Here is a 72,089-nt window from a genome sequence, read left to right as displayed (position 1 = left end):
CTCCTGCAGGGGCTCCTGTATCTTGTTCACCAGCAAATACTTGCACATCATCTATCGCTTCTCTTTCTAAATAGGAATTAATACTTCCTTCCTTTTCTTCTTCCCTGCAACTAACTGGCCTGATCCATAAAGTGAGTGAGCTGCTACCCTTGGCTGCCTGCTGTTGCTCCCTCTCCTTTTCCTTATTTCCCTCTTTACGGGGCATTGCACTGCAACAACCAAGTAATCAAAATTCATAAGTCTGCCCTAGAATTGGAAATTGAATTTACCTTGGCATAGTTAAATAATTAGAGTTCTGTACATGGAAATGATATACAGCGAGTCTCAAACATCATGCTTTTCTCCTTCTTATGTATATTTGATTTGTGCAAAAGACCTCTGAAGAACAGACAAATCTCAACATAACACCGACTATGACGCAACAGTCATGATCATTAATATGTACGCCCCCTGGTATATGCAAATAATATGTATATTTGCATATACCAGCCCATGTTCAAGGCATTAGATAAGCCAGTATTAACGTCTGGAGCAGCACAGCTGAATCAACAGACTTTATGCAGGTAAGCAAGCAAGAACAATAGCGAAAAATGGCAGATGAAGCAATAATAACTGACATGATCGATGATATCATGATATTTTTAGTGATATTTGTAAATTGTCTTTCTAAATGTTTCGTTAGCATGTTGCTAATGTACTGTTCAATGTAGTTAAAGTTACCATTGTTTCTTACTGTATTCATGGAGATCAGAGCCATGTCATTATTTTCATTTTTAAACATTTGCAGTATAATTCATAAATGCATCTTCATTCTTTATAAATCTCTCCAACAGTGTGTAATGTTAGCTTTAGCCCCGTTAGCCACAGCATACTATCAAACTCATTCAGAATCAAATGTAAACATCCAAATAAATACTATACTCACATGATCTGATGCTGCATGACAAACACTTTGTAAAGATCCATTTTGAGGGTTATATTAGCTGTGTGAACTTTGTTTATGCAACGTATTATAGAGTTGCGAGTTTTGGGGCGCTGAGCGTGAGCATTTAAAGGGGACACGCACAGAATCGGCGCATTTTTAATCATGCCCCAAAATAGGCAGTTAAAAAATTGAATAAGGGAAAAAGGGATCTAGGGTACCTTTAAGTATTGAATGGTTGGCCTACATCAGGAACTACATCTGTATAAAGAGAGGAGCATAGCAAACAAACATTCAATCCAATTTTTAATTCATACATCAGAAGAAATTTCTGTTAAGCATGTGTTGCTGGTATTGTACCAAAAATTAAAAAAAAAAAAAAAAAAACAACCCAAACATCCAACACAGTTCTTTTCTTTTTTTTAGCCACAGTTCTTCTCTCCCTGTTACACTTTTCATTACCATTATACAGATTTATACGCTTTTTATTTTGACACTTCTTTTCCCAACCAAACATCTGTTCCATTCCATTTTTTATCCAAATCCCTGCTCAAATGACATCTGACATGTTACACAATGAATTTTATTGTGTTCCCACCTTATTTAAAATGGACAATGTAAAAATACCTTGTGCTTTGCAAAATATTCCAAACATTCCAATTTTGTTTCCACACACCTCCCCTTCAGGTTTCCCCATATAGATTCCTCTTTTAGATCTTTGAATTTTTTAACCCAGTCTTTACAATCAGCTCTTAAGAAAGTCCATCTCTAAAAAAAATTTATTTATTTGCTGTATTCCTCTCTTGTCTCCTCCATCGCATCCACTATAAATTGTATAAGTAAAAAAAAATTAATGTAAAATATCTCTAACACTTCCAGTTCCATCAATTACCTTGTCTTGTTTTAAAATGTTAATATTTAAGAACAATGGTTGATTTCAAATGTTTTCTCTACCTTCTGGGTGTACACTATTAAAAAAAAAAAATCCCCAGGCGCTAAAATATTCCTCTCTAAAATAAATATTTTTTCATTTTCATCCATAAAATTCCATCCCCCATGTACAAAATTCTCTTCCATTAACCCTAACCCCCCATTCTCTACATTCTCTATAATTGTGTTTTAAATTTATTCTTGGAGGTTTCCCCTTCCAATACGTTCAAGAAAGCATTTCTTCAACCACTTTTCCATCCATGAAGGCATCTCGATACATATAAAACATACCATAACTTAGAAACAATTAAAACATTGAATATTAAAACCTTCCCCTTTTACCAACTCTTCCCACTCATTTTCCCCCATTAAAATCCCTAAAATCCTAATTTCTTCTACTTCTTTAAAATTAAAACGATCGATTAAAACCCAAGTTCTTTTCTTTTTCTTGTTTTCGCTGCAAATCAGCGCACAGGCAATTCGTATTGCAAGCTTCTTGCGGGCTACCATTTTTAATAATAATCCCAGTCTCACGTGAGAACTCCGGTCTTGTATGCGTGATATCACGTTGTTTCCTTGTCACATCTCGCGTGTGTTTGGTTGTGAAACGTTGTTTGCGTGCCAGACAGAGTTGTCGGCGATTCTTCCTATTGTAAAGTCATGCAGTGTGAAACCTTCTGTCGCCGATCCATCGTGCAGTTTGAACACAGCAGCGACTGAATGCTGGCCAAGATAGTCATGCAGTGTGAAAAGAACAGTGACCCGACTACTTTGAAAATCGTGCAGTCTGAACTCGGTTTTAGCCATTACGCTTTCTCCAATGGTAAGAGATACAGACCCTCTTATCTCCCTAATATATACAATCTCTGGTGATACCGCCCTGAGCACACCTGATCTTGTCTGATCTCGGAAGCTAAGCAGGGTCGGGCCTGGTTAGTACTTAAATGGACTGCCTGGGAATACCCGGTGCTGTAAGCTTTTTGTACTTCACTAAGTGTGCTAACATTTCAAATAGCCCACTCTTGGCCACAGCCTTTGGTTACGGCCATACCACCCTGAGCGCACAAGAACCATTTATGATAGTTCAAAGAAGTTTCCTTATGAAATACATCCTCTATAAAATATTATAGGTTCCTCATGCATAAAAAGTGCCAAATCTAACCCATTATGTAGGAACCTCCCTGGCCAGGTAGGAATCTCTACTGAAGGCTGTCTAAATTCCTGTCTCCTGTGTCGTTTGCTGCAATGCAGAACTACCCAGTTTCCTGCTCTGTTTGACCCTTTTCCGATTGCAAATGTCAGAGTGGACGTGCGTTTCGTGCATACTATGCCCCAGTTCCGTAGCAAACTTAGCCGTACATCTCTTGAAACTTACTGCGCCGGCTGGTGCGGCAACCCTCTGACATCAACATTTAGGGATGTGACAAGCTGTGGAATGCCCAGTAGATTATACACAATCTACTGCTGTATCTAACTGGCAGGTTTGTACTCTTAACAGGTTGCCTTGTACCCAGAGTCTCAGACAGAGTTTGTTCTACCGAGGCGGTTGTAATATGCATTCGAAGAGCCCAGTGTTCCATCTCCTACCTGCTCACCCAGAAACACAGAAAATAGAACCCTATTCTATAGAAGCTCTATTCCATTATTCCTAGCTGTGGTATTCAGCAGCAGTGGGTAGCCTGCAACGTCTTATACTTTCAACATTTTGCAGTGAAGAGTGGGCTATTTATTGTTGACTCCGGATTGGAGTCAACTGCTGGCCACGGCAAGATTATGTCCTATGGTATTTATACGAAGATGTTATCAGAATGGTTCCTTCTCCTACTTCTGTGACCTTACGTCATGTGGAAATTGACAGGGACATGTGGTCTAAGATCTCAGTCTTGTGAACTGACTGAAATCAACACATGAAAGTAGATGAAAGAAAACAAAAGATTGAGAAAATCATTATGGATTACTTAGTGAATGAAAAGAAGAAACAAAAAGAACAAGATTAAATACAATCAGTTGGAAATGTAAATAAGTTTGAAAGTACTGTTTTAAAACCACAGAGACATGATACATCACAGACACACATATGAATTATACAGACACCAATGAGACAAGCCTCAGAAACCAATGAAACACATCTGGACTAGACAGACTGTTCTTGTTTCCTGTTCTTGTTTCCAATAGACACTATGGATTAAAAATTGTTGTTCATTATTAAAGTTGTAATCATTTCACTGTAATGTTTTAATCTTTTTTTTTTTAACTCAGATAATTGCTTGTACTTTATTTTTATTCAACTGTTTTATCTTAAAGTAAGTTTTCTTTTTCTTCTTCTAATATGTCCTGTCAACTGTTACTGTGTCTGTCAACTGGTTATGCGTGGTCATATGTCATAAGTCTTTTAAATGTGAACTAAACCATCAGAAAAAAAGATGGGGAGATGAAAGTCTTGGGTAAGAATTGTCAATAACACTAAATTTAGCATACTGTGGATTTATGTTGAAGAAAAGCTTTATCCTTCATGATAGCATCCCATAGAATGCCCTTTATGCAGCCTCAAATTCATATTTTCAAATCAGTTCAAAAAAAAATGTTATCAAACATGTGGTACTTCATTCATGTTTCATTTGACACAGCATTTGTCCGTAACACAGTTGACAAAATAATGAATCAAATGTTAAATTTCATTAACATAAAAAGTCATTAGAACTTAAGTTTGCCAAATAATTAATTTAGAACATGAAGGGGATATATTATCCAACCACCTAGTTTATCAAAAAAAAAAAAAAAAAAGAATTCTGATTTCTTGACTTTTTGGCTGATCTGAAATGTACCCCTAAATATAGAAGACTCAATAGCATGTGTGCGATATGTTGATTTCGAGTCACTGAATGAGGATTTACTGTTTTGCAAATACATCTCAAAAAGAGCAACAGCTGATGAACTTTTTAAGATTATTGATTCGTACATGACAGAGGCTGGGATTAAATGGGAGGACTGCTTGGGAATTTGCACAGATGGCACACAAACCATGGTAGGGTAACGAGGAGGATTACAGGTGCTCATCAAGAGAGTCGCACCGAAAGCACAGTGGACGCACTTCATTATACATCGAGAAGCACTTGCATCACGGCAGTTAAGTCCTACGTTAAATGATGTTTTGTCTGAAGTTATCACGTTCAACTACATCAAAACAAGACCAGTGAAATCATGACTTTTTTCTGCACTCTGCAAGGAGATGGTGCCGATCACACAGCTGTGCTGACAGATCAAGTCATCTCATTCATCACTCCACCTGCCCTTATTGCCTCATCTGGCCCAGTTGTAGTTGTGAGTTCTTCATCCTCAGCGAGCCCAGAGCCAATGAGGGCTAAACGAAAAAAAAGGCCAAAAGACCCTGTGGACATAATTGCAGAGATGGAGGAGCGGGAAGCTGCTGAGAGGGAGGAGAGATGGTGGAGAGAAATGGAGGAGAAGGAGGAGAGAAGAGAACGAGAGCGACAACGAGAGAGGAAAGGCAAGAAAGAGATGCAAGGGATAGAGAGGAGAGCGCAACAGGAAGTGAGAGAGAGAGGAAAGGAGAGATAAGGAGATGAAAGGTTTCTTTCCCTCCTTGAAATTATTGCAAAAAATAAATTATAAGACAAAAGCATCTTTTGATCATTTACACATTTTGGGTATGTGTAAACATCAGTAATAAACATCAGTAATAAAGGTGTCAAACAAGATACTCTGAAGCTTATCACTGAAAAGCTTCACAGAGTTTCTTGTTTGACACTTTTGTTATCACATTACCTATAATCAGAAGTTTTCTTGGGCTTCCAGTCCTTTTCCATTTAAGTTTAAGAAAGCCAGGTTGATTAAGTGTAAAGGAGGACACATTCTTGCCATATGTTCATTATATACCATTGCTACAACAAAATCAAATGGTGGCCCAAGACTTTTGCACAATACTAGGTATATAAAACAAACAATTTCTAGGCATGCACAGTATATTATAGACTTCTAGATATTAAGTTATAACTTTGAGATGGTGCCAACATTCATAAATTAAATATGAAGTGCTGAATATTTTGTGAATATGTGTTGTGTAATGTACAAAAACACTTTCAAACTATAGATTAATTGTTGTGTATTATGTGACTTATAAATGCATACAGAGCACATGCAGGGATATTCAAGGCAGGTCATGGAGGGCTACTGCCCTGCAGGGTTCAGTTCCAACACACCTGTCAGTCATTTTCAATGAGTTGGTTATTAATTAGTTTAAATAGATTGTTCAGGTGTGTATAATTAGGATAGGAAAAACTCGGCAGGACAAAGGCCCTCCATGACCTAAGTTGAACTTGAGAGTTTTGCATTAACTACACACAGTAAAATAATGACTGAAGTGTTAGTTTAGTTTATTTATAAAGCTCTACTAAAACAACAGAGTGTTGACCAAAGTGCTGTACAATAAAGAAATTCTTAATAAAATAAGACATGAAACCAAACAAACATCTAAAACAATACACTCAAAAACCAATGCCTCAACACACTTCAGACTCGAAAGCTAAACTAGTTAGTTTAGTGCACCCAAACATATACATTCAGTTAGTATTTACTTGCCTTTATGTTGTTGATCCCTATTCTTTTTTACCCTTTAACTCAGCTAATATAAATAGTAATTTTATGTATACATTCTGTATTATAGTAGTATCTTGAAGAAATGAAATAAGAAATAAGCAGCTTTAAGCATTTATGCCAGACACAATTTAAAAAAGGTTTTACAAAAATCAAGTACATTTATGCATTGGTGGATAAAGGCTGCCAGTGTAGACAGGGCTGTTCCTCAGCACCCTGGCATCATGCACAGACCCAGGATATCCCACAAAGATGGCAAGGAATTTCCTCCAGTGATCAGTGAAGGCATGGAGTTGGATAGAATGAAACAGCTTCCTGTTGTAATAACAGTGGGAGTTATTTGCTGGAGGTTTAATCCAGATATGACAGCCGTCTATAGCACAAATGGCTCTGCTGAAAGCTGGTGACCCAGCCAGCTGTGCAAATCCTGCTCCCACATTAGGAAAATGATATGTCCATGCCTGATGTTCTCATCCTTCCAATATTTCGGGGCACCAGTCAGGATTCTCACCTTGACAATAAAGAACAATCATGAAAGATTGTTAACTGAATTAATATTTTATAAATTGGAGGAAGTTTATCATCTGACCAATCTGAAGGATTTAGTGAGATTCGGGCGAGCTTGTAGAGCCTCTGATTATCAACACAAGAATTACACAGTTTGCAATAAAATGAATTTATTAACAAAAAGATATACAAGAGTAAAATATCACACTCACTAAATACTAAAAGGAAAATGACTAAACTACTAAGAAAATTGAATCAATAATCAAACAGAAACTACAACACAAATGGATGTTAACAAAACTGAATGCCAAGTAGATGAGCAACAGATTGGACGAAGCAATGAATGGGTAATTAGCAGTCTATGAGGGGGTCAATTGTGGTCTTTCTGGATGCTGGTATTAAAAAATAAGTAAATAAGCATTTACTCTGAATACAGATAACGTGTCTAATGTATCTATCTGTGTACGCTGACCCTAGAAAAACAATCTCTACACAAATAGCAATCTCATTTAGCAACAACCTAATCCCAAGGCTTTTGGAAAAGGTTTGGTTAGCTTATATTTACGTTTCACTTGGTTGGGTGATCAGTCCGGGAATGGGAAACGTTGTCCACTGGTATCCTTCCGTGTGCAGTGGGAGACTGGATTGCTTTCCAACAGCTGCAGAGCTGCACTGAGTGCTGGAGGTCTTTGTGTAATCCAGAAAACTGTAGGTCAGATGGTGGTCGGTCCGTAGGATCTTCTGTAGGTTGGAGGTACTTGGGTTATGCAGGTCAGGAGTCAAAGTCCTCTGCAGAAGCACTTTGGCTGCTTGATCCGTGCGGTGAAAGATTTACTCGCAAGAGTCTCACCTTGGTCGTGCTGTTGTTCTTCCCTCGTCAGGTCAGAAACTCAGAACAAGGGTCTGTTCACTTGGGAAAACTTTTATTCCTTCTCGTTGGGGAGGGGATTACTAATCCCCACCTTTCCTGATGTGGTGATGTGATTGGGTCACAGCATTCCAGGTGTCCGTCCCTTAACACGCCCACCTTTTATCCTGTGAAACTTGTTGTATTGCTCCAAAATACACAGTTAAATAAGACAATGTCTTTAGGACCTTGGAAATGCTTTATTTCTTTTTCAAATCTTTCTCAAAGTTCTTGTGGCAGTTTTCTGAACTCGTAGAGTCCAAACTTGATGTGAATTGGTTGAGGTATCACACTTCTGTCTCAGTGGGTGTAGTTGCATTGGCTTTTATTCCAGATGTGGTTTACACTGTGTGTGCACAGTTTCCTGGATGAGTATAAGGACACATAGGACATGTTCCTTACAGTATTCCTGTCCATGGGACAGATTAAATGTTAAATTTTCTCTTGTCAGAATGTTTACATGACATTTCGATTATCATTACCCAAACAGGTAGTTTTCTACATTTTGAAAATTTTTTCAATAATAATCTGCTTTATTAAAGTCTAATTATATATGCACTGAGTAAAAAAATAAAAAAGCCTCCATGGCTTCTCTATTGTTAGCAAAACATACTGAGGTATTCCTCCACAACAACATTCTCATATACCGCAACCATTTAACTGCAGTTGCGGTAAAGAGAACTTCTGTTTCGGAAATGAGAATAAGCATATTGTTTATTACTTTTTGATGCGAATTCTTGAGAAAATGAAGTCCAGGCCGTGATGACGTTGAAGAAAAATTATGTATTAATTTCCAATTAAAATTAACCTCACACGCAAACTTTTAAATTTTAAATTTATATTAAATTCATAACTGTTGATATTTTGCTTTATGATGTTTCATTGTAGACAGTCAGCAAGTGAGGGAAAAAAATAAAGCTTTAGCAAAGTCCAGGTTGACAAAGTTCAGGGAGAAATTACACAGCAACCCAGAACTGCTCGAGGAGTACAGAAGGAAGGAGAGAGAGGTTAGGTTTGGAGACAGCAGGTGTAATTAGCAAAAAACACCCTACAGTGTTAGGAAATGTACATGAGAGTACACGCACACACGCACGCACAGATAATTCACCTATATATTTAGTTCAACATTTTAGTACATAAATTCAAATAAAATCACTTTCATGCCAGTTTTTGCTACTCAAGTTCTATCCAGATACACTATTTATTAAAACATGCACTAATGTTGAAATGTTTGAGGTAAAGATTTTATGATACCTGTCTCTTATGCTCACCAAAGCTATTATATTAACAAGCGTTACATTTTACATTAATGTTCATTAATTAAACAGTTTTTTTTTTTTTTTTTTTGAGTAATAATGTATGTAGTTATGGTTGTTTGAACTTTTTTACAGTTATTTGTTTTTTGATGCATGTTAGAGTATGTTCGGATTGTTCCGATTTTTGTTCAGTATGTTGTCATTGAAAAACTACATATTGCTAAATAAAAAAAAAAATTACAGAAACATTAAGGCTGTGTCTGTATACTTAAAATTCACTTCCCCACAGACGGGTTCAAAAACAAACCTTAATGCTATACAGTGGTGCCTACCCTGAGATAAAATCCTGCAGGCGCCCCTGATGCTATATACACTAGTGGCCAAAAATTTGATTATTTAAATTTAATGTTTTTTTTTTGGTTTTGTTTTTAAATGTCTCATGTTTACCAAGTCTGAGCTAATAATTTGATCAAAAATTTAAGTTTTTCAGTGTATTTTTGTGAATGTCTTTTGTGCAAGCACATTTTCATGGGATTTTTTAAATGAATATAACATTTAAAAAGTAAGAAAAAAAAAAAATTAAGTTCAAAATCTTATGAAATTATTAAATATGTAATTTCTAGTTAAATGTATCTTTGCTTAATAAAAATACAAATCTACCTGATCTATTAACATTTAAATCAAAATTACTTAAAGTCCCTGTAAAGTCATTTTAGGCCCCGTCCACACGGAGACGCGTTTCTGTGAAACCACACAAATTTTTTATCGGATAGGCATTTCGTCCACACGGATCCGGTGTTTTCAAAAGGTGAAACCGCTATTTTTTGAAACCGGGTCCCAGAGTGGAAAAATTTGAAAACGCCGGCTTGGCATTGTCGTGTGGACGGGGCAATCCATATTTTCTGAAACGATGATGTAATCACCCCACGTGTCGACCCTAGTCAGACGCGCTAACACCACAAAACAGCAACAACAACAGCAATAGCAGACTCTACATGCTTGCGTCCATGCTGCAGAATCTACTGAGCCAAAATAAAGTGTTATTTCTAAGCTTTGCTAAAGTTTGTATTCAGCGCGCAAGGTTTATGCGCATGCTCCAAGTCTTCTTCGCTGCTTTAAGTGCATTTCTGCAGCAGAATTACAGCGCCACATAATGGTCTGGCATGTATACTTTGAGTCGTTTCAGTGGTTCCATGTGGATGCAGATATTTTTTGAGACGAGGAAAAAAAAGATCGGTTTAAGGTAAGGCTACGTTTACACATGGGCGGCTATTTTCATAAACGGACATTTCAACCTCTCCGGTTTCAAAAATAACATCGTGCACACATGTCAGTTTTCAGAGAAGTGTTCATTTACACGTACCTGTGTATATATGCCGTCAAGAGGATGCCAAACCTGTAGGTGGCGGTGTAAAGAGAAGCTCAAGCCAACATAAGCCAATCGGAATCCCAAAAATATCAACGAATAATACACGAGAAGAGTTTGCACCAACATAAATGCATAAATAGCAACATAAATAGCAACGAATAACACAACGAATAAGTTTGCACCAACATATATGCGACTGCTACTCTGAACCAAAGACTGTAAAAAAAGATGGACGACGCAACGCTGCTTCCTTCCATTGTAATGAACTGAGGCCAAAATGGCTGACGATGGGCGCTGACATGTTACGCAAAAACGTCATAAAAAAAAAAAGTTTGCAACCTGGGCATGCGCAGAAGGTATCGTCCGTGGAACCGGAGGCAGAGCCGCTGTATCAAACTTCCGCCCAGACGTCTGCGTCATCATTCATGTATTTTAAATAGACTATTAAAATTATACACAATTTAAAATTCTACCTATAAAATAATAGGCTATTCTGTTTCTAGAGCAATAATATTTTTGAGACAGCAAATTCAGTAGATAAACTCAATATAATATGCCACTAGAAACAACTCTAGATCGTCATAAACGGTCCTGCCATTTTAAATCAAGTTCAACTAACGTTACAGGAGATCGATTGCTGTAATTAGAGTAGGCTATCATTAGTTTTGTCCTGCTAATTATTATTTTATACCCATAAAAATAATAAGTAACTGCCAGATAACGATCACCTGCTTTTTCCCGACATGGTTAACATTAGATGTGTTATCTTAACTAATAACATTTATTAATTAGCTTATAACGCCCACATTTAATGTTACAGAAAAAAAGTTCAGTGATCCGTCAGATCCTGTAGGTCAGTTAGTACAGTTTACTGCTGAACAACTCATTTTGTTGGTGTTAAATAACAAAGAAATCGAAAATTAACAGTTAATACATCTTCAATCTCCCCTCGAAGCTCCGACAGTCCTCAGACAAGCTGTCAATCAACTTCGAATCATGACGACACGCCCCGTTTTTATAGCATCAAATTGCTAGCTAAAATCTAAATCATCACAAAAACGAACAATTGAATATATATCAGCGTGATAACAACTACCTTAAATGACCAAAACCATCTTTCAGAGTTTTCACTGAAGTCTCATTCGACTGCATTGAGAGGGCGGGGTTTATGACCTGTACTGCATCCAGCCACCAGGGGGCAATCAAAGAGCCCGCAGCTTCACTTTTCAGGACGTATGAGACACACCCGCTCTGAACGCTTCCATGATCACATGTAAACATAGGTCGCACTTTTGACGTAGGTGCGAGCTCTGGCACATACTGTGACGTTGGCTGCCTAAACACCCGTTTGTCTCAGTTTACATACAAACGTGCAAACGAAGATTTTCAAAATCTCCACTCTGGCCGGAGTTTTTAGAAAGACTCGTTTTCAGAGGCGAATTCTCCGTTTGCGTGTAAACAAAGGGCGCAAACGAAGGGAAATGTCTCCTTTTTTCAAAATAACCATGTATGTGTAAACGGGGCCTAAGCTCCAGCTTCGTGTGGACGTAGCCGTAAAGTATATTCTGAGTTTGTCACACCGCAGAAATATTTGTTATTAACAACCCAGCTAAATTTGAATGATTAATATATATATATATATATAATATTTATTTTCAAACATCAGATCTTTATTTGCATTGCATAATCGAGATGACTGAACTGTGCAGCACTTCATTCTCGAGGTGAGATTTTACTGCTAACTGTGGGTTTATTATAAACAGCCACTTGTAAAGTTTATTTATATAAAGTTTAACTCGTAAAGTTTATTTAAATAGGGTTTTAATAATAAATTCAAATTATATCAATAAAGAAATGGAGATGAATTTCATAAATGATGCATGTAAATACAGCACGTGAGCTTCTGTAATGCGCACATCCAGAACACACACATTCCCATCTCTGTGATAAACATGGCGATGTTAGTTCTGTCCGAATTGGTACATGAAATGACAGACGTGGAGTGATAAGAATTGCAACTCAAACATTGTTTAGAAAACTAGTCCTGTCCGAATGGGGCTATTGCTTGAATACTGGGATATTGTTCAGTGCACAAGCTAACTGACTAAATTCTGCACTCTCACAAATTCTTTCATCATAAAACTGTAGATGTATGTGAGATGTAAGTAAAACATTTATTCATGATACAGTGCAGGCAGCTTCATTGATTATAAAAGTAATTTATTTTTTGAGAGTGCTTAAAATCACGTTAGACTGAAGCCAGTCATAATGTTCTGTGATAATGTAAATGGTCCTTGCTGCTTTGCTTTCTCTATAATTGAGTCAATGTTTGAATAACCATGAAAATGAAAGCATAATCACTAACTTACAATGTGATCAAGTTAAATACAAATTTGCAGGTTTAAAATGGTCTATCTAAATAGCGTGTAAAATGTTCATGTTACTTTGCTGAATTTGAATTTGCATTTGTTGAATGGAATTTACAATGGTACCTTGATACTTTCTTTTCATTGGGGTGTCCTCAGTGGTGTCTCATCTAAATAGATCACACATTATTAATGTGCACCTAACAATGTATTTTATTAAAGTTGATAGTGATCTGGCTGTTTCTGTTTCACTTTCAGAAGATATTAATGGACTACACAATATTCAGAAGGCTTAATGTAATGCATAACATGCATAACGCTGCTGTCATCATATCTAGCCTATTTTTTGTTGGCCTTTTTGTGTTGGTGTCAACCTCACTCTCTACAGCAGAGTGGTATTCTGCTTTGCACCACTTGAGGGCCTTCTCAAAATTGCCTGGAAATAGAAAGTTAATTGTAAAACAATCAAAGCCTATTCATAATGTACAATCGGATAATTAATCATATCCTCAAATAAATTAAACATTACTAATATTTGCAAATGCTCAGATTTTCCTGGAAATCCCATGTTATGTCCTTTTAGTTGGCTTTGAAGGTGGCCAGTAACTGTATTGTTGCTAGCATGTGTACAGTGAAGTCAGAGGCATTGTTAAAATATTTATATACATTTCTTAATTTTATGAAAAATGTTTTTGCATCCCATTTTCCTGGTTTGTCCAGCACTGGGCTACAATCCTACCTTTGACTCCTCAATAAATTCAACAATGAAATACATTGTAAGGAAAAGATGAGGAAGGTCTGTAATTTACCAAAACCATTGCTTATTGGATCTCAAAGAATATGCACAATTTTTAATGTTTGTTATAAAAAATGGCCATGAATGTCACTGTGTCTCCATTTTCAATCTTGATTGCTCTCTTTTCAGTTAGTTTTTGGGCATCCACCTCATTGTCATTTGTTTTTTTATTGTAGTTGTACACCTCCAAAAGTAATAAGTGGCAGGGTTCAATGCTGCAAGATAATGATATATTCTGCAAAGAACGTTCATCTTTCTCCTCATCATTGGTGATCTCGCAGCAAGAACAACACAAGCTTGCCTGTTTAAAGCATGAATTGGCAGAATTGTCTCTCAAGTTCATCCAGGCCTTAAGGGGTATGAGATGGACAGTATTTTACTTCGTAGTTGAAGCGGCCTAGAGCTGACTTGTTGTTTTTGGATGGTGGAAAGCTTGACTCTTCTTTCTCCATAGGTCCAACTGACAAGAAGCCTGTTCACCACCCTCAAGCATGCCTAATGCATGTAGTCAATTGGGAAGCTTTTTTATGTCAGTGGGCAGCTGGATGAGTGGAGTATCGCCATTGTGATGTTCAGGCTGAACTTAGCTCCTAAATGGATAACACTTAACAATAACAGTACATGACTAATCATGTACTAACACCTGAATTAATAGTTATGTCAACATGAACTCATGACTAGTGAAGATATGAACTAATCATGAACCAATGAAGAGCTATCCTTAACTACAACAGGAGTCATGGATTCAAGCATGAATTATGCACTAATTAACATTTATGTGTAAACTAAACCAATAGGTTCCATAAGAAGGAATAAATACTATTGTGAATTTGAAATAAACATTACTATGGAAGCCCGTTTCCGCCACTAAAAAAAAAAAAACATCACTAAAAAAATAAAATAAATAAAAAGCCACTAAAAAAAAAAAAAAAAAAAAAAGATGAATTGCGACTTTTTATCTCAGAATTCTGACTTTTTAACTCACAATTGCGAGTTATAAAGTCAGAATTCTGAGATATAAAGTCGCAATTGCGTGATATAAAGTCAGAATTCTGAGATATAAAGTCGCAATTGCGAGTTATAAAGTCAGAATTCTGAGATATAAAGTCGCAATTGCGTGATATAAAGTTAGAATTGCGAGATATAAAGTCGCAATTGCGTGATATAAAGTCAGAATTCTGAGATATAAAGTCGCAATTGCGTGATATAAAGTCAGAATTCTGAGATATAAAGTCGCAATTGCGAGTTATAAAGTCAGAATTCTGAGATATAAAGTCGCAATTGCGAGTTATAAAGTCAGAATTCTGAGATATAAAGTCGCAATTGCGTGATAAAAAGTCAGAATTCTGAGATATAAAGTCGCAATTGCGTGATAAAAAGTCAGAATTCTGACTTTTTTTCTCGCAATTAAAGGGTTACTTCAGGATTTAGCATTAAGCTTTATATTAGTAGAATACCACTAGTATTTTCGAATTACCGTGCTTTCCCCCTTCATATCAGCCCGAGATGAGAGATTTATGCATTTTTATTCTGTAAAAAAGCCTCCGATGACGCAAAAATCGTCATTTTGCGTCATCGGAGGCTTTTTTGGCCAGAGGCTTAAAACTACAGCCAGTAATAGCAGGTAGTTCCGCATTTTTTCACCACGCCCATACATATGCGCGTTTGAGGTTACTCACGGACATAGATCAAAGATTTTATCAAAAGTGGGTGTCAATTATATTTTTAAGCTTAACATATTTTGTTATAGTCTGCACTACATCAGTGGTTCATCTCGCAAATTTATCGGTCTCTGCAGTCATCTCAACCAATACAGCAACAGGCTTTTGTGGTAACGTTAGCATAAATAAATAAATAGACTAACTCAGTTTTACAGAACAGTGGCTTTACTTTGATAACAGTCAACTTATATGCAACTTATATGTAATTGTCTATCTAACGTTACTTTGCTAAGTTTGCAGTTTTACTGCTACCTACAACACTACATATAGGCTACTGTGTTATCAGTCTAGTATCAGCGAGTCTTACCTCTAGGCGAATACGCTTAGTACCAGATGCCCAGGCTGTTCGTCCTCTGGGAAAGTGAATATCGATCGCGGTGTCCTTCAGAATGGTTCTCTTCATTGAAAGGATATTTGGTTCGTAGTCCTCGTGCTTGAAATGGAGACTACATATTCTGCGGTTTTTTAGGTTTTCTATAACGGTGTCATCTCCAAACTTCGGGTGTTTGATGGCCCGCAGCCACTGTTTACATCGCTCCAAATCTTTAACTTGATCGGAAAATGATGGAAACTTACTTGTCCTTTCCTGCTTTTGGGTGTACATCCAGGTACAAAGCAATTTAGCACCATTTCGCTGTAAATGTATGAACTAACTCACGATTTATAGAATTAATATGTAACAAAGCAAGCCTAGTTGTTTGAATTTTCCTGGTAATTCCGCCTGTAACCGATAGGCGTGGTTTGGGCGTGGCCTCGCAGGGGCAGCAAAACAAGTGCATTCTGGGAGTTGTTGTCTTTCATCCACATTAGTCAAAAATACATTTTCTGCCTTTTCTCAGTCTAGAAAGCTCCAAATTCAAAAATAATTTCACATTTCTACTACATAAATGACCAATTTTAAATACACATTCATCTTTCCAGGGGTGAAGTACCCCTTTAACTGATGGTCAGTATCTCTGTCTATAACAGTGCATCCAACGATAGCCGTGCTGCCGTGAAGTCTGAAGCTGTTGGTGTATAAAATGTGCCACTTCAGCTTTGTCTGATTTATTGCACCTCTGCCACAGCTGATTCTTCTTCTTATTATGATTATTATTATATTGTTATTATTGTGCAAAATTCATTAGTGTATCCATTCTGTTAAAAACAACTTTCACTGTCCAAATACCTCGACTGTAATTTGCAGAATTGCATGATTCTACCCTTGAGTTGCAAAGTTAATGAAACATGATAGGTATTGGTTGTTTTAGAATTAAGCCCACTAGATGGCAGTAAAAGCTGTTTTTTCTCCTTGAAACGCTGTGTACAAGGTTACCGTGGAAACATTCTATATGCATATTCCTGCATAATGCATATGTCCGGAGACTAATCTTTATGTGTCTCCTCCAGTAAAATCAATATTTCTTTATTGGTAAATCGGCGCTAAAAATAATCCTTTATGATGTCCTCTATTTTATGTATAAAAATAACAAAGCAGCAATCCTGATGGTCTATTTAATGTATAATAATAACAAAGCAGTAATCCTGATGGTCAGTCGCAATGAAAGGAAACGCAAGCAAAGTAAGAACTGTGAGAAATAACGTTTCACAGTAGTGAGAAAAAGTCAGAATTCTGAGATATAAAGTCGCAATTGCGAGAAATAAAGTCAGAATTCTGACTTTTTATCACACAATTGCGACTTTATATGTCAGAATTCTGACTTTTTATCACACAATTGCGACTTTATATCTCAGAATTCTGACTTTTTATTACGCAATTGCGAGTTTATATCTCAGAATTCTGACTTTTTATCACGCAATTGCGAGTTTATATCTCAGAATTCTGACTTTTTATCACGCAATTGCGACTTTATATCTCAGAATTCTGACTTTTTATCACACAATTGCGACTTTATATCTCAGAATTCTGACTTTTTATTACGCAATTGCGAGTTTATATCTCAGAATTCTGACTTTTTATCACGCAATTGCGAGTTTATATCTCAGAATTCTGACTTTTTATCACGCAATTGCGACTTTATATCTCAGAATTCTGACTTTTTATCACGCAATTGTGACTTTATATCTCAGAATTCTGACTTTTTATCACGCAATTGCGACTTTATATCTCAGAATTCTGACTTTTTATCACGCAATTGCGACTTTATAACTCGCAATTGTGAGTTAAAAAGTCAGAATTCTGAGATAAAAAGTCGCAATTCATCTTTTTTTTTTTTTTTAGTGACTTTTTATTTATTTATTTTTTTAGTGGAGGTTTTTTTTTTTTTTTGTGGCGGAAACGGGCTTCCATACATTACAGTTTAAATTGACAGTATTAATATAGATGACATAATCTGTAATCTGCAGCTTTGTGACAAATAATGCCACATGATTATTTAGCCATTACTTATACTGATCCGTCTAATCAAATGTGGAAAATAGACTAATAACTACCAGCTAGTGTTGGGCAATGTCTACCAAATTTTCATCAGATGATTTCTGCAGTGAAACATTGCATTGGAAAATGACATCGGGGTGGGGGATTTAATTCATTAGAATAGACTAAAAATGCTTGCACCGCTCCGCGGCACATTAACGGTGCGTGTCCACTGGCGTGGAGAGAATGCATGGAGCTGAAAGGGCTTGAATTAAGTGCATTTGGCTTTAGATAAAACTACTAGAATATATTGCGTTGAAATATTACCACAAATAATCCTGTGTGATGATCCACACCTCTGCTTTGAAGCGCTGCTCTGCAGAACGCAACCGTTCTGTCTGCCATTTGAAAATCAGTCTAGTGTGCATTCATGCATAGATGCCATATGTCAATACAATTAAATTACATTGCTTGTATTACTAAAAATATAAAATTGATCAGAAAATATGTAGAGTATTGGTCAGCATTTAACATTATTATTGTGTGTGTGTATTGAGGTGAGCTAGCGATGCAGTTCATTCTGGGGTAATCTTAATTTTTAAGGAGTGATACCTAAATCTTCTCCAAAGGTGAGATCATTGAGCAGCTGCCCGACATCATCTTCGTGCAGATTGCAAATGCTGAGGAAAACCGTACTAGGTAGGATTGTCGAGTAACTGATGCAATTGTTATTACGTCGTAGGTCACATGATAATGTCAAAATGGTGGATGATGTCTGGATCCTGATCATACTACACGCATTCAGGCCACTGATACTAGGGGAATAACCTTTGAGACAAAAATGTGTTTTTCTGCTGATACATCCTGTGTTGCATCTTCAGAAGGTTTCAGTGGTCCTCAGTCGTCAGGTGGATAACAGACCGCTTTTCATTTGTAAAGAAGTCACTCTTCCCCAGTAGAGGGCTGTGGTAACTGGATCCATTCATTCATGTAGCCTCTCCAACATGTAGAAGGCTGAATTCCACCTGTTTTCAACTGAAACAATTAGTTTAAGTTCTGCCACCTTCAGTTGCTTTTGTATCTAAGCTTGTTCGGGGCTTGAAAAGGAAACAATGCTTTTTTCATTTTTCCAGCAGATGAGAGATCTGGTTTGAGCACAAATTCCTGCATTTGCCAGGAGGCAGATGGGTGCACTCAGGCAAGAATAGCCACAGGTGGATTTGGGCTGCCAGTATAGACAGGGCTGTTCAGCACCCTGGATTCGTGCACATACCCATGATATCCCACAAAGACATCAAGGAATTCCCCCTGGTGATCAGTGATTGTCTGGATTTGGATGGAATAAAACAACTTCCTGTTGTAGTAACAGTGGGAGTTATTTGCTGGGGGTTTAATTTGGATATGACAAACAACTGTTGTGCCACTGCCTCCAGGTCATCTCCAGTTGGAAAGCAAATCACCTTCCTCAAAATTCCCAAAAATGATGGCCTTGCTCACTCTGTGCACAATGTCATGCACAGTCTTGGGGATATCAAAGGTCTGTGAAACCACCCTGTAAGATGCTGCATGGGCCAGCCAGTACAGGAACACAAGCACCTCAATGTCCCAGTCTGACTACACAGCAAAAAGGGACATGAGGGACATGTATGTATGTGTATATATATATATATATATATATATATATATATATATATATATATATATATATATATATATACAAAACTCACCTGAGGAAACAGCTTTTGGGATGATCACCCTCATCTCTTTACCACACGTTTCTGAAAGTGCCATCAAACTTCTCTAAATGTGCCATTGGAAATATCTCAGGGTTGTTGCACATTTTGCATTTTGCAAAAACATTTTTAAGACGTTAAGACACAAACAGAAAAATTAGTATCATTTTTGCACAGCATGTGCATATGAGTAAAACATGCAATCAGAGCCTTGATTTAATTTTTCTTGTTTCCCAGCTGATTGACACCTCGTTTAGGCGAAAGATAAGCTAAAACAATGTATTAAATTGATGTTAAACTATGTTAACACAAACTTTTAATTACTCAACCTAGTTCCAAAACAACACCAGTAACTTCAGTGCCACCTTAGTGATTACAGATTTTAATTCAGAGAAGAAAAATGTTGCCATGTTGGGTAGAATACATTAATAATGCAAACGTGAGAACTACACGACAGAAAGAAAAACAAATAAATACCCAGATGTTAGTCGTTAAGTGACGTCACCACAATTTGCTAAGGTTTAATTTAAAGAAGAAAAAAACAACAACACTTAGTTACTTCTTTACATGATTATTACCCTCAAATTTGAAACTTGCATGTTTTTCCAGCTGTGGAAATTCTGGGAAAATGCCCAGAATTACTTTCTAAAGCCACAGCCTTAGATGAACTGAAAATAAAAGACATTAAATCTCTGAAGATCTGATTAAACAACTCCACAAACAGCATTTCCAGCTTCACTTATTACTAACCAAATTGACTTTATTGGAATTGGAAAAATGACATTCCTAGGGGGCGCTACAGAGTCATTTTTTTTACCATCTCTTAAAATAACAATTATACTAAAGCTTAGACATGAGACATGCGTAAATCACACGCAAGACAACTATTTACAATTATTGTATTTACATGAACTTCAACAAAAACAGCATTATATATTAGACTAATGTAATGTAGTTGCTATGAAAAAAGTCTTGGTGGTAGTCATTCAAATACTCATTGTCAGACTATGAGCGTTTGAATGTGGTACAGCAGGAAGAATTAGGCCTATCATACAGAGTAGATAAAACATAACAGCAGAAAGAACACTATACACGCACACACACACACACACATATAACATCTTCCAAATCACTGTCCTCCGAGCTCTCTTATTCAGGTCCTTTACTCTTATCCAGTATCTCTTTGGACCAGTCTTCAGGGTATAGGGGTCCTAAAGCCAAGCTATATCTTGAGGAAACGACTTGAAACTTCTCCACATCAGCAAGCCTTTCTTGAAGAAGACAACGTAGCCCACAATGTCCCTCTTCAGTTGAACTGCCTAGGAGGAAATATAAAAAGGAAAGGAGGAACACATTAATGCAAGTAATGGAACACATTAATTCTTACCCGTTTAGACCCAGATCCAGTTAAGATAGCATTATAACAGCATTATAAACATGGCACCTCCATAGTGATATCCCCATTTTCTTACAATGGTTTCCTCCAGACATTTCTGCGATCAGCTTCCTAATGCCAGCTTCCACTTGTCGCCTCCTAGTAGTGTAATGATGTAATCGATACAACCATTATTTGAAGCGGCAAGTTAGTTTTAAAATGTAATTTGATCTGTTTGAATCGAGATCGAGATCTGTAGACACATTGATGTGGACGTGTCGCATTAAAGCATTTCAGTGGGCTTAAACAGATCGCCCTTTAAAGCAGATTTAGTTAAAAAAAAACTGACCTAAATTTGATTTTCAGTTACAATAATTCATCCTAAAATTCAACATAAGTAGGCTGACTTACTTTTCACCATCAGTCGCGCACGCACTCAGAGGATCCCCAGTTCTTGGCTAAATTTCAGTCAGACTTGTAAATTCATTCACTGGAGAGTCGCTCTGCATGGATCACTGAATCAGTGAGTTGTTGACTCGAGAACAGTTGCAATACTATCAGTCCAATTCATGAATTAAATGATGTGATTTGTGAACCAATTTAACAGGATGATTGAAAAGTTTGTGCACGAATCGGACACCGCTTTTGCATCTTTGAGCATGTGACGATTTCTTCATTTTAAAATAAGGAGTAACGATATGTTTTATGAAATGTAGTGGAGTAAAAAGTACGATATTATGCTTTGGAATGTAGTGAAGTAAAAGTAAAAGTTTTAATAAAACCACTGTTGATGACGAATCACCCCTCTTTGGATCCGGCATGGGCCGCCTCCACCTCCCCAATGGTCATGTTTTGGAACACTCCACCGCGATGGCCATATATGCAGGCCAAGTAGGTGGTGAGGTGTCCATAGAAGGACCATTGGAGCGTCTTGTCGGCCATCTCGGAGACGGGCTGCGAGAAAAGAGGGAGAAGCATTAAGGCGTGTGCGAGGTTGGAGAGGTGAGAGGAGGCAAAAACTTACCCAGAATATCAGGGATGGCGGAGGCGACACATTGGTGGAGAGTGGTCTTGGGGATGAGGCGGCCCTCCTTGGCCTGCTTCACCTTAACCTCGTGCATGACCACTCTCCGCCACACAGACCGGATCATGTTCTTGATCTCCCGGTTCAGTCCAACCATGACTGTCCGGGAGAGTCGGCAGGTGAGCGGTGGGGTCTCTGCCACGTAGGAACTGAGCGACATTCTTTAGATAATGGTGAACAGTCAGCTCCACGATCTCGATCTTCAACCAAGACCGCATCCTCACCGTCTGACCTGAAGTGGCCAGGTCGGTCTGCCCTGCCGCCATGTACCCCATGAAGTGGTGGATCCGGAAGATCTTGGAGGCCACGTTGTTCACCAGCCTCGGTCTGGGATCCGCACCCTCCTGGTGGCCGCGGTACTCCTCGAGGAGGACATCTGCGGAAAGAAAACACACAAGAAAAATGGGGTCAGAACAACCAAGGCCACAGAGCGAGACGGGGAGAAGCGACAGAGCACGGTACTCACTCAGAGCCGCCACGTGGTCCGGGAAGGGGTGCTTCTCCTGCTGCTGCTGAGAGGAGGAAGTCGACGTCTTAGCCGCCGGCTGGGGGAGCGGGGGCCTGGGGACCCTGGTCCTGGCAGGCTGGTTCCTACAAGGGGAGGGCCAGGGGCTTGTCTTCCTCGGCCTCTCCCTCCTCGGGGGGGGTGAAAGGAAGAAATCAGTCTGCTGGTCACCTGGGAGATCTGGCTGGAGGGGGCGCCCTGTGACCTTTTCAGCAGGCGGTAGCAGCGAGTCACCTGTCTAAGCGCCTCACTCAGCGTATCCACCTGCTTGCGGAGGTACTCTCGCTTGTCCCGGGCCTCTCCTCCTCCACCCCTTGCAGGTCCAGATTGGAGGCCATGGCCACAGCCGGGTTGTTGGCCCACAGCTTGGCAAGACCCACTATGATTTTCCTTCTCTTGAGGGTCTCGATGGCCTGCCGGTGGACTGCGGCCGTGACCTCTGTGTGGGCACCCAGGTGGCGATCCATCCGGGAGGTGAACTTGCCGCAGGCGGGCAGGTACCCTTGCAGACGTCCACCCTCCTGGAAGGAATAGCCAGCAGCAGCTTCCTCTCCTTGTTCCTCACACCGAGGCTCACCCCCAGGTGCTGGCTCAGCTGGCTGTAGCCACAGTGGACCCATTATTTGGCGGCCACTACATTATTGGCAAGTGGGACGTTATTCTGTTTCGGTCAATAAAAACCTTAAATTTGGGGTTAGGACCTAGGAGCGTCAAATGCTAGTATGTGGGGCCCTTGGTAACAATGTGTCAAAGAGCCGAATTCCTCAGATTTTGGGAAGTGCCTTAAAAAAAACAGCAAAAATATTCACTGAAATTTAAAGACATGTGCTTATCCCTTTTCTTGACCTTTCGACCCCCAAACAAGGTCGTAGGGCCGCCAAACTTTTCCGCCAGACTCGGGGACTCGTGGTGAGAAGGAAAATGGCGCCCCCTAGTCGATCGGCCCTTTTGAAGCGGAAACCGCTATGGCAAACCCATTCAAATATTGGGCGAGTGAGATTTTTCTGGAGAGGCTCCAGGGGCCTGAAATCGCACACGCTGTTGCGTCAGGGCCCTCTGAGCGACATACCAAAAGGGTGTGGTCCTAGTGCTTAAAAAAGTATTTTTAACACTTTTGATCAGTCTCTCTATGTCTGCCATTAAAGTCAATTAAGGCCCGATTTCAACGAGACGTTCGGCCGGACTCGAAACGCTTGGAAAGCGGCTAGGGCCCTCAAAATGGGGGGCCCGTGATGGCGGAGCGTGCCAAGTTTCGGGGGCCTGTGACCTTCCGTCTCCATACGGGGCCGTCCCACGTCACACTTAAGGGCATACCGCCTTGGCGGACGAGCTGTCCCTTTTTTGACCTTTCAACCCCTGAAAGAGGTCGTAGGGCCACCAAACTTTTCCGCCCGACTCAGGGGATTGTGACAAGAAGATAAATGGTGCCCCCTAGCCGATCGGCCCTTTGAAAGCGGCGTCCGCAAAACCACTATGGCGAACCCATGCAAATAATGGCGACTTGGATTTTGCTATAAAGGTCCCAGGGGCCCAAAATTTTTGCACGGTGGCTCCTGGGGGCCCCCTGAGCAACATACTGAAAGCGCCTGGGGAGTCAGAATCTCGAATCTCAAATCTCAAAGGCCCATGACCTTTCGTCTCCGTGCGGGGGCCTCCTGTAAATTTAGTGGGTAATCGGACAAATAATGGGTTCGTGGGGGCGTGGCCTCCCGCCCACCCACACACACACACACGGTTGGACCAATTGAGAGACGGACGAATAATAAGCTTTTGGAAAAAATAATGGGTAATCGGACAAATAATGGGTCCATGGGATGGGGCGTGGCCTGGAAGTGGTCAGCGGGTCACCTGATCATTTGCTCACTATAGTGGATAATTGAACAAATAATGGGTTTGTGGGATGCTGACCCTGACTGACCACTCCATAAGAACAACAGCCATTCGTTTAATGGGGCAGTGGACGTTTAGTGGGTATTTGGGATAGACTTAACCCCTTTACTGTGTAGCCTATGGGAATTAGACATTTAATGGGTCTGCGGCTCGGTGGCGCCCCCTAAAAGGGTCCATGAAGCCGGTATCCCAGGGTAATTGGTCAGCGGGGCCAAGGTAATCGCAAAACGTCATTTCGTCCACCTAGCTAATGGCTGTTTGGGCGCCAAACTCGCCCCTACGATCTCTCTGAGTCATTATGCGCCCAATGTCCAATTATTAACATGGGTTTTTTTCCACTAATCCACTATATGTACTTCCTGATGGCAATAAAACTTATCAGTGTTCTTGTGTACTGTAACAGGACACCTAGTTCTGCTTGTGTGTTAGCTACGTTTGGGATGCTAGTTTCAGTTTTAGGGGGATGGGTTCACAGAACTTTGAGAGAGTGAGTTCTGGATTATTCATGAAATGTAATGAATAATTGTGTCTGATTGGTCCAGATGCTACACTTGACTGCTTCTCTTTTTATAATATACAGCTGTATATAGGTATTTACAATAACACATGATTTTCTCAAGGATACAAACTTATTTCCACTCCTTAATGCTCATGGCAGTATGGCTAATGTTCAAAACACATAATTTTTTAATTGTTAGGAAATTGGGAACAAAATCAAATGAAGTTTCTCTCAAGCTTCCCCCCAGGCCTGAGGTCAAGTCAAGTCACCTTTATTTATATAGCACTTTTTACAATGCAGATTGTATCAAAGCAGCTCTACAGTGATAACTGGTATATAATTTTGGCTGCACAGCAGCTCTTAAAGAAAATGGCGTCATTGTCCAGCTTAAGTAAATTCAGTATTGATTCATTTGGTTGTAAAAATCAATAACTAGTCCCTTTTGTCTATATATAAGCACTAGAGAAAACAGGAAACAGGAGAAAACAATCATCGTCCAACTCAGTTCTGTTCGCATACAAAGGTGTCAATGTAGGCAGATTGTTGAGTATCCAATGTCAAGTGTCCCCAACTAAGCAAGCCAAAGATGAGAGTGGCAAGGAACCCAAACTATATCAGATGACAAACAGGTGATAAAATTGAGAGAGAAAAAAACTTGGGAGAAACCAGGAAACCTGAGGTGTTCAAGATCCCACATAAACAACTTATAGGGAACTATTTTGTAATAGAGTGTTACGTGTTTAGATTGTTGCCCCCTCCCTTTTTGTTATTGGTTGTTTTTCTCCCCCTTGGTATTGGTTTTTTGTGTTTTCGCTCTCTGCTGTCTTTCTATTGCAGGTATCGTGATTGGTCAAATAATTTGTCTGTCATGATGAATCACCAGCCAATCATTATCGGGTACGGGATAAAGGACACCGTGGAGAACGGAAGAGGAGGAGCTTGGAGTGTTTGTTGCTCAATGCTGTGATTTAGTGGTGGTTCGCTTGCTTGTTTGCTTCCTTGAATATTTGTTACAGAGAATGTCTTATCTGAACTGAAAACTTCATCAGCCCGGAGATCAAGAAAAGGAAAGAATGTCACGTGACTTACATCTTACCAACACGCAGGATTGACTCTGTTTAGACACATTAGGGAAGGAGCGGGAGCAACCTTATGTAAGTTTTGTTTAATAGTTAGTGAAGCCTTAGTTATGGCGTGAACGCCGAAGATTTCTTTATTTTCTGGTTTTGTTTTTAGTTAGTTTAGAGGGCAGGGAATTAGTTATTGAATGTTTTGTTTTGTTCTTTTCGTTTGTTTAGCGCCGCTCACTTTCTTTTTCTCCGTGGCTTGTTTCAATTTATTATAATTTCTTTGCTTTGTATATAGCTGTAAATAGGGATTTTTTGGTTGGTGTTTTCTTTTGTGTAAACTTATATTCCGTTGTAAATAAAGCGATCCACTTTTTGTTACATTGTTTGTCCTTGTGTCACTCACCCACAGTACTTCCCAGAGACCAAGTTTATAGGTTGTTTAAATATTTATTATGTGCGTCTCCCCCATACCTCTACGCCACCAGGGGACGTAACATAATTTGGGGGCTCGTCCGGGATCATTCCTCAGTATTGGGAAGTTCCGGGAGTTAGCAGCTTGTTGTTTTGGCTCTGGGGACGAGTGTGGTGGAGTGATTCAAGTGACGTTGGTAAGTATTGCAGCATTGAGTTTTGTATGTCGTGTATATAGGGCACGTTGTCGTAAGCTTCGTGATGTCCTCGAATGTACGTCGTTTTATCGAGAATCCGACAGTGGATCTTTTTGAGAAATGTCGTAAGGACGACTTAGTGGCAATAGCTGAACACTTCCAGATCTCTGTTAGTCGGCAGTCATTGAAACGAACAATTAAAACTGTCGTATTAGACGGTCTTTCGGAATTAAATGTTTTAAATTTGCCCGAGTCGGTGAGAGAAGCAGATCAAAGTAGAGGGGAAATGACAACTCGTGAAAGTGCGGGGGCTGACGATGAGGAGGTTGGGCTTGTGGAAGCGGAGGCCGAGGCTAAAGCAGGCCTACCCCCATTTGAGCCATTTTCACCGCCCACGCCGAGTTCTAGAGAGAGCGCGAACTTGAAGGTTCGTATTGCTCGACTCCGCATGGAAGCGGAAGACAGAGCGCAAACTCGACGAGCTGAATTTGATCTGCGGCTCGACATCTGACGGCTTGCGATTCAGGCTGATAAAGAGGTAAAACTGCGCCGGTTGGAGTTAGAGGAGGGGAAGCTGTCTTCTAGGTCCACTGGCCTATCTAATTCTGAGTCACCTGGCAAAGATTCGGCAGAGTGTGGTTCGTTTACCACTGCTTTTGACGTAAGTAAAAACATTTCATTGGTGCCGCTATTCAGGGAGATGGAAGTAGACAGTTATTTTGGTGCATTTGAGAGAATCGCTGCTTCATTAAATTGGCCGAAGGAAGTGTGGACGTTGCTGTTGCAATGTAGGCTGGTTGGAAAAGCTATGGAAGTTTTTTCCACTTTGTCTATAGAAGATAGTATGAAGTATGAGACCGTGAAAGCAGCGGTCTTACGCGCGTATGAACTAGTGCCGGAAGCTTACCGACAAAAGTTTCGGAATCACAGGAAGGTTAGTAATCAAACTTTTGTTGAATTCGCACGTGAGAAAGGTGTATTGTTTGATAAGTGGTGCACTTCAAGTAATGTTAATGATTTCTCTGCCTTACGTGAATTAATGCTCCTTGAGGATTTTAAAAAGTGCTTGCCTGAACGCATCGTTCTATATTTGAATGAACAGAAGGTGACGGAAATATCTGCGGCTGCCATATTGGCAGATGAGTTTGCTTTAACTCATAAAAGTGTGTTTAATACCATGCGTGGTGAAAGAAACGTTTCCGCCGGTTCTCTGCCGCTCCCTGTTGCGCCTAAACCAAAGGTTGAAGCACCTGCACCTAAAGAAAAGCGTGAGTGTTTCTATTGTCACAAAATTGGCCATGTAATCGCAGATTGTTTAATGTTGAAAAAGAAACAGCAAACTTCGTTCAGTGCACAACCTGTTGGTTTGATAAAAACAATTCCAGCTCCTGTTGATTCTGTTTATCAGCCATTTTAGTTAGAAGGTTTGTGTCTTTCAGCGGCCAACGAGACGATCAAGTGGAGGTGCGAGTGTTGCGAGATACTGGAGCTGCGCGCTCGTTTATTCGTGGTGATGTGTTGCCGTTTTCAGAGAAGTCCTGCTTGGGTTCTAGCATCCTGGTGCAAGGTATTAGCATGGATGTTTTGAAAGTACCGCTGCATCGTGTGTATTTACAAACGGAGTTGGTTGCAGGTTTCGTGGACGTAGGTGTGCGACCAGCGTTACCAGTGCCTGGTGTTGAGTTTATTTTGGGCAATTATTTGGCTGGGGGTAGAATGCTGCCAGTATTGGAAGTACTGGATAAACCTGCTCTTACTTCTGTTACAGAAGAATTAACTTTGAGATATCCTTATGTTTTTCCAGCTTGTGTCTTCACTCGTGCCCAGATAAAGAAGGTGGGGACGGAGTTCACGTTGGATGACACCTTTATGTGCACAGAGGGTGATGTTGCTGCAGGAGAGCACGTGCCTCACAAAACTGGACATGAAAAGGTTAGTGGTTTGCCTGTAGGTCGTGAAGACTTAAGTAAAGCCCAACGTGATGATGACCTTCCTCCTACTTTCCCTGCCCAAATGTCTTGTAACACTTTGACCCAAAGAGAAACAAAGCTTGAAATTATCCTTTAAGTTAAAAAGGGGAACAGACAAGTAGGCTGTGAGACTGGAGGCCACAGCAGGGGTGGAAGTAATAAATGACAACTACTCATGGTACTGTAACTAAGTAGATTTTTCAGGTACTTGTATTTTTATGGGTGTATTTTTAAGCCTGTGATTTTACTTTGCTTAATTTGTAATTGGTCCAAAATGGTCAATATTCATATTCATGCATTTTATTCATATTTCATGTTAATATGTTATGGCTTATGATTTATCAATATTACATTTTTATTTCATATATTCATGTACTCCTACTCCATATATTAATCCTCATCATATTTTCAAGTATTTTCTCTTTAATGTACTCCTTTATTCTTCTTTTATATTTAAGAGTATGTATGCTTGCTATATTCAATTGTTTTTCAAGTGTTCCAATGTGACAGGTCATGTTGACACGTTTGTGGTCAGATAATGGACGCCTGCCAAGTTCTGCAGAAGTGACAGTGTTTTCAGAATTAGTTGCTCATTTGATCTTGTACCTTTATATCAAAATATGTCTGTTTCCATTTTTTCAGACATGTGATAATGTAAGATCTGCAAAATTCCCTAAAGGGTGTCAAGACAACCCCTATATCTATTTTCATCTATTTTTGACATTTGACCAGTCTATGACATAATGGATAAATACATTTGACCTTTTCTTATTAGACCAAAACACTCAAACACTCAAAAAAGTTTGAGTGGGATGTAAGTTTTCCTATGCTTATGGTATAAAATGGACTGGGTCTTTGATAGTTTAGCTCTCCTTTGCTTTTCTTTACTTTTTCTTTGCTCTTTTTGCTTCTCGCATCTCTTCATCTCTTCTATCTCTCATTTCATTCTACAAATGTTTTAATTTTGTTTCTTCTTTCTGTATATTCTGATCTTCATCTATTAGATACAATACTCTGGATTTTATTATTAACTGTTAATTACTTAATTAATTTGTTTGTCTTTTTAACTAATAAATTTGTTATTCCTTATTCAAATTTGATCTCTGACATAATCATTGCTGGACTGCCTGGATCTCATTTTCTCAAGTTTTTGCATCATTAATTAAGTACAAGTAATGTACTTTGCTGCTTTTAAATTTGTTACTGAGTATGCCTACCATTTGAATTAATATTCAAATCTTTGACCATCATTTCAGTAGTCAATAAAACCCTTACATTTGGGCCAGGATAAAAGCCCTGTTCTGTCCCAAAAATTTGACTTATAACTTTAAACCAGTTTCAGCATTACCCAGGTGATGAGTTGATTAGCTTTGAGCACCATTTTATATTGTTAAATGGGCAAATTCCAATAGGAAGTAAGCAACCCTATGCCCTACTCACTCCGGAGGGCAGAGCATGACCATAAGTGATTAAATTACTTCCTTGAAGTGACCATTGCATGTTCCCTTCACTAACAGACCTGTGGAAGGACCCTTCGTGAAAGGATTTAATTGTTCACTTTCAATTGGAATGCTCCTACAAACGGTGTCCCTTTTGATTTGTGAAAGTGTACAGCCATTTGCAGTGATAGAACAGCCAGCTTTCAAAAAATTAATTAACACACTGCAAACTCAAGCCAAAGTCATCTCCAGATCCACAATTTGTACCAGAATCTGACACTGCTGACGAAATGAATAAGACTTAGAAAGATGTTGATGATAGAAAGAAGACCTATAGCACTAGCATGCAAAAGATTGAGTAGGGCTGCTTGACTATGACAAAAATAATAATCACGATTATTTTTGTCTATATTGAAACCACAATTATTTGACACAATTACTGTTGGATGATATGATCAAAGTCTTATTTTATGATTTGAGTAATTTTAAATGTCAGCGAAATTTCACAGTTAGCAAAAACTAACACTAGTCATAAGCATATAGACATACTAGGCTAAGTCCTCAAAACAGCAACAGAAGACAAGAGTCAACAATAAAATAAGTACAAAGAAAATAATTACAAACAAAACAAATACAAATAAAAAAAAAATACCAATGAAATAAACAGTGCTTTTTTAGGGAGATGTACTAACAGTGGTATTCAGATAAGTAATACCCAACAGAAATTGAATAAAGTAATCAAATGTAAAATAACTGCTATATATACTACCGTTCAAAAGTATGGGGTCAGTAAGATTTTTTTAATGTTTTAAAAGAAGTATCTTCTGCTCACCAAGCCTGCATTTATTTGATTAAAAATAAAATACAAACAAAAACAGTAATATTGTGAAATATTATTCCAATTTAAAACAGCTGTTTTCTATGTCAATATAGTCATAGTCAATATAGTGTAATTTATTCCTGTGATCAAAGCTGAATTTTCAGCATCATTACTCCAGTCTTCAATGTCACATGATCCTTCAGAAATCAATCTAATATGATGATTTGATGCTCAAGAAACATTTATGATTATTATCAATGTTGAAAACAGTTATTTACAATTATTTCATGATGCTATGATGAATAGAAAGTTCAAAAGAACAACATTTGTCTGAAATCAAAATCTTTTGTAACATTAAACACTACTGTTCAAAAGTTTGGGGTCAGTAAGAATTTTAATTTTATTTTTTGGGAATAGAAATAAAATTAATCAATACTTTTATTCATCAAGGATGAGTTAAACTGATCAAAAGTTACAGTAAAGACAATTATAATGTTAGAAAATATTCCTTTTTAAATAAATGCTGTTCTTTTGAACTTTCTATTCATCAAAGAATTTTGAAAAAAAATTGTACACAACTGTTTTCAACATTGATAATAATAATGAATGTTTCTTGAGCATCAAATCATCATATTAGATTGATTTCTGAAGGATCATGTGACACTGAAGACTGAAGTAATGATGCTGAAAATTCATCTTTGATCACAGGAATAAATTACACTTTACTGTATATTGACATAGAAAACAGCTGTTTTAAATTGGAATAATATTTCACAATATTACTGTTTTTGTTTGTATTTTTAATCAAATAAATGCAGGCTTGGTGAGCAAAAGATACTTCTTTTAAAACATTAAAAAAAATCTTACTGACCCCAAACTTTTGAACGGTAGTGTACACTAAAGTCCCCGTGAACCAGAAGTTGCAAACAACTTTTCTCCAGTGTTTTGACGTATTTCCAAGTGAAACGGAATATTGACTAGAGCAGTGGTTCTCAAACCTGTCCTTGGGACCCCCCACCACTGCACATTTTGCATGTCACCCTCATCTAACACACCTGATGCAAGTCATCAGCTAATCAGTAGAAACTGCAAGAGTTGAATTGGGTGTGTCTGATGAGGGAGACATACAAAATGTGCAGCGGTAAGGGGTCCCCAGGACAGGTTTGAGAACCACTGGACTAGAGGGCAGGGACTCACTTTAGTGCTCCTCCTCTCCATTGTTGGCTCATAGCAGACTAACGTTTGTGGGATAGTGGTTTAAGCGTTTTCAACCCAATCCAACCCAACTGACGTCATCTGAGAAGGAACAGCATTGCAAACCAGAAGTAACTTTTCAGTTTTTGATTAAAGATTACCACTTCAAACAATTTCTTTCTGTGTATTAACTTGCACAGATTAATTGTTCACCACAAGACTAGTAATATGCGCTAACAAAGTAAATAGGGTCAATTTGGATTTCATGACGACTTTAAATATAGACTAATCCTTACAAAAGTGATTAATTCAAGAGCAGTGAGTAATTTTATCTTTGTCTTTTCTTGTTAGACTAACAATGACTCCAGCAGTCATTAGAAGGGACAGAAGTGGGTTGAGTATCCAAAAACTGTAGTCAAGTACAAGTACTTACAGAAATATTTACTCTAAGTAAAAGTCAAAGTAATAATCCCAATGGTCAATGTCACATCTGCAGCCAATGAGCTTGTTGCACACATTTAAATGGCTGGTTAAATTCACTATAGCAGTTTGCAGTGCACTTCAGAGTTCCTCTAAAACCCTCCTCCTTCCCCAGCTCCACCTGTATACAGTGGTGTGAAAAAGTGATTTTTTTTTTTTGCATGTTTGTCACACTTTAATGTTTCAGATCATCAAACATTAAAGTGTGTTTATCTGATAGACAGGACGAGAGGGGTGGAAGAGGGTAGAGAACAACCGATGAAACACAGACCTACAATACACTCATTATACACAATAATGAATATTAATATATGAGCACAGAGAAAAATGACAAACTCCCAAGCAAAAGGGAGAAATGTGCAAGAATAAAAGGGCTAACAATACTTTCATTACTAGCACTACGGTCTCATGATAAACAACTCATAGTTTAACACAGAAAGAATAAAGGTATAGTTACTCTTTTTGTCCATTCTTAGAATTTTCGATCTAAATCAGTCTTGTGTATCAGAATAATCGTGTCATCGCGTTTAGATACACCACTGAATCTTACAGTTTGCACATATATTTAATTTGAATAATACATGATGAAATGTGTGCATACACCATGCTGGTTCATGTTTGGTGCAGGAGAATAAACACAGATGCTTTATTCTGTATAATCTTTTATCCACGTGTCTAGTGTTGTTAAACTCATTGCAGAGCTCCGGGCTGAAACTAATCATATGCGCGTTCCGCTTGTATATCATAATCTTATTTTTCATGTGTTTGTATTTAAAATCCAGTTCTGACCACATCACGGGCAAAATACAAACAACACTCATGTGCTGCTGTCCTGCGGGAAACATACACACAGCTCGTGTGTCCGAATGCAAAGGTGAATGAACAGCACTTTTGTGACATTTGAATTCACCACTGTAAGAATCACTCATGTGAACATATTTTCCATTTCTGCTAGTGAACAACAGCAAAACAAACCGCCTGCATAGGTGTTCCTTCTTAACACCTATTTGCCACTTGTTTGCCACCTGATGTCACCTGCTGAAGTTTGGGTTCCTTGCCGCTGTCGCCTTTGGCTTGCTTGGTTGGGGACACTTGACATTTGATATTCAACAGTGCTTTGATCTGAGAGCTGCTGTGCAGCCAAAATTATATACCAGCTATCACTGTAAAGCTGCTTTGACTCAATCTGCATTGTAAAAAGCACTATATAAATAAAGGTGACTTGACTTGCACCAAAACTTCAGCTCTGGTCACAGGAAAACGCATTTTTGTGTTGTAGCACTGAGCACCTACAACCCATGTCTCTGAATGACAACAGAGACAGAGGCAAGAGAAGTGATACTTCCTCATGCATAATACCGCAATTATAATCTCATGCATACTACAGTGCAGTGATTGGATTGAATGAGTTTTTCGTCATGAATAAATGCAGAGAACCGCTTGAAACTGTTGACGTCAGCATGTTCGACCAGCCCATACTGGAGCCAATCAGCACTCCGTAGCTTGCTGGTAGTACACGATGACTTCAGATTTTGTGACATTGCCCTGACTTTGCTTTTCAAACCGGAAGACATAAATCGCTCTGAAAAATGCAAAAATAACTAATTTCAACTTGTGAATAAAACTAATGAGTACCTTTAGTGTTTTCAATGATGTGCAGCCTATACATATCTGTTCACAGTTCAAAAAATGGGTCCAGGACAAGGCGGACCTCAGAAAGCGGGTTGACATAATTAACTGAGGCCCTCAGAGATGTGACTTGCCGCTACCACCTGCTGAAGAGGAGGGTGTGGGCCACCCCCTCCACCCCGGGTCACTGGTAGACTAATGTCTGCACTTCACTCCCCCAGGAAGGGAGCGGATTGAATGGAACATCTAACTGACTAGAACAAACTATTTGAAGTATATATGTGATACTGGATATCAAGGGTGAAACTGTTAATAATGTAGACAGACAACAATCTTATTTAATGTCAGTCGTGTAAGGTGAAAATTTATTAGGCATTCAAAAACTATTGAGAAAATAAAAACATGGATAGTTCAAAAAGCAAATATACTAGGCAACTTCATGGCTTTCAGAACTAAAACTATTTCTGATGCAAGCAGAACCAGTGTAAAATAAAATTGACAATAACAATGAGTTATTGATAAAAGGAGTCATGACTTTAATCAATCATTGATTGAAGCAAATACAAAAAGAAAAAAAAAGTGAAAACGAAGACAGCCAAATCATCAGCAAAGGCCAGTTTCAAAGCTACATGAAGTATATCTTGCAATTGCATGGAAGAGTAGAAGAGGAAGAGAAATTAGATGTTCTAATAAAAAACAATGAAGAATGAGTTAAAAATTCATATCAGATTCACGCTTTCTGAACTATGGAAGCATAAGAACATTGAGTTCATTTAAAAAAATGACTACCTTCCTTCATAAAAGAGAACTTAGAATGATACAAAATCATTAAGAACATTAAAGTCGGCATGAAATCAAAATTGACCCTGTTCACTTTGTTATAACTAGTCTTGTGGTGAACAATTAATCCATGTAAGTTAATCCACAGAAACAATTTGTTTGTCGTGGTAATCATTAATCAAAATCTGAAAACTTCCAGTCCGGAATGTCGTTCCTTCTCTGATGATGTCAGTTTTGACGGCTTGGGTTGAAAACGCATAAACCACTCCTCTGTAACCGTTAGTCTGCTATGAGCGAGAGATGGAGAGGAGGAGTGCTAAAGTTAAACTCTGTCCTCTATTCAATATTCCGTTTCACTTGGAAATACATCACAACACTGGAGAAAAGTCGTTTGTAACTTCCGGTTCATGGGGACTTGACTGGTAAAACTCAGATGTGGTTTCTCTCCGGTGTGAATCCTTTCATGTGTTTCCATAGTTTCTTACAGATTTCATCTCGTCGTAGTGTAAACAATTAAAAGTTATTTTGTTTTTTTTTGTGAATTTTCTGGTGCTCTTTCAATTCATCATCTGTAGTAAAGGACTCCTGCATATATAACACACACTGCTGTAATGTTATGAATGAATCTTCTCCTTTGTGTGAACCTTTCAGTGATTCTTCAGGACTGATGCCCGATGTTTACCACACTGATCACAGTTAAATGGTCTTTCTTCAGAAGGTAGATGCGATTTCAGAGCGAAAGCCGTTTCTTTCCAGTGCTAACTCTCATGTGAATCTTCAGCCTTGATTTACATGTGAATCTTTTTTTTTTTTTTTTTTACACTGAAGGTGACAGATTTTTTTGCCTTCTGTTTTTCCTTTTTTTGTTCATATCCATCAGGTCTAAAAGAAACATTAAATCATGTGAGATTTTAAATGACAGACAAATGTGAAATGAAAAGTAACACCCAAAGTCAAAATCACTGATGAGTTCAATAGTCAATAGTTTAATCCCATCCAATCTGGGGTGCGTTTCCCAAAGCGAACTATGGTCGCAACTTCCGTTCCGTCTGACAGAGTTCAATGGGATTCACGACCATAGCTGACTAACGGGAAACACACTCCAGGTCGACAACTGCTGTGCATGATTATGATGCATTTTAATGTCATGAAGATGATTTGTGTTATAAATCACTAGTTTGGTCATAAAACTCTAGATGATGCAGGCATGACATGTAATTTGTAAGCAATCAAAATTTCCTACACAGCACAAGCTGATTAAGCCCTTGCTTCTGGAGCCAATGAGCTTACTTGCTCAGTATTTGTTAGTTGTAAACTTTCTGAAAAAAAAAAAATTCTGTAATGAAAAAAAAAAGCTTTGCTTCATTAGTGGGTGAAAATTTCTCATGTTTTTCTTCTTGATCTGAAACCATGTAAATCTACTGAGCATCAGCATGTCCTTCAGTATCGTGATGAATGAACGAGGAATCAAGAATAAACACCAACCTCTTTGTTCTTCAGTATCATTCTGTTTCATTCTGCAGGGTTCTAGATCACTGGCGTTATCTCTGTCCTCTCCTTCCTTTCTGGTACTTCTGCCAAAAACAAACAAGTTTAATTTCCAACAGACATGATATGAGATCAACCAACAAAATGTCCAGTCACTCATCGTGACAGTTTATATAGTGCTTATAAGCCATGATTGATAAGGGGCAAATGTAGGGAATTTGGCCAGGACACCGGGGTTACACCCTACTCTTTATGAGAAGTACCATGGGATTTTAATGACAACATAGCAGGGGTTCTCAACTCTGGCCCTTGAGACCCACCCCCTGCTGGCCTCACTAATACCTCTTCCAGCAGCAGCCCAGTTTTAATAGGAAGTTTCCCATCCGAGTCCTGACCAGAATCACCCAGGTGAAAAAAAGTACATTTCTATAATGTACTTAAAGTGCTCTATTTTCACACACTAATTTTGTACTTCTAAAGATAATCTTAAGAACATCTAAGTGTACTCAACTGTGTTATTTTGAGACACTGTATTCAGTGTTGCCAAGTCCGCTTATTATAAGCGACTTTGGGCTTGTTTTTCTGTAAAGTCGCTTACAAATATCGGTAGTCGCGGGTCGCGTTTTTTTGGGCTTGTTTCTAAAGTGTAGTTGCTTATTTGGGCTTGATCCCCCAGCTCCATAATAAGTCGTCAAGCAGATATTTTCTATATGTTATTTAAATGTAGGAGTTTGTCTAGCCGGTTCTCTCTGTCCTCCCCTTTCCCCATACACACAGGAGACAGCAGAGTTTTTTCTCGTGATCATGACATAAAAGTTCTTTTTACAATGATTGATTCTGAAACACACTGTACACGGATTCTACTGTTGCTATAGTAACGAACACAACTTTGACACGCATCTGATCGCCGGATAAAACATGCGCTCATATATCTTGCCAGCTAAATGTTTACTTCACTTAATAATAAAGGGGGGTCCGTAGAAAAAGTCGCTTGTTTTGGGCTTGTTTTCACAGGCCTGGTTGCTTATTTGTCTCGCGAGATCTGGCAACACTGACTGTATTTAGATACTACTTATAGTACATTTGAACCCATAGTGGTTCAACAAGTGGTAACTAAATACATTTTTTAAATACAGAGATAGTATATTAAAAGCACATTTTAGTTCACAGTTGTTACGGTATGGTGGTGTAGAGATGAGGCAGATACGGATTTCCACAATAACATAGAGCTTTAATCAAACAAAGGCAAGGAAACACCAAACATAACGTTAACACAACAGAGAACGGACGAGGAGTGAAGGGAGTGAGTGCAATATATGGGAGTGCTGACAATAGAGTCCAGGTGCAGGTGATGAGGGATGATGAGGAGCTGACGAGGGAAGTGAGTGCAGGTGTGGAGAACAGGAGGATCTTGGGAATTGAAGTCCAGGGAAACAAGGGTTCTGTGACATTACCCCCCCCTCCCGGTAGGCGCGTCCTCGCGCCGTAGATGAAACAACCGGGAGGGGGGCGGGCGCCCTGGAGACCTCAAGCTGGTGCAGGGGGAGGAGCAAACTGGAGTGGAGGTCTCCAGGGCAGGTTCAAAAGCCATGGCAGGTCAGGGGCTGAAGGCAGCCATGGCGGGTCAGGGGCTGAAGGCAGCCATGGCGGGTCAGGGGCTGAAGGCAGCCATGGCGGGTCAGGGGCTGAAGGCAGCCATGGCGGGTCAGGGGCTGAAGGCAGCCATGGCGGGTCAGGGGCTGAAGGCAGCCATGGCGGGTCAGGGGCTGAAGGCAGCCATGGCGGGTCAGGGGCTGAAGGCAGCCATGGCGGGTCAGGGGCTGAAGGCAGCCATGGCGGGTCAGGGGCTGAAGGCAGCCATGGCGGGTCAGGGGCTGAAGGCAGCCATGGCGGGTCAGGGGCTGAAGGCAGCCATGGCGGGTCAGGGGCTGAAGGCAGCCATGGCGGGTCAGGGGCTGAAGGCAGCCATGGCGGGTCAGGGGCTGAAGGCAGCCATGGCGGGTCAGGTGCAGCGGGCAGCCATGGCGGGTCAGGTGCAGCGGGCAGACATGCAGCAGGCATACATGGCGGGTCAGGTGCAGCGGGCAGCCATGGCGGGTCAGGTGCAGCGGGCAGCCATGGCGGGTCAGGAGCCGAAGCCTTCGAGGCGTTGAGCCCAGGCGTCGCTGAAGGACTGGCGGGTGATGGCGGAACCGAAGGCTCCGCCGACCGAAGCGCAGCCGGGGCTCCAGAAGGCCGCAGTGAAAGCAGGAGGACAGCCAACAAAACGAACACTGGGGGAGTGAGGAGGCCAACTGAATCCGAGGGACGGAGTGACGGAGCGGAGACGGAGGAGTGAAGTCCAGAGGGGAGGGCAGGCTGATGAATGACCAAGGTGTGAGTGGAGGCAGGATGGATACTGGTGAAGCTGGAGGACTGAAGGGCAACGGTGGAGCAGAGGGAGGTTGGAGCCGGGGTGAAGGTAATCGCCCAGAGGTCCAAGGTGGAGATCTGGGCGAGGGGGCTTGAGGTGGAGGTGCAGTATAGCCATGACTTGGAGGAGGCGGGAGAGGGAGGCAGGGAGGGAAAACAGTCTTTACAAAGTTCATAATGAAGGGCTCGGTGGCGGAGACTGGCGCTGCTTGCTCGGCGGCGGAGACTGGCGCTGCTTGCTCGGCGGCGGAGACTGGCGCTGCTTGCTCGGCGGCGGAGACTGGCGCTGCTTGCCCGGCGGCGGAGACTGGCGCGGCTTGCTCGGCGGCGGAGACTGGCGCGGCTTGCTCGGCGGCGGCTGGAGCGGCTTGCTCGGCGGAGACTGGAGCGGCTTGCTCGGCGGAGACTGGAGCGGCTTGCTCGGCGGAGACTGGAGCGGCTTGCTCGGCGGAGACTGGAGCGGCTTGCTCGGCGGAGACTGGAGCGGCTTGCTCGGCGGAGACTGGAGCGGCTTGCTCGGCGGAGACTGGAGCGGCTTGCTCGGCGGAGACTGGAGCGGCTAGCTCGGCGGAGACTGGAGCGGCTTGCTCGGCGGAGACTGGAGCGGCTTGCTCGGCGGAGACTGGAGCGGCTTGCTCGGCGGAGACTGGAGCGGCTTGCTCGGCGGAGACTGGAGCGGCTTGCTCGGCGGAGACTGGAGCACTAGGCTCGGCGGAGACTGGAGAGCTTGGCTCGGCGGAGACTGGAGAGCTTGGCTCGGCGGAGACTGGAGAGCTTGGCTCGGCGGAGACTGGAGAACTTGGCTCGGCGGAGACTGGAGAACTTGGCTCTGTCCAAAAGTCTATAAGCCAGGCCACCTCACTAGGTGGCTCACACAGGGTTGGAGCAGGCTCTGGAGATACTGGAGCGGGCTCTGGAGATACTGGAGCGGGCTCTGGAGATACTGGAGCGGGCTCTGGAGATATTGGAGCGGGCTCTGGAGATACTGGAGCGGGCTCTGGAGACACTGGAACGGGCTCTGGAGAGACTGGAGCCGCTTTCTTCCTCCTCCTCCGCTTACTGGGCCCAGTAGAGGAATGAGGGTTCCGTGTGGGGCAGGCAGGGAGTTCGCTGGAGGGGTATGCGGAGGAAGCCGGAGGTAGACTGACTGGCCCGGCCAACCGTGTCTCTGGATGGACTAGAGACAGACACCCATCCTGAACCCAATCAACGATAAATTTGGAATCATTTAACCACAAAATGGAATTTATGGTTTCGCTTAAGGAGAAACGATAATCGGGTTCACTAAAACGGATGGTGTCATCATCTAGTCCATCCAGAAACAGGGAGATCAAAACTGCTTCAGGCCAGTCAGACACATAAGCGAGCTCAACGAACTCCTCCACATACCTCTCCAGCGAACGACCAACCTGCAGGAGCCCGATGAGGCGATCGCCGGCCGACAGATGGATGAGAGGCATAGGAGGAGCACGAGCCAGGAAGCCAGGGAAAGTCTCCATCTTTCCTTTGTGGAAATCCAGTCGTTCTATGGTCCGTTCTTCTGTTACGGTATGGTGGTGTAGAGATGAGGCAGATACGGATTTCCACAATAACATAGAGCTTTAATCAAACAAAGGCAAGGAAACACCAAACATAACGTTAACACAACAGAGAACGGACGAGGAGTGAAGGGAGTGAGTGCAATATATGGGAGTGCTGACAATAGAGTCCAGGTGCAGGTGATGAGGGATGATGAGGAGCTGACGAGGGAAGTGAGTGCAGGTGTGGAGAACAGGAGGATCTTGGGAATTGAAGTCCAGGGAAACAAGGGTTCTGTGACAACAGTGTCTCAAAATAGCACAGTTGAGTACACTTAGATGATCTTAAGATTATATTAAGAAGTACTAAAGAAGATTTTTTAGTATATTAAGTACAAAATTAGTGGACAAAAATAGAGCACTTTAAGTACATTATAGACGTGTACTTTTTTTCCACCTAGGCAACCCTGCTCAGCTTGGGCTACTGGGTGATTTAACTGTGATTACCTTGCATAGAAGTTTCTCATCACATAAAGATGAACCGCTTACCGTGATTTTAAACTGCGGTGATGTGGTTTCTCCACTGCATGGGTCTTCATGTGTATCTTCAGGTAACTTTTAATAGCAAAACTCTTTCCACACTGATCACACATGTGCGGCTTCTCTCCAGAGTGAATACTCTCATGTGTTTTCAGATTTACTGACTGAGTGAATCTCTTGTCACAGTGTGAACACTTGTAAGGTTTCTCTCCAGTGTGAATTCTCTGGTGCAGTTTCAAACAGTTTGCTGAAAGGAAAGTCTTCTTACACTCAAAGCACATGTACTCTCTCACACCAGTATGTATTTTCTCATGTGCTTTTAAACTTTGCAGCAGTGAAAAACTCTTTCCACATTCAGAACATGAATGTGGCTTCTCCTTCGTATGAACTGTCAGATGTGTCTTCAGGTGTGATGCCGTAAGAAATGTTTTGCCACACTGATCACATGCGAATGGCTTCTCTCCAGTATGAACTCTCATGTGAAGCTTAAGACATTGTTTGTTCGAGAATCTCTTTTCACAGTGATCACATGTGAATGGCTTCTCTCCAGAGTGGATCCTCATGTGTCCTTTAAGGTGATATGATTGTGCGAAACTCTTCCCACATTGATCACATGTGAACGGCTTCTCTCCAGAGTGGATTCTCATGTGGTCATCAAGATTACTTTTATATGTGAAACTCTTTCCACATTGATCACATGTGAATGGCTTCTCTCCAGTATGAACTCTCATGTGAAGCACAAGACTTTGTTTGTACTGGAATCTCTTTTCACACTGATCACACTTGAATGGCTTCTCTCCGGTGTGGACCCTCATGTGTTCCTTAAGGTGTGCTGGTTGTGTGTAACTCTTCCCACACTGATGACATGCATGGGGCTTCTCTCTAGTATGAACTCTCATGTGAAGATCTAGATTATATTTATTTGCGAATCTCTTTTCACACTTATCACACATGAATGGCTTCTCTCCAGTATGAACTCTCATGTGAATCTTAAGATTCTGTTTGTTCAAAAATCTCTTTTCACAATGATCACATGTGAAGGGCTTCTCTCCAGTATGAACTTTCATGTGAAGCTCAAGATTTTGTTTGGTCGAACATCTCTTTTCACACTGACCACAGGCAAATGGCTTTTCTCCAGTGTGGATCATCATGTGTCCCTTAAGGTGTACTGATTGTGTGAAGCTCTTCCCACACTGATCACATGTGAATGGTCTCTCTCCAGTATGAACCCTCATATGAACTTCAAGACGTTGTTTTGTATTGAAACTCTTTCCACACTGAGTGCAGGTTGTAGATTTCTTGGGTCGTTTTGTTAGAAACGTCTTTTTAGTCTTTGAGCGACTCAAAGGTTTTTCTCCGGGTTTGAAAAGTTCATCCTCCAATTCACTCAGTTCTTCACTCTCCTCGCTGTCTTCCATCAAGTCTGAAAGGCAGAAAAAGTTTAATTCCATTTTCAGTACATCAAAGTAATAAAAAAAGAGAAATATGAAGTGAAGGACAAGTAAATCCTGATTAAATAGACAGCTTATATAAAATGTTATAATCATTGATGCATTTTATACATTACTTAACTAAAACTTTCCATGAATGAGGAAAATTGATCTTCCAAATATTTTTTTTAAAATATATGGACACATCTCATGTTTCTATAGTGAGAAATAATTTAATATTTGATAAACAACACAATCATATAACATAATATTAACATTAAATATATGCAAGTGTCATAATGTTGATAACATTTAGATTATTCTCTAAAACCTTTTTATTCCTGCTTTCCAGTTCAAGCTTGCAGTGTCCATTGAAATGTACAAACTCAAGGTCTACAGTAACCATGGCTTTAACTAGTTTTAAACTTAAAATTTTTAATTAGCATTAGCTGTCTAACATGTTTTCCTCAATCCTGTGTAAGGTCCACCCAACTGGCCAAAAGTCGGTATCCAATGGTGTGGTTAAAGGTTTCCTGCTTGCTTTGTCTTTACACAAAGTAATTTAATTCCAATTAAGTATTTATCTTCATTATATCATTTACTCCATTGCAAATGACTCCATTGTATCACAACCTTGCATTTCAGTTGGAATGTCAATTGATTTTTGGTCATTTATATAATCAGTGTAACTAGACATTTGATTATTCTATGTAATTCTTATATTATTTTTACTCATTCATTTGGCCAATGGCACTTAAGAGACTCGTGCCATTAACGTGTATCTCACGGTCACAAACTCATCAATCTGATTCTATAAAATAAATATATTATAGTTATTTTCTATTTATTACATTATATGTACTTTTAAATAATAAAGTTATTACAGTATTTGTATTTCTAATTGTGTTTAATGTTTTTATTTAGCAATAATAATAATAAATATAGCTGCAAGCAGCAATTACGGGGCCAAGCAAAAAAAGGCACAACAAGCCAGCCAAGATGGCTGGGAGCATCAGACCAGCTGCAACAGTGAGCAATTAAAGACCTATTAGGATCATTTAAGGCAAAAGAGCTGAAAAATGATATGTACAGTCAATAATTAAGATTTAATGGTTTATCACTTTGACTAATAGGTGGTGCTGTGACCAAATTAATGTGATATGGTCAGAGTGAGGTAACAATGACACTCACTAAGGATATGACTCCCGTGAAAATAAGTCAAACAGATCAAAAGTTACAAGCATATGAAAAAAACACACTAGGTGGCGCTGGTTTGAAACTTCTCAGGCTCCTTCGGGACCTTGTGCTGATGACTCATACTGAGTTTCGTAACAATACGCTAATGCGTTCATAAAATACAGCATTTTTGAACAAAATTAAAAATGGCCGACAGTCAAAATGGCTGATATGGGAAAATTGGATATCATTGGACTCGGCATGATGTCCCTAATCTAACAAGACCAAATTTATGATTTTTGGAAAAACATATTTGAAGCTATAAGCAAAAATAATGGCTATTTTGGCTTTTTTGAATCTCCAGACCAGTAGGTGGTGTTGCGATGAAACTCAGCATGTAGGCTCTGGTCTTGCTTGGGATAATTTGTACGAAGTTTGGTCTAAATATGATAAATCATTGCAGAGATACAGCCATGAGTCCAAACTGGGTGCTCTGCGTTAAATTATTTTGCGTGTTTTTTGAGAATGGTTGAGTTTAACAAAAAGCTTTTGATAACATTTTGCAAGAACGGTCTGAAGATGATCTGGTTCAATTTTCATGATAATCAGACCAACAGCCTAGGACGAGTTCGAAAAAGTAGGTTTTTCACAAAATTCAAAATGGCGGACAAAACATAAGTCGAAACCTAGCATGTTTGGTATCGTTGGACTTAGCAGGGATTCAGGAGTCTAAGATCATGACTATTTTAAAAATAAGTCGACCACACTCATAGTGATAAGCATTTGAATATTTGATTTTACCACTAGGTGGCGCTGGTGCGAAACTTCTCAGGCTCATTCAGGGCATCGTGCTGATGACCCATACAGAGTTTTGTGACGATACGCTGATGCGTTCATAAAATACAGCATTTTAGTACAAAATTCAAAATGGCCGACGGCCAAAATGGCTGATATGGTAATAATGGTTATCATTCGACTCGGCATGATACCCTGAATCCGACGTGACCACATTTATGATTTCTGGACAAACCATTCAGAAGTTATTAGCCAAAATAGCCATTTTTCGTATCTCCGGACCAGTAGGTGGCACTGCACTGAAACACTGCATGTTGGCTTAAGTCATGCTTGTGATGACATGTATGAAGTTTGGTCAAAATACGATAAATCTTTTTGGAGATATAGCCTTAAGTGTGATTTTGCGAGCTTTCGGTCGAATTCATTTGTGCCCTATTCGAGAACGGATGGATCTATCGAAAAGCTTTTGATAACTTTTTGCAGTCATGGTCTGAAGATGATCTGGTCCAATTTTTGTGAAAATCGGAGTAACGCCCTAGGAGGAGTTCGAAAAAGTAGGTTTTTCGGAAAATTCAAAATGGCGGGAAAATTTTCATGACGGAAAATGACGTCATATAGTGCAATCGATTCGGCTTGACCCAAGGAATCAGAAGAAAAAAGAATTGTGTTTCTAGCCCATACGGTTCAAAAGTTATTAGCATAAACAGAAGTGCAACTTTGGACAGCTGGTGGCGCTAGAGGGATTGAGTTAGAGACTCCAAATTGGCTATGGACACAGTTCAGACTGTCCTCTAACTGTGTGCCAAATTTCACAACTTTTTACCATACGGTTCTATGGGCTGCCATAGACTCCAAGAGCGGAAGAATAATAATAAGAAGAAAACTAAATATAGCTGCAAGCAGCAATTACGGGGCCAAGCAAAAAAGGCACAGCAAGCCAGCCAAGATGGCTGGGAGCATCAGACCAGCTGCAACAGTAAGCAATTAAAGACCTATTAGGATCATTTTAGGCAAAAGAGCTGAAAAATGATATATACAGTCAATAATAAAGATTTAATGGTTTATCACTTTTGATCAATAGGTGGTGCTGTGACCAAATTAATGTGGTATGGTCAGAGTGAGGTAGCAATGACACTCGCTAAGGATATGACTCCCGTGAAAATAAGTCAACCAGATCAAAAGTTATAAACATATGAAAAAAACACTAGGTGGCGCTGGTTTGAAACTTCTCAGGCTCCTTCGGGACCTTGTGCTGATGACTCATACCGAGTTTCGTAACAATACGCTAATGCGTTCATAAAATACAGCATTTTTGCACAAAATTCAAAATGGCCGACAACCAAAATGGCTGATATGGGAAAATTGGATATCATTCGACTCGGCATGATGCCCCTAATCTAACAAGACCAAATTTATGATTTTTGGACAAACATATTTGAAGCTATAAGCAAAAATAATGGCTATTTTGGCTTTTTTGAATCTCCAGACCAGTAGGTGGTGTTGCGACGAAACTCAGCATGTAGGCTCTGGTCTTGCTTGGGATGACTTGTACGAAGTTTGGTCTAAATATGATCAATCATTGCAGAGATACAGCCATGAGTCCAAACTGGGTGCTCTGTGTTAAATAAATTTGCGTGTTTTTTGAGAAGGGTTGAGTTTATCAAAAAGCTTTTGATAACCTTTTGCCACAATGGTCTGAAGATGATCTGATTTGATTTTCATGACAATCAAATGAAGCGTCTAGGACGAGTTCGAAAAAGCAGGTTTTTTGCAAAATTCAACATGAGGCACAAACTATATGTCGAAACCTCCCATGTTTGGTATCGTTGGACTCAGAAGGGATTCAGGAGTCTAAGGACATGACTCTTTTGAAAATAAGTTGATCACACCCATAATGATAAGCAGTTGAATATTTGATTTTACCACTAGGTGGCGCTGGTGCGAAACTCTTCAGGCTCGTTCAGGGCATCGTTCTGATGACCCATACCGAGTTTTGTGATGATATGCTAATGCGTTCGTAAAATACAGCATTTTAGCACACAATTCAAAATGGCCGACGTCCAAAATGGCTGAAATGGTAATAATGGTTATCATTCGACTCGGCATGATGCCCCGAATCTAACAAGACCAAAGTTATGATTTTTGGACAAAACCTATCTGAAGCTGCAAGCAAAAATAACCATTTTTTGTATATCCAAACCAGTAGGTGGCGCTGCACCAAAACTCAGCATGTAGGCTCTGGTCTTGCTTGGGATGATATGTATGAACTTTTGTCTGAATATGATAAAGCATTGCAGAGATACAGCCATGAGTCCAAATTGGGTGCTCTACGTTAAATTAATTTGCGTGTTATTTGAGAATGGTTTGATTTACTGAAAAGCTTTTGATAACTTTTTGCCAGAATGTACTGAAGATGATCGGGTTTGATTTTCATGACAATCAAATGAAGTGTCTAGGACGAGTTCGAAAAAGTAGTTTTTTCGCAAAATTCAACATGGCGGACAAACCATATTTCGAAACCTAACATGTTTGGTATCGTTGGACTCAGCAGGGATTCAGGAGTCTAAGGACATGACTCTTTTGAAAACAAGTCGACTACAGTCAAAGTGATAAGCATTTGAATATTTGATTTTACCACTAGGTGGCGCTGGTGCGAAACTTCTCAGGCTGGTTCAGGGCATCATGCTGATGACCCATACCGAGTTTTGTGACGATATGCTGATGCGTTCATAAAATACAGCATTTTAGCACAAAATTCAAAATGGCCAACGGCCAAAATGGCTGATATGGTAATAATGGTTAACATTCGACTCAGCATGATACCCTGAATCTGACGTGACCACATTTATGATTTCTGGACAAACCATTCAGAAGTTATTAGCCAAAATAGCCATTTTTCGTATCTCCGGACCAGTAGGTGGCACTGCACTGAAACACTGCATGTTGGCTTAAGTCATGCTTGTGATGACATGTATGAAGTTTGGTCAAAATACGATAAATCTTTTTGGAGATATAGCCTTAAGTGTGATTTTGCGAGCTTTCGGTCGAATTCATTTGTACCCTATTCGAGAACGGATGGATCTATCGAAAAGCTTTTGATAACTTTTTGCAGTCATGGTCTGAAGATGATCTGGTCCAATTTTTGTGAAAATCGGAGTAACGCCCTAGGAGGAGTTCGAAAAAGTAGGTTTTTCGGAAAATTCAAAATGGCGGGAAAATTTTCATGACGGAAAATGACGTCATATAGTCCAATCGATTCATCTTGACCCAAGGAATCAGAGGAAAAAAGAATTTTGTTTCTAGCCCATACGGTTCAAAAGTTATTAGCATAAACAGAAGTGCAACTTTGGACAGCTGGTGGCGCTAGAGGGATTGAGTTAGAGACTCCAAATTGGCTATGGACACAGTTCAGACTGTCCTCTAACTGTGTGCCAAATTTCACAACTTTTTACCATACGGTTCTATGGGCTGCCATAGACTCCAAGAGCGGAAGAATAATAATAATAAGAAAACTAACAATAACAATAGGTGCCTAAGCACCTTCGGTGCTTGGCCCCTAAATATAGCTGCAAGCAGCAATTACGGGGCCAAGCACAAAAACAGCACAAGAAGCCAGCCAACATGGCTGTGAGCATCAGACCAACAGCAGCAGTGAGCAATTAGAAAAAAAAAGTTATTAGCAATTTTGTCAATTTTGTTATAACTTTTGACCACTAGGTGGTGCTGGTCCAAAACTTCTCAGGCTCATTCAGAGTATTGTCCTGATGACCCATACCAAATTTATGATTTTTGGACAAACACTTCAGAAGTTATAAACGAAAATATCCATTTTGCATATTTCCGCACCAGTAGGTGGCGCTGCGCCGAAACACTGCATGATGCCTCAGGTCATGCTTGTGATGACATGTACCAAGTTTGGTCTGAATAAGATAAAGCGTTGCGGAGATACAGCTTCAAGAGTGTGTTTTACATCATGCCTCAAATTCTTTGCTCTGGTATACGAAAACGGTTTGACATATCGACTTGAAATCCATAACTTTTTGTCGGCATGGTCTGATGATGACACGGTTCAATTTTGGTGAAAATCGGAGCAACGGTCTAGGAGGAGTTCGAAAAAGTAGCTTTTTAAAGAAAAACAATACAGCGGACAGGAAGTTCAGCTAACTATGGCAAATTTAATATCAATGTTCTCAGCATGACCCACGGAATCTACTGAGACCAATTTCATTACAATTGGTTAATATAGACAAAAGTTATTAGCATTTTTGTAAATTTTGTTATAACTTTTGACCACAAGGTGGCGCTGGTCCGAAACTTCTCAGGCTCCTTCAGGACATTGTGCTGATGACCCATACCGAGTTTCATAACGATACGCTAATGCATTCGTAAAATACAGCATTTTAGCACAAAAATTTAAATGGCCGACAGCCAAAATGTCCGATATGGGAAAATTAGATATCATTCGACTCGGCATGATGCCCCGAATCCAACGAGACCAAATTCATGATTTTTGGCCCAAACCATAAGAAGTTATAAGCAAAAATATCAATTTTTCATATCTCCGCACCAGTAGGTGGCGCTGCGCCGAAACGTCGCATGATACCTCAGGTCATGCTTGTGATGCCATGTACCAAGTTTGGTCAGAATACGATAAAGCATTGCAGAGATACAGCTTCAAGAGTGTGTTTTACAACATGCCTCAAATTCATTGCTCCGGTATACGAAAACGGTTTTACGTATCGACTTGAAATCCATAACATTTTGTCGGCATGGTCTGAAGATGATACAGTTCAATTTTGGTGAAAATCGGAGCAACGGTCTAGGAGGAGTTCGAAAAAGTCGGTTTTTAAAGAAAAACAATACAGCGGACAGGAAGTTCAGCTAACTATGGCAAATTTGATATCAATGTTCTCAGCATGACCCACGGAATCTACTGAGACCAATTTCATTACAATCGGTTAATATAGACAAAAGTTATTAGCATTTTTGTAAATTTTGTTATAACTTTTGACCACAAGGTGGCGCTGGTCCGAAACTTCTCAGGCTCCTTCAGGACATTGTGCTGATGACCCATACCGAGTTTCATAACGATACGCTAATGCATTCGTAAAATACAGCATTTTAGCACAAAAATTTAAATGGCCGACAGCCAAAATGTCCGATATGGGAAAATTAGATATCATTCGACTCGGCATGATGCCCCGAATCCAACGAGACCAAATTCATGATTTTTGGCCCAAACCATAAGAAGTTATAAGCAAAAATATCAATTTTTCATATCTCCGCACCAGTAGGTGGCGCTGCGCCGAAACGCCGCATGTTGCCTCAGGTCATGCTTGTGATGACATGTACCAAGTTTGGTCTGAATTTGATAAAGCGTTGCGGAGATACAGCCTTATGTCTATTTTCGCAAGCACTTCGTACAATATGTTCGCGTGTTTATCGAAAACGATTTGAGGAATCAACTTGAATTCCATAACATTTTGTCGGCATGGTCTGAAGATGATCTGGTTCAATTTTCGTGAAAATCGGAGTAACGGCCTAGGAGAAGTTCGAAAAAGTACGTTTTTCAGAAAATTCTAAATGGCGGAAAAATTTTCATGAAGGAAATTGACGTCATAGGGTGCGATCGATTCGTCTTGACCCAAGGAATCAGAGGAAAAAAGAATTTTGTTTCTAGCCCTTATGGTTCAAAAGTTATTAACATAAACATAAGTGCAACTTTGAACAGCTGGTGGCGCTAGAGGGATTGAGTTAGAGACTCCAAATTTGCTATGGACATAGCTCGGACTGTCCTCTAACTGTGTGCCAAATTTCATAACTTTCCCGCAAGCGGTTCTATGGGTTGCCATAGACTTCAAGAGCGGAAGAAGAAGAAGAATAAATATAGCTGCAAGCAGCAATTACGGGGCCAAGCAAAAAAAGGCACAACAAGCCAGCCAAGATGGCTGGGAGCATCAGACCAGCTGCAACAGTGAGCAATTAAAGACCTATTAGGATCATTTAAGGCAAAAGAGCTGAAAAATGATATGTACAGTCAATAATTAAGATTTAATGGTTTATCACTTTGACTAATAGGTGGTGCTGTGACCAAATTAATGTGATATGGTCAGAGTGAGGTAACAATGACACTCACTAAGGATATGACTCCCGTGAAAATAAGTCAAACAGATCAAAAGTTACAAGCATATGAAAAAAACACACTAGGTGGCACTGGTTTGAAACTTCTCAGGCTCCTTCGGGACCTTGTGCTGATGACTCATACTGAGTTTTGTAACAATACGCTAATGCGTTCATAAAATACAGCATTTTTGAACAAAATTAAAAATGGCCGACAGTCAAAATGGCTGATATGGGAAAATTGGATATCATTGGACTCGGCATGATGTCCCTAATCTAACAAGACCAAATTTATGATTTTTGGAAAAACATATTTGAAGCTATAAGCAAAAATAATGGCTATTTTGGCTTTTTTGAATCTCCAGACCAGTAGGTGGTGTTGCGATGAAACTCAGCATGTAGGCTCTGGTCTTGCTTGGGATAATTTGTACGAAGTTTGGTCTAAATATGATAAATCATTGCAGAGATACAGCCATGAGTCCAAACTGGGTGCTCTGCATTAAATTATTTTGCGTGTTTTTTGAGAATGGTTGAGTTTAACAAAAAGCTTTTGATAATATTTTGCAAGAATGGTCTGAAGATGATCTGGTTCAATTTTCATGATAATCAGACCAACAGCCTAGGACGAGTTCGAAAAAGTAGGTTTTTCGCAAAATTCAAAATGGCGGACAAAACATAAGTCGAAACCTAGCATGTTTGGTATCGATGGACTAAGCAGGGATTCAGGAGTCTAAGATCATGACTATTTTAAAAATAAGTCGACCACACTCATAGTGATAAGCATTTGAATATTTGATTTTACCACTAGGTGGTGCTGGTGCGAAACTTCTCAGGCTCATTCAGGGCATCGTGCTGATGACCCATACAGAGTTTTGTGACGATACGCTGATGCGTTCATAAAATACAGCATTTTAGTACAAAATTCAAAATGGCCGACGGCCAAAATGGCTGATATGGTAATAATGGTTATCATTCGACTCGGCATGATACCCTGAATCCGACGTGACCACATTTATGATTTCTGGACAAACCATTCAGAAGTTATTAGCCAAAATAGCCATTTTTCGTATCTCCGGACCAGTAGGTGGCACTGCACTGAAACACTGCATGTTGGCTTAAGTCATGCTTGTGATGACATGTATGAAGTTTGGTCAAAATACGATAAATCTTTTTGGAGATATAGCCTTAAGTGTGATTTTGCGAGCTTTCGGTCTAATTCATTTGTGCCCTATTCGAGAACGGATGGATCTATCGAAAAGCTTTTGATAACTTTTTGCAGTCATGGTCTGAAGATGATCTGGTCCAATTTTTGTGAAAATCGGAGTAACGCCCAAGGAGGAGTTCGAAAAAGTAGGTTTTTCGGAAAATTCAAAATGGCGGGAAAATTTTCATGACGGAAAATGACGTCATATAGTGCAATCGATTCGTCTTGACCCAAGGAATCAGAGGAAAAAGAATTGTGTTTCTAGCCCATACGGTTCAAAAGTTATTAGCATAAACAGAAGTGCAACTTTGGACAGCTGGTGGCGCTAGAGGGATTGAGTTAGAGACTCCAAATTGGCTATGGACACAGTTCAGACTGTCCTCTAACTGTGTGCCAAATTTCACAACTTTTTACCATACGGTTCTATGGGCTGCCATAGACTCCAAGAGCGGAAGAATAATAATAAATATAGCTGCAAGCAGCAATTACGGGGCCAAGCAAAAAAGGCACAGCAAGGCAGCCAAGATGGCTGGGAGCATCAGACTAGCTGCAACAGTAAGCAATTAAAGACCTATTAGGATCATTTTAGGCAAAAGAGCTGAAAAATGATATATACAGTCAATAATAAAGATTTAATGGTTTATCACTTTTGATCAATAGGTGGTGCTGTGACCAAATTAATGTGGTATGGTCAGAGTGAGGTAGCAATGACACTTGCTAAGGATATGACTCCCGTGAAAATAAGTCAACCAGATCAAAAGTTATAAACATATGAAAAAAACACTAGGTGGCGCTGGTTTGAAACTTCTCAGGCTCCTTCGGGACCTTGTGCTGATGACTCATACCGAGTTTCGTAACAATACGCTAATGCGTTCATAAAATACAGCATTTTTGCACAAAATTCAAAATGGGCGACAACCAAAATGGCTGATATGGGAAAATTGGATATCATTCGACTCGGCATGATGCCCCTAATCCAACAAGACCAAATTTATGATTTTTGGACAAACATATATGAAGCTATAAGCAAAAATAATGGCTATTTTGGCTTTTTTGAATCTCCAGACCAGTAGGTGGTGTTGCGACGAAACTCAGCATGTAGGCTCTGGTCTTGCTTGGGATGATTTGTACGAAGTTTGGTCTAAATATGATCAATCATTGCAGAGATACAGCCATGAGTCCAAACTGGGTGCTCTGTGTTAAATTAATTTGCGTGTTTTTTGAGAATGGTTGAGTTTATCAAAAAGCTTTTGATAACTTTTTGCCAGAATGGTCTGAAAATGATCTGGTTCAATTTTCATAATAATCAGACCAACAGCCTAGGGCGAGTTCGAAAAAGTAGGTTTTTCGCAAAATTCAAAATGGCGGACAAACCATAAGTCGAAACCTAGCATGTTTGGTATCATTAGACTCAACAGGGATTCAGGAGTCTAACGTCATGACTCCTTTTAAAATAAGTTGACCACACCCATATTGATAAGCATTTGAATATTTGATTTTACCACTAGGTGGCGCTGGTCCGAAACTTCTCAGGCTTGTTCAGGGCATCGTGCTGATGACCCATACCGAGTTTTGTGGTGATATGCTAATGCATTCATAAAATACAGCATTTTAGCACAAAATTCAAAATGGCCGACGGCTAAAATGGCTGATATGGTAATAATGGATATCACTCGACTCGGCATGATGCCCTGAATCTGACGTGACCACATTTATGATTTATGGACAAACCATTCAGAAGTTATTAGCATAAATAGACATTTTTCGTATCTCTGGGCCAGTAGGTGGCGCTGCACCAAAACGCTGCAGGTTGCCTCAAGTCATGCTTATGATGACATGTACCCAGTTTGGTCTGAAAACGATAAAGCAATGTGGAGATATAGCCTCAAGTCTGATTTTGCGAACTTTTTGTTTAATTCATTTATGAAGTTTTCAAGAACGGTTTGTTATATCAACAAGCTTTTGATAACATTTTGTTGGCATGGTCTCAAGATGATCTGGTTCAATTTTGATGATAATCAGAGTAACAGTCTAGGAGGAGTTCGAAAAAGTAGTTTTTTCGCAAAATTCAACATGGCGGACAAACCATAAGTCGAAACCTAGCAAGTTTGGTATTGTTGGACTCAGCAGGGATTCTGGAGTCTAAGGATATGACTCATTTGAAAATAAGCTGACCACACTTAAAGTGATAAGCATTTGAATATTTGATTTTACCACTAGGTGGCGCTGGTCCGAAACTTTTCAGGCTCGTTCAGGGCACCGTACTGATGACCCATACCGAGTTTTGTGACGATATGCTAATGCGTTTGTAAAATACAGCATTTTAGCACAAAATTCAAAATGGCCGACAGCCAAAATGGCTGATATGGTAATAATGGTATTCATTCGACTCGGCATGATACCCCGAATCTGACGAGACCACATTTATGATTTATGGACAAACCATTCAGAAGTTATTAGCATAAATAGCCATTTTTCATATCTCCAGACCAGTAGGTGGCACTGCGTTGAAACACTGCATGTTGCCTCAAGTCATGCTTGTGATGACTTGTATGAAGTTTGGTCAGAATACCATAAATCATTTTGGAGATATAGCCTCAAGATTGATTTTGCGAGCGCTTCATCAAATTCATTTGTGCCCTATTCGAGAAAGGTTCGATCTATCGAAAAGCTTTTGATAACTTTTTGCAGTCATGGTCTGAAGATGATCTGGTTCAATTTTGGTGAAAATCGGAGTAATGCCCTAGGAGGAGTTCGAAAAAGTATGTTTTTTGGATAAATCAAAATGGCGGGAAAATTTTCATGACGGAAAATGACGTCATAGGGTGCATTCAAATCGGCATGAGCCAAGGAATCAGAGGACAAAAGAATTTTGTTTCTAGCCCTTACGGTTCAAAAGTTATTAACATAAACAGAAGTTCAACTTTGCACAGCTGGTGGCGCTAGAGGGATTGAGTTAGAGACACCAAATTGGCTATAAACACAGTTCAGACTGTCCTCTATCAGTGTGCCAAATTTCATAACTTTTTACAATACGGTTCTATGGGCTGCCATAGACTCAAGAGCGGAAGAATAATAATAATAATAATAAATATAGCTGCAAGCAGCAATTACGGGGCCAAGCACAAAAACGGCAGAAGAAGCCAGCCAACATGGCTGGGAGCATCAGACCAACAGCAGCAGTGAGCAATTAGAAAAAAAAGTTATTAGCATTTTTGTCAATTTTGTTATAACTTTTGACCACAAGGTGGCGCTGGTCCGAAACTTCTCAGGCTCCTTCAGGGCATTGTCCTGATGACCCATACCAAATTTATGAATTTTGGTCAAACCCATCAGAAGTTATAAGCAAAAATAGCCATTATTCATATCTCCACTCCAGTAGGTGGCGCTGCGCCGAAACACTGTATGATGCCTCAGGTCATGCTTGTGATGACACGTACCAAGTTTGGTCTGAATATGATAAAGCATTGCAGAGATACAGCTTCAAGAGTCATTTTTGCATCATATCTCAAATGTTTTGCTCTGGTATACGAAAACGGTTTGACTTATCAACTTGAAATCCATAACCTTTTGTCGGCATGGTCTGAAGATGATACGGTTCAATTTTGGTGAAAATCGGAGCAACGGTCTAGGAGGAGTTCGAAAAAGTAGGTTTTTAAAGTAAAACAATATGGCGGACAGGAATTTCAGCTGACTATGGCAAATTTGATATCTTTGTTCTCAGCATGACCCAAGGAATCTACTGAGACCAGTTTCATTACAATTGGTTAATATAGACAAAAGTTATTAGCATTTTTGTAAATTTTGTTATAACTTTTGACCACAAGGTGGTGCTGGTCCGAAACTTCTCAGGCTCCTTCAGGGCATTGTCCTGATGAACCATACCAAATTTATGAATTTTGGTCAAACCCATCAGAAGTTATAAGCAAAAACAGCCATTTTTCATATCTCCACTCCAGTAGGTGGCGCTGTGCTGAAACATTGTATGATGCCTCAGGTCATGCTTGTGATGACACATACCAAGTTTGGTCTGAATATGATAAAGCATAGCAGAGATACAGCTTCAAGAGTCATTTTTGCATCATGCCTCAAATTCGTTGCTCTGGTATGCGAAAACGGTTTGACTTATCGACTTGAAATCCATAACTTATTGTCAGCATGGTCTGAAGATGATACGGTTCGATTTTGGTGAAAATCGGAGCAACGGTCTAGGAGGAGTTCGAAAAAGTAGGTTTTTAAAGAAAAACAATACAGCGGACAGGAAGTTCAGCTGACTATGGAAAGTTTGATATCTATGTTCTCAGCATGACCCAAGGAATCTACTGAAAACAGTTTCATTACAATCGGTTAATATACTCAAAAGTTATTAGCATTTCTGTAAATTTTGTTATAACTTTTGACCACAAGGTGGCGCAGTGCTGAAACTTCTCAGGCTCCTTCAGGGTATTGTGCTGGGGACCCATACCGAGTTTCGTAACGATACGCTAATGCGTTCGTAAAATACAGCATTTTAGCACGAAATTCAAAATAGCCGACGGCCAAAATGTCCGATATGGGAAAATTGGATATAATTTGACTCGGCATGATACCCCGAATCCAACAAGACCAAATTTATGATTTTTGGACAAACCCATCAGAAGTTATAAGCAAAAATATCCATTTTTCATATCTCCGCACCAGTAGGTGGCGCTGAGCCGAAACACTGCATGGTGCCTCAGGTCATGCTTGTGAAGACATGTATCAAGTTTGGTCTGAATATGATAAAGTGTTGCAGAGATACAGCCTTACTTCTATTTTCGCAAGCGCTACGTACAATTCGTTCGTGTGTTTTTCGAAAACGGTTTGAGCAATCGACTTGAATTCCATAACTTTTTGTCACCATGGTCTGAAGATGATCTGGTTTAATTTTCATGAAAATCGGACTAACGGCCTAGGAGGAGTTCGAAAAAGTAGGTTTTTCAGAAAATTCAAAATGGCGGAAAAATTTTCATGACGGAAAATGACGTCATATGATGCAATCGATTCGTCTTGACCCAAGGAATCATAGGAAAAAAGAATTTTGTTTCTAGCCCTTATGGTTCAAAAGTTATTAGCATAAACATAAGTGCAACTTTGGACAGCTGGTGGCGCTAGAGGGATTGAGTTAGAGACTCCAAATTTGCTATGGACAAAGGTCATTCTGTCCTCTAACTGTGTGCCAAATTTCACAACTTTCCCGCAAGCGGTTCTATGGGCTGCCATAGACTTCAAGAGCGGAAGAAGAAGAAGAATAATAATAAGCGTACGGAACGCCAACAATAACAATAGGTGCCTAAGCACCTTCGGTGCTTGGCCCCTAATTATTATTATTATTAGTCATTAATATATTAAATACAAAATATTGGGCCAACAAACAAGCACAACAAACCTGGCGTTCTTTATTTAAAAAAAAAAAAAAAAGTTTTAAATCACTATAAATTTTCATTTAAGATTTTTCCCCAAATCATGCAGCCTTCTGAAAGATAGGGATTTAGCGTTACAGAATTATCCTGAACCATTCACAGCATTTCCTCAAGTACTCAGACCAAGATAAACATTCTCCAAATGGAGGCATGAAATAACAGCTGGAGTTTGCATTGACAGGGATAACGGACTTTGGTAGTTCACACCTTGTTGAGGAATAAGAGACCGTGGGAAAGGGCACACCCTCTGCAGTAGGCAAAGTATCTCTAAACTCTAACTACTATTACATTTTAGTCTGTTTGCAGGACACGAAAGCATTGTACCAGTCGCGCTGAGACATGTCAAATGATCCCAAACATGACTGTTAATTCACTTGCATTGACAAAGAACATAATATTTTCATATGATCACTCAGAGTGAACTCAGTGAAGGGAAGAATGGCTAAAGGCATTGGAGTGTGGGAGAAGAAACAAATGTGAAAGAAGGACAGGAGGGGAAAAGATTTTACGCATCTTCACTCAGTGGGCTGTGATCACATTCATTTACCCTGTTACTAAAGTTATTATAAGAATAATCTCTATAACTATGAATAACTTCTATAATTTATGAGAGATACAACTACATCAGTAACTATAAATCAGATTTTGCACAGGTTATGATTACAATCCGGTCATCCATTCTGGAAAGGTCATACTTGATACAGTTTATCGTTATATATATTTATATGTGTATATTGTGAACCAGATAAACCAGACATAAACTTAGTCTGACCAAATGTTGACAATCAATATGAAAGTTTCTCAAACCTCCCTTTACTGACCATTTGTTTACAATCTGTACATATTTCATAATTTATATCATGAATGTTCTTCAGTATCATGAATGAATATAAAGAATGAAGAATAAACACCAACCGCTTTGTTCTTCAGTATCTTCAGCTTGTTTCATTTTGCAGGATTCTGGATCACTCATGTTCTCGCTGTTCTCTTTAATAAACTCAGTGTTTGCAGACTTCAGCTCCTCCTGATGCTTTGATGATTGTCTTTACTTGAAGACTGAATGGAACATTTATTGGTGAACTGCTGTGGGAGGAGCTTCACTGATGACGTGATTGCTGTGGGAGGAGCTGATCTGACAAAATCAAAATTATATCAGTTATTGTTATATTTATACTTGCCTAAATGATACATCTAAGCATGTCGATCTGTCTATCATAAAATAACTGATGCTCATTCAATTCATAACTCTAAAATTATATTGTTGTTGTGTTATTGTTGTGTAGTCTGTCTTTAAAAATCACTCTTGAAGTCTTGAAGGCCTTTTTTATGTCAGAAAATAAACTTTATTATCCAAGTAACAAAGCTTAGCTCTTTTGCAGAGTCCAGTCTCTAACATCTCAAAGGTAATCAGTACATTCCATACCTGTATTTAAGCAGTGAACATGAGATAAGGGCTTCACCGTGCATTTCCACCCAGCCTGAAATAGGTAGCCATAAGCAGGCACGTTCCTTTCCAGTGGCATACTTTGTTTCTCTTAATAAGTAATCAGTAATCTTGTTTTTTTTTTAATATATATATATATATATATATATATATATATATATATATATATATATATTTATCCTCTTGTACAGCACAATGGCCAACTACTGTTGTACTTATTGTTCTATATAAATAAAATTGATTGAAGTATAATTTCTTTGGTATTATTCTCATAGATTACACTCAATTCAGTTATTCTCAATAAAATATTCTACAACATACAGAAATAATTAAAATATTATTGAAGAAATAAAATAGTTGGTAATTTAATGTAAATTCTTCCAAATATAAATAACAAAAAACTGTTGAAAGCATAAAGACAAAAATAAATTAGTAAACCAACAAATCCCCTCAGTCTGTTGACAGCAATGAAATGAGCTTTAAGTGTCAATTTACAGCAGATCTGAAGACATCAGCATAATAAATGAGGTGAAAACAGGAACTATTCTGTGTTTTCAGCAGCTGTTAATATTGATGATTCTCAGACTATCAACACTCATTCAACAAGACATTCAGAATCATCAGCAGATTATCTCACTTTCTAACAGTGTTTGCTGTTAGAAACTGATTTGAATCAATATATATGCTAAAATAAAATAAAAATAAAATAAAAACAAGAACCAGATGCTTAATCATATCTTCCTACCTGTAGTCCTCTTGGCCAAACATCTTCGACATTATAGAAAAACTACTGTGGCAAGAACCTTTTTTATTTATTTATTTATTTATTTATTTATTTAAAAAAAAAAAACAACTCTGTGTTTAGTCTGCTTTTAGGATGATTACAACTTCGGTGTTCATCTTTTCAGAAATCCAAACAATTAAAGATACTGAAATGTCAACTTCACTTGGTTACTTTTATAAAACCGTAAATATTAACAGGGTTCCCACTCTTTTTTAGCCATCATTTTCCAGGACTTTTCCAGGACATTTTCAATTTTACTATGGCAGGAATAAAAGACAAGGATCATGCCCTAAAGTAATATATTGCTCTCCAAGTCTTTAAAAGGTGTACAGTTTATTGCCATGACTTAAGTTTAAAATCAGTTTTTAATGAGCTCTCAATCATACATTATGTTTATGGAAGCTTGTTTCCGCCACAGAAAAAGGCGGAATTTCAAGAAAAGTCAGAGTTTATATCACAATTATGTGATTTATAATTCTGAGTTTATATCACACAATTCTGACTTTATAACAAACAATTGTAAGTTTATATCTCGCAATTCTGACTTTATATCAAGCAGTTGTGAGTTTATATCACAATTATGTAAGCTCGCAATTGCAAGAATTTTTTAGAATTGAGATAAAAAGTTACCTTTTTTTTAATTCAGCGGCAGAAACAAGCTTCCATAGTTTATTGCTATGATAACTATAATATCAGTTTTTAATATGAGCTCTTAATCATAAATTACTGATAAAATGTTCTCATTACCAGTGTCCATTTCATAGCAAAATATATTGGAACTATTTTAATGTTTTGTTTAACTATTTAAAAATAAAAATATTAGTCAAAGACAAAGTCGATGAACAACAAAGAAACCCATAACACGTAATAGAATATGTGGCAGGTCTAGTCTGCATTTACATAATGCACACATCTATTTTGACATTATAATTTTCTGTCCCACCCAATGCTGGTTATCAACATGTCAATCAATATAATTTTGGATTCAATCCTGCATTTAAATAAATTAGTCATTCCCAAAACTTTGTGTATACTTGGCAGCATGAAAAACTTTTTTTTTTTTTTTTTTCCAAATTGCAAATTGGTTATATACAGATTTTTCCTTTTTAATCACTGCAGCTGTCAATCACTTAAGTGGAAACTCACTAAGTTCTGCACTGAGTTTCTCAAAAGCATCGTAAGCTTAAGTTGATCGTTGCTCCACTGAAACCAATGGAGCTACGATCAACTTAGGCTTACGATGCTTTTGGGAAACGCTACCCAGGACATTTTACATTTTCTCAAATTTTCCATGTGTTTTCCAGGACTGGAAAGTTTGTCATCATTTTTCCAGGTTTTCCAGGACAAGTGGGAACCCTGATTAAATTAGCATTAAGAAAATAAATGAGACTGTTTGTAAAGAGTAATTTGGTTATTAAATTAATTTTTAAAAGAGGTAAGTTAACTTTGATTCAGATGTTCAGTTTACAACCATATGGAGCAAATTACCCACTGACTTTGATCAACTTTCCCCTATCCTGGGGTAAACTGATTGAACGCCTTGATACAAAACATATTTTTTAGAACTCTTTGTCATATATGTATTCTGAACATTTAAAATGACAGGAAACATCCTAAAATTACTTTACTCTTATTGTACCTAATTTCCTCTTATCTTGAGGACCACATTAGTAAAACACAGCTTATCTTACCCCACTCTCTATACATTTCAATTTTAACAAGTTGATATAATCAGCCAAAGATAAATGTCGACAGAGAAATAAAGGTAAAAATTAAAATGGCAGTAGCAAAACTTGGAATAGATTCCCATCAATTTCCCTCACAGATCTCAAACTTTGACTTTTGACTTGACATTCAGTAACAGTTTTCAATATAAAACATTGAAAGTCAAACAAACGCAAACAAATCGCTCAGGTCTGAATGAATTTTCCTCACATGCTTGCTGCTACTATGCTAACTGTTTATTTCAGCAGGAAAACGCCAGAAAAGACGCACAAGTAGCGCTGTGCCCGATGAAAACAATACAGAAACGAGCATGCATAAAGTGTGTTTGATAATTGAGTAACTTAAATAAGTGAAGTACCGTGAACTGCTCGCTTCACCTCAGAAGACGCTGAATGAATGAAGCAAGGGAGAGAAGGCGCGAGACGTGACGTCATCGGACACCAATAGTTAAAGACGCGCCATACTGTTCACAACGACTAAACATCTATAAACATCAACATAATCACACAGAAATAACTACAAGGATTACGCGCTGCTTATCTTTATTCCATCTTCTGCTGATTGTGCAAAGCTGTGGTTAGATGGAGACATATTTCAGTTTATTTTGTAAAAACCGTGTTGTTTAAAGTTCACGTATAGGCTAATTGTTCTGACTTCATGAAGCCTTGGTGTTAATGGACCATCAAACTGACTAGAACAAACTCTTTGAAATGTATGATACTGAATCAAGGGTGAAAGTGTTTAAAAATGAAAATAATGACATGGCTATTGTCTCCGTGAATACAGTAATAAATGATGGTAACTTTAACCACATTTAACAGTACATTAGCAACATGCTAATGAAACATTTAGAAAGACAGTTTACAAATATCGCTAAAAATATCATGATATCATGGATCATGTCAGTTATTATTGCTTCATCTGCCATTTTTCGCTGTTGTCCTTGCTTGCTTACCTGCATAAAGTCTGTTTATTCGCCTGTGCTGCTCCAGACGTTAATACTGGCTTGTCTAATGCCTTGAACATGGGCTGGTATATGCAAAAGTCGGGGGCGTACATATTAAAGATCCAGACTGTTACGTAACAGTCGGTGTTATGTTGAGATTCGCCTGTTCTTCAGAGGTTTTTTGCACAAATCAAATTTACATAAGAAGGAGGAAACAATGGTGTTTGAGACTCATTGTATGTCATTTCCATGTACAGAACTCTAATTATTTAACTATGCCGAGGAAAAATTAATTTTCAATTCTAGGGCACTTTTAAAACTTTTACTCAAGTAACATTCTAAACAGTGACTTTAACTTGTACCAAAGTCATTTTCTGGTAAGATATTTATACTTTTACTCAAGTATGGTTTTCAAGTACTTTATACACCACTGAATAAGTTAAATAAGTGGTTGTGATGAGTGAAAAATATTTATAGTCTGGCTTGTTACATTTTAGTTAAGTTGAACCACACGGTCAATTTATTTATTTTTCTGCTACAACATATTAGAGACTATGCTGGAAGATTATGCTGCGTTCGCGTCACCTCGTATTTACCGGAATCTTGAGAGAACAACACGTGACAGTATATTCGGAGCTGTTCACGTCCTTGGTCCTTGGACTGGGAATTATTCGTTTCCATGGCACCACTATCAACGCCTAAATGAATCAGTGGTCAGGTGGTACAGCGTAGCTTTCAGAAAACTCCCAGCTTACAAGCTGTAATTACAAGCTCTACGAGGATATTAACTTTTTACAAGCTAGAATCTTGTAACTACAGGAATTACAAAGCTGCGTGAACGCACCTTTAGGTCCGGTCAACTTCTACTGATGAGCATTGCTCCGCCTCCGACGTGAGAGACAAATCGCAGCGTAGATTGTATTTCTTAATGACCCCAGCAACTGCCCTATGCATCTAAATGACAAGACAGTGGGTTTACTGTGGAAAAGGGTCCTGTCATGGTGTGCAACTTTAATTTCCACCCAAATCATGAAAAAAAAGACACTTTTCCGATGACTTCTATGTAAGAAAGTTACCCAATGGTGGAAAAGCTCATAGAGACTGGATTGTTTATTAACAGATTCTGTATTTTGCTTTTGTTGTAAACTGTTTAACAATAGCACAAGTCTGCCTCAGACCAAACTTGCTAATGAGGGCAATAATGATTGGAGACATCTGGCTGCTGTGCTGAAACAACACGAAACATCCCGTGATCACATTACAAGTGCCGCAAAATGGATGGAGACTAAATGAAGGTTAGAGACAATGACATCTATAGACTAGGTACATCAAAGGAAGATAAATCGAGAACAGGCACACTGGCAGAGCAGTTTTATGCGAATTATAGCAGCCATGCAGTACTTGTCCAAACATAATTTGGCATTTCAAGGAACGAATGCTAGGCTTTACGAAGAAAACAATGGGTAAATAGAGATGTTCGGCAAATTTGATCCCACTATGCAGGAACATGTCAGTCGCATCAAAAAATAAAGAAACTCATGCACATTATCTAGGGCTTCAAATTCGAAACGAGATAATTTCGATTGTAGCCACAAATGTCAAAAATGCTATTGTGAGGGCAAAATATTTTTCTGTGCTTCCTCATTGCACACCAGATAAGAACCACCAGGAGCAAATGTCACTGATTCTCCATTTTGTTAATATGACATCATTAGACATGACTGTAAAAGAACACTTCATTGATTTCATCCCAGTAAATGACCAAACTGGAAAGGGACTATCAGGGTCAATATATAATTGAGGGAGTTTTCATGTCCATGAGATTTATCTCGCAAACATGCTTATTAAAATAAAATTTTAAAAGTCTTCAGTGTTCTTCATGATCTTGTCTTTACAAATTCCATAGTTAATTATTATGGAAATAATCATTTATTTATAAAAATTTACTAGATATCCCTAAAATGTCAACTAAATAACCGTCCGAAATGAATTACAACCACAATCTCATTACCTAAAAAAACATTTAAAAAACTTATTTAAAAACAGTTTTAATTATATTATTTACATTAAGTTGAAGTAATTGTGAACAATGTGTCTTTTTGGGCAATATGTCACATTTTCAATAGAAATTGACAAATTGAATATATGTCAGAGAAGTCGCTGTCATCTAAGTTACCCATAGCAAATACACCCCTCAAGGAAGAGTGTGTTTTCCAAATCACATGACCTGCTCCACATGATGTCATTTCCTCCTGAAGAGAAAACTAGCAAGACTCCAAGGTATGTTCTCCCTCCACATTTTCAGTTATTTCACCTAAAGTAGTGCTTAGGGCAAATGTGTACTTATCATATGTCAACAGTGTTACTACAATGAATTCATAAATAACTTTGAATTTCAATTCCACTCAGTTGTACATATAATATTTAGAAGAACCTCTCCGTAAAATGGCATGTGGTGTCTGGTGCTAGGCAACCATTTTGATTTTATCCCTAAAAACAGCAAAAATGTCAACTAGGTTACCAGTCACCTATGTTACTCTGCAAAGGTAGCTTAGTTGACCAAGAGTAACATAGTTGACATTCATGACATGTTCTTATAGTTTTCAGGAGTTCATTTAATATTCTAATTGTACAGTAACTATAAAATACTTTGCAATAAATATTATAAAAGTAAACTTGTTTTCAGGCAAATGCCACGATTATCTGCAGCAGAAAAGCAGCGCCGTTACCGTGCACGGCGAGATGCTGATCCTGCGAAAAGGGAGGCATACTTGGCAAAAGGCCGGCAGAAATGGAGAGAAAAGAGGGAGCAAGGTGCATACTATAAGCCCATATATGAACAGAGTGAGAGGGAAAAACGTGCAAAGAGAAAGGCCTGGAGAAGAGCCCAGGAACAGAGCAGACGCAGAAAGAAACAGGCTTCTGCTATTGTTACCCCACCACTGAGTCCTGACAGCGAGGAACAACCAGTTCCACAACTAGGAAGGTTAGAAGGTTATGTAGTAAGAACCTCAAACAGAACTATGTAGGCAGGCTATGTAGAAAGTACCTTAAACAGAACAATGTCTCATGAAAAAGTACTTGTTAGATTATAATGTTAGATTAAAATGCAAAATTACATGGTGGCATGGTGACAATTAATTTCAAATGCTTTAAATGACACCTGCAATGTTAAAAAATAATTTAAAAATGTCTTCATGTAATTTCAGACAGAGAATACAAGGAAGAAGTACTAGAAGAAGACAGTACCAGAAAATATACATTGAGAATCACAAACTCAAGGAAAAGCTTAAAGCTCAAACAAAAATATCAGACAAATACCGTAAGCGCTATGAACGGCTACTGTGCAGTGTCGACTCTCCTAGGAAAAGAACAAAAAGGATGCTCGGAACAAGTCCAGTCAGTAAGGATGTGCGGAGAACTCTGGTCTATCATCATGCACTTGTGAAAAGCCTCAAACAAAAATTTCAGTGTGCAGCAAAAGAAAAGACCAGGAACCTAATCGGCAGAATCGTATCTGGAAAAATATTGAAAAAATACAGGTTCCAGAAAATCATTCATGACACACTGGGGGTCTCAGCCAAACGATTCTGCAAGAATGTGAACACAAATGGGGACGAAATAGCCTGTTTTGCCAGGAAGAAATACATATCCACACACTCAAAACTGCAAGACCAGGTTGTTGCCTTTTACACCAGGGATGACGTAAGTCGTTCAACAGCAGGTAAAAAGCAGACCATAACAAAGGGAAAAGTAAAAAAGCAGAAGCGGTTTATGACTGACACCATGAAAAACCTCCATAGGATATTCCTGCTGGAAAACGTCTCTAGCAAACTTTCCTATACACTCTTCTGCCGAATGCGCCCATACTGGGTAGTCCATCCAACCATTGCAGACCGAGATATAATGTAGATGTAAGGTGCATGAAAACTTGGAATTTATCGTGGAGAAACTTCATGGACTTAAACTTCTGGAGAGAACAGAGTTGGAATCTCTTGCTGAGGAAACTTGCTGTAATCCAACATTTAAGCCATGCATGTATGCGGAATGCAAGAACTGCAAACTACAAGACCTCAAGATTCAGTCTGGCTATGATGGTCAAACCCAAGTTTCTTATGTGCAGTGGACAACTGAAACTGTCCTCAGAGAGAAGAAAAGTGGTGACAGCAAAGAAAAGTTGCCTGTGAATATCACCGTGAAGAGGGAAATGGAGAGTTCTTTGGAGGACCTGATTGAGACTTTCCAGAAACAGCTCAAAAAGTTCAAAAGGCACTTGTTCAACATCAAGACCCAGTTTAACTACTACAGGGAATTGAAAAAGAACATGAAGAGTAATGAATGCCTCATACACATTGATTTCTCTGAAAACTACTCTTGCAAGTTTCACAAAGAGATTCAAGCTGTCCATTTTGCCTCTTCTCATCAACAAGCAACTCTTCATACAGGGGTCCTCTACATTGGTGGTGAGGAAGACCACTTGTGCTTCACAACAATTTCACCATGCAAAGAAAAGGGTCCACCTGCCATATGGGCACACCTCTCCCCAGTACTTAACCATCTCAAGGAAACATGCCCAACAGTGTCAATTATCCACTTTTTCAGTGATGGTCCCTGCTCACAATACAGGCAGAAGGGCAACTTTTACATGTTGACAACTGAATTGTACAACCAGGGCTTTACTGCGGGCACTTGGAACTTTTTTGAGGCCAGCCACGGGAAGGGTGCCCCCGATGGGGTAGGAGGCCTTCTGAAGAGAACAGCTGACAGATTGGTGAGCCAAGGTGAAGACATTTCCACCGCTAAACATCTTTTCAATGCATTGGTAAACACCAATACAGCTTGCAAGATCTTCTACATTGAAGAGGCTACAGTGGAAAAGGCCATACAGCAGATGCCACAACGACTCCCCGCTGTACCATGCACTATGCGGATTCACCAGGTCATCACGCAAGCACCAGGGAAACTGACATACCGTGATGTGAGCTGCCTGTGTTCAACAAGGCAGATTCTGCAATGTCAGTGTTACCAAGCTCAGGCCTTCGACTTCAAAGTCAACTCAGCTGTTCCTGCATTGCACCAAGAACAACCAGACCTTGAAGTACAGTGGGATAGAGATGACATTGTTGGTCAGTGGTGTGTCATCAGATATGACGATGAGGTTTACCCTGGAACCATTGTTGAAATGAGTGAGACACATGTTCATGTTAAGTGCATGCACAGAGTGGGACACAATCGTTACTTCTGGCCAATGCGAGAGGATGCGCTCTGGTATCTATTTGAGGATGTGCTCAGGTTGATTCCTGCCCCACAGCACGTGACAGCACGTCATGTTGAAATAAAAAGAGATGTGTGGGAAGATATTGCCAAATCATATCTTAATGGCTAAGGACACACACACACACACACACACACACACACACACACACACGCTAACAAATGTGGCACAAGCATACGGTCAAGCACACACACATATAGACAGTCACACACACACACACACTCACAGATTACTTGATTGAACTTGACAAAGTCATTGAAAAATGGGGGGGGTTAGAAAATGGGGAGTGTGTTCTGTCTCCGCCGGTTTCATGGGTGCCTGTAAGTTGGAGGGTATGCCAATGTTTTACTTGGGTTCTGACATATGAATGTTTTTGAGATACAACTGTTTGCACTATTAAAATTGATCCAATGCAGCACACTTATTTTGTTAACCAACAGAATAAAACACTATTTGGTTATTGTTACTTATTGCAGTGCAATATTATTTTTTGTTCAATACAATGCACTACTGTATTTCATTCCACAAACAAGATTTTCAAAATGTTTACATGGTGGAATTTTTGTGTAAATGCTGTTTTTGATACTTTTGTTGTTGTTGTTTTCTATGTTAGGATCTCTTGCTTATGATATATGTGCTTTTTAATAAAGTTGTGATTGATCCTTGTAAACTGATGTGCGTCTGTATTTCTCCTTTATGTCATGAAATATTCAACAGGTCTTGATTAAATGCAATAAAAGATTAGCTAACATATAATAATTGATATAGTTTAGGATTGTGTTTGTTAAATACATCATCCTACTTTGTCATGTCCAGTCAACTATGTTACTTTTGTCAACTATGATACTGGGCTGTCAATTAAGTTACCATTATGTTTTTTAAAAAATATATGTATTTCAATGGTTCCCTAATCTCCAAGTAAATATTTAGAAACTGAGTAGCTGTCAAATATATACCTCAGCATAATTTAACCAAGAAAATTATCATGAATCAAGCAGTTTGGAAACAAAATTTACAGACTGGTTACTTCAGTACTTGAAATTTGGGGTTTCAATTGAACAAAATGTGTATTTTCTTAATTAATTGGGTATTTTAATTGAAAAGGTAGGTAAATAGACACATATTCTTCCAAGAGTAATGATTTTTTTAAATGTCTGCCATTTACATAAAGTTAAAACTTATAGGTTTTGTCCGTAACATAGTTGACCAAATAATGAGTAAACTTCTTGTTTTTAAAACTAAATATCTGAAATCAATTATGCCTGAGCTTGGCAATTACTAAAAACAAAATATTTCAGGGATGATTTATCAGGGAAGATAATAATATTTTGTAAATAAATATATTTTTTCCCAGAATTATTCAAACTCAAAATCTCCCACAATTATATATTGACCCATCAAATGCTCTTTTGGCTGAACTAGAGGCCCTTGGACTGAACATAAATGACTGTTGGTGCCAAGGATACGATAACGGGGCAAACATGAAAGGACAAAACCAGGGAGTCCAATTCCGTATTCTGCGCCTCAATCCCCCTGGGCTTACTTCATGCCATGCAGTTGCCACAAACAATGTCATTCGGTGGTATTGTACAAAGGCTTTATACAATATTTGCTGGCTTTCCTACACTTAAAAAAATGATTATGGCCCTGATTAAATTAAGAATAATTACATTTTGCTTGTTTAAATCATTTAAATTTAATTTTTGATTTTAATGAAAAAAATTTAATTGGTTTTATGGGAATTACATGTCTTTTGAACCAAGCTGTGTAAATTAAAGTCAGATAAAAAAAAGTTGGTTCTCTGCACATGCACAGTCAGCATCACGCAGTGCAAGTTGAAGGGTTTCATCATTCGATCTATTTGCACAGTAAGTAGTATTTCGTATTATACACTACTATTTATCACCAAAGTCCCTTGTAGCATCTGGATGCGAATCACAAACGATCGAGTCTACTTTTAAACTGTGATGTTTGACCCCCTTTGTGTAATTCACCACATGGTTCTGACCAGTCTGGACCACGTAGCCTTTCGTCACATTTTATTACCCCCAAAGAGAAAAACTATTATAATCCAACTTATAAGTCATCCTTTCTAGAAAGTATATGGTGTATTCTTTTATGTATGCATGTCCCCATGTGTAATTATCCTAGTTGTGATTTTTAGTTATTCAAGAATAAGTTTAAATGCTTGTAATCATATGTGTTCTTTCTTAATATCTTTGTCATCCTATCATGTTTGGTTTTGTTCTAAACCCCTATGAATGCTTTTATCAACTGTTTTATTCTTCTTTTAAAGTACTTTTGAGAAAAACATACCCAAATCTGACACATCATAAATTCTGCACCAGAGAGCATAAAACCAGACAAAAAAATATTTACCGCTACAGGATTCACGCTGGCGATTGGCCAGTCAAAACTTGAGAGGAGTAGAGATGTTTTGCTATATAACAAACCAACACGTCTTCACCAGGTGCTCGTCTTCCTTTGTTCGTCCTCACTGTCTTCCTTGGACCTGCGAGACGGACTTCATCTTTGTTATTTTTCCAGCCATCTTATTTGATAGTTAAATTTGCCTATGCAAGTATAAGAAATATTTCTTCCGCTGCTTTTAAAGCTTACATTTGCTGAACTGATTCCGTGCTAGCTTTCAAAGGTTTTAACTGTTTGTAATTTGCCATTTCTTTGATCACTTCTGTTTTCTTGACTTTCGTTTTATTCTATGTATGTTCCCTTGTTATTTATATATATATATATAAATATAAATATATATATATATATACACATTCATAATTGGTAATAATCTGTTGATTAACTGATTATCTATACATAATCCCTTTTTGGTCGATTTATATTATGATTAAACATAACGCGTTAATAATTAGTCAATAATTTAGTTGTTACACCCTTTAAGACAAGGGTTTCCCCGTTCTCTTTGAACGGGGAAACATCAAATTCTCCAAAGCTGTTTTCCATGCTTTCGATTAAATTTCATAGTTGAAATCACCAACAAAATCTGACAACAACTGTCTCGTATTTTTTTTTTCTAAACCCTCGAATCATGACAAAAAAAAAAACCTGTATTTTTCAGGCTGGATCAAGTGTGGTACTGAAAGAGTTTCAGGAACACAATAAAGTCCTCTTCCAGCATTCACCCGGAGGAGCTAGCTGTTCCAATCCATCCGGGAGGGCCATCATGAATAAAATGGTCTTTAAAATGTACACAGGGAAATACGAAGAGGGGTGGAATTGTATTCCCCAGTGCATTAACTGTGCAAGCAAGAGTCACAAGTGGCACTCTCTCCTGACATGGATGACCCAACTAGTCTATTGCCATGCCTAGCAACAATGTGTGCAGGGTTTTGGACCATTGTAACTCCTGTTACAATGGTCCAAATATCTTTAGTTTTGAATTTGTACTTATCTACCACCTTGCCAAGATTTTCAAAAAAGTGGGATATATTGTGGCGATTTAAACTCGTGGCCCTTGACAAACTGGTTGGTTGTGGGTGCCGTATAGACAGGCAGGGCTGCCTCTTCATAAAGGCCACAAACCAGTCATGACTGGCCATGGAGTTCTCTTTCCATGTTGAAGGATACAGGCATTGATAATGTTGTGCCAGCTGGAAGGCAAATCGACGAACCTGAAATACAGATGGAAAATGGAAACCTAACATCTACTTTTATGCACTTAGCAGGCGCTTTTATCCAAAGCGACTTACAAAAGAGGAACGAAGCAATTAATCAAAGAGCTAACAATAGTCATAATACACAATGTCATGTTTATTAGTCAACAAGATTAGGAAACATGTTAGAAAAAAGCTTTTTTTTTATTACTCTGTTTCTTTTTACTGTCTCATTTTCCTTGTCAGTCGAAATTCTGCTGTTTTACTGTGATACTCTTTCAACACTTTCTTGTATACACACAGCCTACTCTTTGTTTTTGCTTTTATACCTTACCTCTTTGGTGCTCAGACCATCGAACAAATCAGCTGCTGTTTTGAGGTATTCCTCAAGGATTGCTTCCTGTTTTTCATAAAAGACCCTCCTTGGAGTCCAGTACCCTGCCTTTACCTCCTCTCCTGGGCCTAGCTTCTCTCACTTTTTTATTGAAACGATAGTGGGTTGTGTGGCAAATGGCAAAGTCCTTTCCCACAGACTTCACTGTCCTGTCTTCATCTTTAACTATATTTGCTGCTGTTGTGAGAACAGGTAGGGGGATACCCCTATGATAGATGCAAATAAACCTGCATCTGAAACTCTGCCTTGAACTCCCACATTTGTGTAGATAAATCTGTAATTGGCATCCACTACAGCCATCAACAGGATAGAAAACCTGGACTTGTAGTTGTAGAATGTGCTGCCGCTGTTGGCTGGGGGTTGAATGAAGATATGTTTTCCATCTATTGCACCAAGGCAATGAGGGAATTGGCAATTCATGTCAAACTGTTCAGCAATTTTCCGCCTCTGTTCTTCAGAGGTTGGTGTCTGTAAACATGACAATATCACATTAAGAATGCACAGCTCAATTGAAATGCTAGTTGAAAATGACATAATCAGTATGATCCCCTAGAAGCACATCCTGCGAAATGTAACATCAATGTAAATGACAATACTTAATATAATGTTTTATTAACATTAGATAATGCATTGGCTAACGTGAACTAACAGTTAACCAAACATTTTTAAAGCGTTTGTTAACGTTACTAAAAATTAAATTATTATGTTTTTGTGTTAGATCATAGTGCATAAATGTTGACAAATACAACTCTGGATTTTAATGTCTCAGTAAATGTTAAAACTATCATTAACAAAACTTAATATTTACATTTACATTTAGTCATTTAGCAGACGCTTTTATCCAAAGCGACTTACAAATGAGAATAGTAGAATCAATCAAATCAACATGAGAACAACAGTATGTAAGTGCTGTGTCAAGTCACAGTTATGACAGTAACATGCTCGTAGAAAGGAT

At 39.1% G+C, this 72,089-nt stretch overlaps 2 protein-coding genes and 2 pseudogenes across 3 annotated transcripts; 2 read left to right on the top strand and 2 right to left on the bottom strand.

Annotated features, from left to right (window-relative positions):
• Positions 1-2,714: 2,714 nt before the first annotated feature.
• On the top strand, positions 2,715-2,830 carry LOC125250779 (annotated as a pseudogene).
• Positions 2,831-34,065: 31,235 nt separating this feature from the next.
• LOC125264643 (gastrula zinc finger protein XlCGF57.1-like) lies at positions 34,066-58,392 on the bottom strand. Of its 2 annotated transcripts, XM_048184193.1 has the most exons (3): positions 57,859-58,392; positions 40,787-42,200; positions 34,066-36,394 (listed from the first exon to the last, which is right to left on the bottom strand). In XM_048184193.1, exons 1-3 carry the CDS (start codon positions 57,914-57,916, stop codon positions 36,115-36,117), a joined length of 1,752 nt encoding a protein of 583 aa, XP_048040150.1. In that variant the 5' UTR covers positions 57,917-58,392; the 3' UTR covers positions 34,066-36,114. The 2 variants fall into 2 exon arrangements, with proteins under 2 accessions (XP_048040150.1, XP_048040141.1); XM_048184184.1 differs by lacking the exon at positions 57,859-58,392 and having other exon boundaries at positions 40,787-42,590.
• Positions 58,393-64,398: 6,006 nt separating this feature from the next.
• On the top strand, positions 64,399-65,754 carry LOC125251482. The gene is made up of 2 exons (XM_048164837.1): positions 64,399-64,828; positions 65,052-65,754. The coding sequence occupies exons 1-2, from the start codon at positions 64,533-64,535 to the stop codon at positions 65,752-65,754; spliced, it is 999 nt and encodes a 332-aa protein (XP_048020794.1). The 5' UTR covers positions 64,399-64,532.
• A 6,247-nt stretch (positions 65,755-72,001) lies between these two features.
• The window catches only part of LOC125264669, a 2,468-nt pseudogene continuing 2,380 nt past the window's right edge, over positions 72,002-72,089 (bottom strand).

This window comes from Megalobrama amblycephala, linkage group LG1 (assembly GCF_018812025.1).
Source record: "Megalobrama amblycephala isolate DHTTF-2021 linkage group LG1, ASM1881202v1, whole genome shotgun sequence".
Classification (NCBI taxonomy): domain Eukaryota; kingdom Metazoa; phylum Chordata; class Actinopteri; order Cypriniformes; family Xenocyprididae; genus Megalobrama; species Megalobrama amblycephala.
This window is presented reverse-complemented; position numbering and strand designations above follow the sequence as displayed.

Excerpts from the sequence above, each read along its gene's own strand:
- LOC125251482 (XM_048164837.1), top strand. The coding sequence starts at position 64,533 with ATGCCACGATTATCTGCAGCAGAAAAGCAGCGCCGTTACCGTGCACGG. Across the intron at positions 64,829-65,051 it reads CCAGTTCCACAACTAGGAAG|ACAGAGAATACAAGGAAGAA; the intron begins GTTAGAAGGTTA and ends ATGTAATTTCAG.
- LOC125264643 (XM_048184184.1), bottom strand. The coding sequence starts at position 42,324 with ATGATTATAACATTTTATATAAGCTGTCTATTTAATCAGGATTTACTT. Across the intron at positions 36,395-40,786 it reads CACCGCAGTTTAAAATCACG|AAGTACCAGAAAGGAAGGAG; the intron begins GTAAGCGGTTCA and ends TGTTTTTGGCAG.